The sequence below is a fragment of the Dendrobates tinctorius genome, unplaced genomic scaffold (assembly GCF_039654945.1).
Source record: "Dendrobates tinctorius isolate UK_male_01 unplaced genomic scaffold, ASM3965494v1 ptg000056l, whole genome shotgun sequence".
In the NCBI taxonomy this organism is placed as follows: domain Eukaryota; kingdom Metazoa; phylum Chordata; class Amphibia; order Anura; family Dendrobatidae; genus Dendrobates; species Dendrobates tinctorius.
In genome coordinates this window covers 16868080-16940168 of record NW_027361724.1, presented here as the reverse complement: position 1 = coordinate 16940168, position 72089 = coordinate 16868080, and the positions used below count along the sequence as shown (strand labels likewise).

The window sequence follows — 72089 nt, the reverse complement described above, 5'->3', positions numbered from 1 at the left end:
GAAAACACAGAATGACAAATTTGCAGAAATACCCTGCAGTAACAAATATGACAGTAGTCAGCAAGTGCTGGTAAAAAGATGGCAACAAATACAGGGTATTTAGTCGAAGCATTTAAAAGATGCTGAAAAGACGGCACGCATGCACAGCAAACCATTTTCACGTAGAAATGAATGTTCAGTCGCCATGACAGCACCACGAGAGGGGAGCCGCCCTTCGGGGACAGGAAATCTACAGACAAAAAGGGCGGCCCTCTCTCCCGCCTCAGTTTGGTTTCCTGTCCCTGACAGGAGATCCCTTCAGACATACCTTCAGGACTCCGGATGAAGCCCATGCCTTGCGGCCGACTCAGGCAGCGGGGATCCCCTGTCTCGGCCTGTCCAAAGCAGTGGAAGTGCCGCACGGCAGGGGGACTGTTGATGCAGGCAGCAGGTGGAAGTGGCCTCCAGGAGGAGAGCCTACTTCAGGAGGCCCTACACTGGTACCGGTTGAGTAGGACCGGTCTCTCCCCTCCTCGTCCGGTCCCCGGGGGGGCGGCGTTTTTTTCCCTTGGTGGGGGGCGCGGGCCCGGGGATGTCCGCGTCTGCTTCCGCTGGAGGTGGTGGCCGATGGAGGGCAGGCGCTGGCTGATGACGTGGCCGCGCCGCATGACGCGCAGGTCGCGCGCTATAAGCCGTGGCTCTGATGTCAGAGGTGTGCGCCTCTGGGGGAGTGGGGCGGCGTGCGCACGCGCGCACCGGCCAGGTGGGAGCGTCTCGTCGGTCCTCGACAGGGGCGCGGTCGGGGGGGAGGAAGCTGGGCGTCAGAGGTACTCTGAGGGCCAGATGGACGACACCTGCGAGCCCAGAGGGGGCGGTACCGCGCCTACTTAAGGGCTCATGTCTGAGTGGGAGCTGCTTCTGGCCCTGTGTCATCCCATTATGGCGTCGCAGGAGCAGCCAGAGCCTCTGGAGGAGACGCAGCCTCAGTCTTCAGAGAAACCAGAGCAGCGTTCTAGTAGCAGCAGCCATTCTGAGAAACATAGGTCTACTCAGAAGGCGAGACCTGAGAAGTCCACGAGCCGAAAGGGATCAGCGGCTCTGATGGACCCCCCGCAGAACACGGTACTGCGCTGTTATAAAGCCAGGGTAAGTGAGGTACGAGAAAGTTCACCTGGGTGATTCTCTGTTCCCCTTATGTTCCCTCTCTCCCATTCTGCCAGGGGAAAAAGTGCTCGGGAAAGAGCAAGCACAGAGAGTGTGCCGAATGCGGGGTCTCCCTCCCGGACGGTCAGGGAAGGAAGCTTTGTAGACCCTGCATACATCGCCTGGTCTCGGAAGAGACCGCTGACTTTACCTCCAGTATAAGGGAGATAGTCAGACAAGATGTTAGGGGTTCAGTTAGATCCCTCTCTCCGGCCACAGGGACCAGAGAAAAGTCCCCTAAATCCCTCATTCTAGCGTCCGATAGTGACTCGCAGGAACTAAAATCGGATTCATCATCTTCATCGTCATCTGAAACCAGATCAGGCCACCCCTGTTTTCCACTAGAGCAGGTCAGTCATCTGGTAAAGGCGGTAAACACCATAATGGGAATTAAGGAGACTCCGACAGAGAAGTCAATACAGGACTCTGTTTCGGGGTTTGGACTGGAAAAATCGAAGATCATTTCCTCTGATAGACAAAATTAGTGCCCATATCACAAGGGAGTGGAAAAAACCCGAGAAGAAAGGCTCCCTACCTCCTGCCTTCAAAAGAAAGTATCCGTTTGAAGAAGCAGCTTCATCCTCATGGGACAAAGCCCCAAAATTAGACGCGGCTATAGCGAAAGCGTGCAAGAAAACTTCCCTACCCTTTGAGGATCTCTGTAGCTTAAAAGACCCGCTGGATAGGAAGGCTGATGCGTTCCTCAAGGGAACCTGGGAGACATGAGCTGGAGCCCCACGGCCAGCTATTGCTGCCACATGCACCGCCAGATCCTTAACGGTTTAGCTGGACCAGCTGGAAGAACAGATTAGGGATAAAGTCCCAAGGCAGGACATTCTTTCCTCCCTCTCTACGGCCCAGGGAGCGGCAGCCTTTCTCTCAGATGCGTTGGCGGACTCTGTGAAATTAGCAGCCAGATCCGCGGCTCACTCTAATGCCGCCCGTAGGGCCCTGTGGCTTAAATGTTGGCCAGGTGATATGCAGGCCAGATCAAAATTATGCGGTATACCATGCGAGGGGGTTTACTTATTTGGCAAAATTCTGGATGAACTGTTAGAGAAGGAGGGCGACAGCAAGAAGCGCTTTCCATATTTAGGAAGACCCCCATACAGAAGAGACTCCTACAGAAGGTGGTTTGACCGTAGGACAACAGTCAGAGAAAGATCCAGATATGACACCAGGAGAAGAGGTAAGGGGGTATATGTTTAATACCCCTCGGGACCGTAACGATCCCAAATGACTGATGGACCAGGTGGGGGGGAGGTTATCCTTCTACCCAGCCTGGTCGTGCATTTCAAATAGTCCTTGGATACGGAGCATCGTCAGATCAGGACTGAGGTTCGAGTTCCAGCAGACTCCGTGTGAGAAGTTTATTCTAACTCCCATCCGTTCTTCGACAGAACAGAAGGTGTTGGAGGCGGAGATCTACGACCTTCTCCAGAAAGGTGTCTTGGTCAAGGTTCCTGAGCTACAAAGAGGTAAGGGGTTTTACTCCCCCCTCTTTTTAGTCAGGAAGCCAGATGGCTCTTTTCGCACCATTATCAGTCTCAGAAACCTCAATAAATTCATTAAAATTCACTCTTTCAAGATGGAGTCTGTAAGATTGGCGATTAAATTGCTATTCGGGGGGTGCTTTATGGTAGTCCTAGACCTTAAAGATGCCTATTATCATGTACCGATACACGCAGATCATCAGCAATATTTAAGGGTGGCCATCTCACTGGGTGGAATAATAAGCCATTTTCAGTACAGAGCACTTCCCTTCGGGGTGGCAGTGGCACTCCGGGTCTTCACAAAGATAATGGCGGAGGTTATGGCTCATCTGCACGAACAGGACATTCTTGTAGTCGCCTATCTAGACGATCTCCTAATCGTGGGGAACTCGGAGTCTCACTGCACATCCAATTAGGGAAAGTAATATCCAGCCTTCAGAGCCTAGGTTGGATCATTAACTTTAAGAAGTCACGACTACAGCCCCTGAAAGTGCAACAGTTCCTCGGCCTTATCCTAGATTCTGATATACAGGAGTGTCGGTTACCAGAGTCTAAAGTTCTCAAAATCCAACATCAGATACTCAGGGTATTAGACAATCCATCAATTACCCTTAGAGGGGCTATGTCACTTTTGGGCTCACGGCGTGCATACCAGCAGTACTCTGGGCCCAACTCCACACAAGAACCTTGCAGTGGGACACCTTACACAACACTCATCAACTAGAGGGTTCCCTCAAGAGTAGACTCACCTTATCTAAGGATACCATTCAGTCCCTACATTGGTGGTCCCTGAGTTCGAATCTGCATAGAGGTGTTCCTTGGGTAAACCAGATCTCCCGAATTCTAACCACGGATGCTAGCCCCAGGGGTTGGGGGGATCATATGGGGGATAACTGGGTCCAGGGAGTGTGGTCACCGTCGGAACAAAGATTCTCCTCTAACTTTAAGGAACTGCTAGCAGTAGAGCGGGCTGTAAGTGCTTTCCTTATGTCCTTACAGGGCGAAGACGTCAGACTATTCTCAGACAACCAGGTAACTGTAGCCTACATTAACCACCAGGGGGGAACCCGGTCCAGGCCCTTAATGGATGTGGCGAATCATATTTTCCAGATCGCCGAGATTCACCTCCTATCCCTCACAGCCCTACACATAAAAGGAAAACAAAATCTAACAGCCGATTTCCTAAGTCGCAACAGGCTCAAACAGGGAGAGTGGACACTAAAAAAAAGACCATCTTCGGACAGATCGTACACAGGTGGGGGCTTCCAGAGATAGACTTGTTTGCCAACAGAAGGAACAGTCAACTCCCTATGTTCTGTTCTCTGGATCCCAGAGAGAACCCGTATGCAGTGGACGCAATCCTGATTCCGTGGAGCTTCGGCCTAGCATATGCCTTCCCCCCACTGAATCTGATTCTGATGGTGCTGAGAAAGATCCGGGAGAACAGGGCCCACGTTATCCTAGTAGCCCCGTTCTGGCCCAGGAGGTCATGGTTTCCTTGGCTGAGGAAAATGTCTGTATCCCAGCCATGGATTCTCCCCAAGCTCCCGGACCTTCTGTCTCAGGGTCCAGTATTTCACCCACGAGTCTCCAACTTACATCTAGCGGTATGGAGTTTGAGGGGGAGCTGCTAAAGAAGAGGGGGTTTTCCCGGGGGCTAGTCAACACCCTCCTAAAAAGTAGGAAGGCCTCCACAACAAATATCTACGCCAGAGTCTGGAAAAGGTTTTTAGCAATGTCAGGGGCGAAGGTCAGTCAGAAAATCCGCATTGATCAGATACTGGAATTCCTTCAGAGGGGGTTGGAGATGGGCCTAGCCACAAATACACTTAAGGTCCAGGTTTCGGCGCGCGGGGGCTCTGTACAATTGCAACCTAGCAAGCAATTACTGGGTGGCAAGATTCATTAGAGCAGCAGCAAGATCCAGACCCATCGTTAAACACAGGCTGGTCCCATGGGACCTCAACTTAGTTTTATCAGTGCTAACAGAACCTTCCTTTGAGCCTATTGATTCCGTTCCCATAAAGATCCTGTCATTCAAAGCTGCCCTGTTGATTGCCCTAATGTTAGCCAGGAGGGTTAGTGATCTTCAAGCCCTCTCTAGGATACCTCCATACAGGGCCGCCATGAGGGCATGACAGCCCTTACAGCTGTATGGGGCCCGGTGAACAGCAGTACAGAAGGGGGGCCCGCATGTCAGGGGCCCCACTCCTGTGCTTCTAGTCATTGGGTCCCAAGTGCTGTGCGCTGTGGCCGCGCCTGCATTGCGGCGCGCACACATCAGAAGAGCAGCAACAGCGGCCGACGTCAGATTAGAGCTGCGCAGAAATGAAAGAGGTGAAGGACCTGTGGTGACGTCTTCAGCTCCGCCCCCTGATCACATGACGATGACGTCACCACAGGACCTTCAGCTCACAGCAGCAGCTGCATCTTCACTGCAGGAGCGCGGTCAGGTAAGTAGAAAGTTGTTGTTTTTTTTTATTTAAATACTGAAAGCGTCCAATATGTTTCCCTGGCAGGATGGAGACACATGGACCATTTTCAGAAACGTTGCACTGTTTAAATTCAGTTAGGAAGGAAAAAAAAAATCTGAGACCATAAGAATTCTGAAATCTCATTGCTTTTACTGTTACTGTAAAATGCAGCTTCTAATTCACATGAGAAAAAAAACGCACCAAAAAAAAAAAAAAACACTGCGTGTGAAAATAGCCTGAGCTATGAGGCTGTGTTCACACGTTCAGGATTTTTCGCGTTTTGTTTCGCCTTTTTTTTTTAGCGTTTTTACCCTGCAAAAGCGCTTAAAAAACGCATACATTAAGCATCCTATCATGAGGATGAAATCCGCAATTTTTGTGCCCATGATGCGTTTTTTTCCACAAAAAAACGCATTGCGGGAAAAAAACGCAGCATTGTTCATTAATTTCGCAGAAAACCTGCAGATTTCATTTTACTAGGATGCTCCTGGAAAAACACGAAAAATCCGCAAAAAAAATGCAGATTTCCTGGGAAGGAGTCCAGTATTTCTCAGGAAATTTCTGCATATGTGGGCACATAGCCTTAGTGATGGGCGAGTAGCATCGTTGCTCCGATGTCCACGCGCATGCTCGGGTGATCTCGGAGTATTTTGGCGTGCTGGGAGATTTAGTTTTCGTCGTCTCAACTCCATGATTTGCGACTTGTCGGCAGGCTGAATACATGTGGGAATTCCCTAACAAACAGGTATTCCACACATGTATTCAAGCTATCTAGCAGTCGCAAATCATGTAGCTGAGACGACGAAAACTAAATCTCCGAGCACGCCAAAATACTCGGAGGACACCCGAGCATGCTCAGGAAAACCCGAGCAACGAGTATACTCACTCATCTCTAGTAGCTATGTAATGGATACTCTATCTAAAACTCTGTTACAATTACGTAAGTCTAGTGTCACACTTATACTGTGGTGTAGGCCAAGCGCTACATGCGGGTTCCCATTGGAATCCTCAAAAAACAAGATTCCGAAGGAAATCCCAACACAGCCATTCACTACAATGAAGCCAACAAAGTCACCGTCTGCCTCCGGCCTGGCTCTATTTGTCTTTTTCCAACAGGCCCAAAATTGTGGTCTGGTACAATGTGGAAATGATTGAAAAAGGCAAATACTGCCAGAACGGAAGCCGCGCAGTATCTACAGGGACTCCCTCTGGGATCTGTTGGGGTTCCCATTGGAATTCTGCTTTTTGGGGATCCCGGCAGATACTGCCACATAGTGCTGACCAAAAGCTATATATATATATATGTGTGAACCTCACCTAAATGTGATTTTTTTTTTTTTTTTTCTTTCTACTGGCATGTGCATGGATTCCTGTAAGACCAATTTAAATAAATAAGGCAGTAAGTTTAATTTCTGTAACAAATCTGCCACATGTGAACATATCCTGAGCATTTTGCTTCTATCTGTCTGTATTTACCCTTGTTTATCCCTACATGCACCAAACAAAGCAATTTAATAAAAAAAAAAGTTAAGTGAACACAATTTTTAGGGATAAAACATGTTTATTTTTTTTTTTACAATACATAGTAAATATTTTGTATAAAATGTAAAAAGTTGCGGAGGTGACCTGTTGACCCGAACAGATTACCAGCAAAGAGGAGTAAATGAGAATCTCTAGTTTCCCCGCAGTTAATACCATGTTCTGCGTGCGGATTTTATAGCATTTGAGGATCATAATCGGCAATACAATATGTGAAAAGAGCGAAGAGCACAGTGAGCATATTAAGAGCAGTGTAAAATACTAGTAACATTAACTGTGATATTTCATACAGATGTTGTCTCCTCTGCTGCCAACTCAGTGCTAGTGTATATGTGGTTTTCTTGGAGGACCAGTGTTGACAAGGCCATTTTCTATGTTTGCTTGAAAATGTAGGGTGCAAGAGGGTATTTTAGTGGACTTCATACATTAGGAAAAATGTGTCATTTTAATAAATTTCGTAAGTAGGGAGCAAAGAAGATGTAGCAAATAAAAGCTGTAGTTTATACAAGAGGTAGAAAAAGTAACCATAGGAAATAGTGATGAGCGAACGTGCTAGGATAAGGTGTTATCTAAGCATGCTCGGGTGCTGACAGAGTGTCTTCATTGTGCTCGAAAAATATGTTTGAGTCCCTGCGGCTGCATGTCTTGTGGCTGTTCAACTGCTGCAACATATGCAGGGATTGCATAACAAATAGGTAATCCCTGCATGTGTTGCTGCTGTCTAACAGCCGCGAGACATGGAGCCGCGGGGACTCGAACATATTTTTCAAGCGTGGCAAAGACACTCGGTCAGCACCCAAGCATGCTCAGATAACACCTTATCCCAGCACGTTCACTCATCACTAATAGGAAAGACTTGTTATACTATAGCCTAGCATAGCTAGCATTGGTTGCCATAAGGTCTTTTTTCGATGGGGCTACCAGTGTCTTGGTACTGGCGGTGTCCAGTACATCGTGGCCATTGTTGCTGCACTGCAGATTTTCCACAATGATCGCGCACCTACAATTCAGTCTTCAGGATATTCTTGGCTTTCTTCATGTTTGTGACCACTGTCGATAAAACAAGAGGAATACAGATAATTACTACAACATAACGGACTTGTTACTGTCAAAAAACTGTGACAAACGCAGCCAAGGGCATACAGCATTCATAGAGTTAAGCCCTTAAAAAGTAGTGTCTCTGGCAGACTTGTAGTGCACGGACAATTCTCCATCTAGATGACTACCATTTAAAGGAACCGGTTATGTTCCCCAAATGCTAGTAGCCTGCAGCTATAGGATTAATCTGCAAAGTACTAATGTTCCAATGCTGAAAGTGTAGCTATCGGGAGCCGCCGGCTTTCACTCATAGGCTGGAGCCACACTGCCATATTTCTCCTGCGAAAATCGCATCGCACTACACGGACTGGCCGGCACCTCTCCTGACCTGAGCATGACCGCATAATGGATTACTATGCAGATGTCAAGCTCAGGTCAGGAGAGGTGCCGGCCAGGGCAAGTTTTATGATGCGATTCTCGCACGAGAATTATGGCAGTGTGACTCCAGCCATAGGGGCCTGCACAGAGCAGCTTCAGTCACTTTCACTACATGGTAAGTGACATCTGTGAGCACCAACAACTATGCAGAGCGACCTGTCAAACAAAGTGCTGGCGCGTGTTTACAGCCACCAATCACAATGCTGTGAGCAATGACTGTAGCTGCTCCGGGCAGCGCCTCCTCCAAGGAGGAATAAAGTTAATCTCGCAGTAACCACACGTCCAGTAAGGCGGCCGGAAGGCATTTTAACGTTATATACCTGCAGCTTTGCTTTAATAGCATTAGGCGACCTGACAGGTTCCCTTTAAATACTACCGTACATACTTGCACACATGCACAATACTTACACTCTGGAATATCCCCAGCTTCGTAGGCATACAGTCTGTTTGAGTATCTCCCTGCAAGATCTGTCCTGACAGTCATTGATGGATCTGTTATAGAATAGATAATGCATTAGTCCAGACTCTGAATGGCTCGGAGACTATTACCGTCGCCTAGCACACCTCTATTATATTAACCCAGATGGAAAAAAAAAAAGCGTAGACTAAAATCAAAGTATTTCATAAAACTTCAGAACCTATTAATTGCTTATTAAAACTTACCCACAAACAGGACTCTGGGTACATAGAGTCCATCTGGAGACTGGTTCTCATCAGCCACAGGGTGCTGTGAAGACAGAGACCTACATGAACAGATTGTAGAGGTCATATCTGATTTACTTAAAGGGGTTGTCCATTTGGAATAAATTGTCACCTACGCACAGGATCGGTGATAACTTGTAGATCAGTAGAGATCACACCGCTGGGACCCATACTGATCACCAGAAAAGGGCACTCTGATCCCATACAGAACAGCGTGCTTTACTCTCTATGGGACTGCCGAAGTGCAGTAATCGGCTCTATCCAGCAGTCCCATAGAAAATGAACAGGTCAATGGTTTAATACACACATTCTAACCAGGAAAAATGTGTCCCATTCTGCCCCATTATTTTTTGTACTTTTTTTTTTTTTGTTACATTTTGATGCAGAATTGCATGGAAGCACCCATGACTTTAAAGCATTGGGTGGTATTTTCACAATGTGCCTATCGGAAAATATATGGGTATGATTTGTAGGTTTTTTGTTGTCAAATGTCATAAAAATTGTCCGGGCGATGAAAGGGTTACTTATTGTATTGTGTCTTGTTGTCATCTTCTTATAGGCCTCAAGAAATCAGGGCAAGTTTTAGTGTGTGTTATTTCCTTAAAAGTAACTTGTTTTTATTTTTGTTTCATATATCAATAATAGACATGAAAATAAGCAACTATGTAGCATATCTTATCAGAAAAATATCAACTTATTTCCCCTTCTAGATTAATGTTTCACTCTCAATTCATGGGTAAAATCTGTATTCACTGAAGACAGATTTTTCCATTGCCTAGATAGATAGAAGGATGACAGTTGGTGCTTTTAAAATTCTATGGAGGAGGATTGGGGAGGAGCTAGATGAAGACACATACATTCTACTGCAAGTTCTCCTGTAAGGACAGTTCTGCATAGAACTTTAAAGGTACCAACTGCCATCTATCTGAGTATTGGGAAAAGTCTGTGTTCACTGAAGACAGATTTTACAACTTTTACCTTTAAATTGAGATTGAAAGATCAGTCCAGGAGAAAAAAGCTAATTTCTCGGATAAGACATATTACACAGTTGCTTATTTTCATGTGTACTCTTTATGGAATTTAAATTAAAACAATGGTTACTCTTTGGAAACAAGACTCCTAGTAGTTCAAGAAGGATGAGTTTCGCTTATCCCCACAAGGTTGCATTTTGATTTAAGAACAGTTTCTCTAAATCATAGGGAGCCTGTGTTTTACAACTGTACTTATGAAATTCTGATTTACAAACTTAAAGGGAATCAGTCACCAGGTTTTTGACTCCAAGTTTGAGAGCAGCATAATGTACGGGCAAAGACGTTGATTCCAGCGATGTATCACCTACTGAGCTGTCTGCTGTAGTTTTCATAAAATCACTGGTTTATCAGCAGAAGATTATCACTAGAGGACTAGTAACCTGCTGCCATGTAGTCCTCCATATTCAGGAGATTGGCAGCTTCCTCTGTACTCTGTTCATAAGCAGTAAACTGCCAATCAGTGGTGTGGGCGGGTTATACAGAGATCCGCATTTAGAGAACTGCTTGATCTGCAGCAAAAAAAACAATGATTTTATCAAAACTACAACAAGAAGCCCAATAAGTGACACATCACAGGAATTAGGATATCTGCCCCTACATCATCCTGTTCACAGATGAGGTTGCAAAAATCTGGTGACTGATTCCCTTTAAGGGATTTTATGGGGCTTAATATAAATTTCTGCAGGCACGCAATGTGACTGCAAATTTTGAATCATGACTGTGTGCAATGTGCATATGTTGAGGCTTTCCTTCTATTTCCAGCTTGAGCAGAAGGTCACGTGGCCACAAGTTTGCAATTTGCATTTCTGTAGTCATGCGCTGACTAACTTCTCATCGTCTTCGCTCTGTGTTCTATAGAAGCGGATGAGAAGCTAGTCGGCAACTGACAGCAAAAGCTGGAAAGAAAGGGGAAACCAGACAGTGTGCACAGTATAAAGACTCGGCAAGCTGCAATCATATAGAGCGACTATAGAAATGTATATTGAATCTGGAAACCCCCTTTAATCAAACCTCTGTGATGTAGCAGTAATATAAGACTATACACAACTAAGTGATGTCTCATACAGTGCACAGTTATTAAATGTTTATCACTGGGGCAGTCCTGGCTTATCAGTTAGCATATTTCATGCACCAGGTATTACATGACGATTTTCTTAAAATGTTATCATACATTATAGAGAAGGGATGTCAAACGCAAAGACATAGAGGGCCAAAATGATAAACTTGGACAAAGTCTTTGGCCAACCAGTATTCAGTATAATGGACCCCAAATAGTCTCCCATACAGAATAATGGGCCCCACGTAGTCCTCCTTATAGTATTATGGGCCCCATATTGCCTTCTATACAGTATAATGGGCCACACAAAGTCCTCCTTATAGTATTATGACCTGCACATTGCCTTCTATACAGTGTAATGGGCCCCACATAGCCTTCCAAACATTATAATGAGCCCCACATAGTCTCCCATACAGAATAATGGGCCCCACATTGCCTTCTATACAGTATAATGGACCCGACAAAGTCCTTCATACACAATAATGGCCCTACATAGGGGAGGGGGTTGCTTATGTTGCGGGCCAAATATAATTACCCTGTGGGACAGATTTGTCATGTATGTTCTATAGCAGGGTTCCTCAACTCCAGTCCTCAAGGCCCACCAACAGATCATGTTTTCAGGATTTCCTTAGTATTGCTCAGGTGATAATTGCTTCACCTGTACAATACAAAGAAAATCCAGAAAACATGATCTGTTGGTGGGCCTTGAGGACTGGAGTTGGGGAACCCTGTTCTAAAGGAATAGCCATAAACTCACCACAACATTTAACATAATGAAATCCTCCCGAGCCAATTTCTGTGCCATCGCATCAAGAGAAAAAGCTTTCTTTAATTCTATATGTAGGAGAGAGAAATTGTCTTTTTAAAATTAAAAAAATATATATATATGAAGAAATGAGTAGACGTTTGCTATGTACAAGAGACTGTAATGCATCCACTATACATTAGTGATAGATGATAACTTGCTGATCGCTGGAATATGACTGCTGGGCCCACCACTGTTCCCAAAAGAAGGGCTCTGAAACGTCGCATAAGAACGGAGCAGTGGCCACACATGTACACTACATCTATTAAAGGTTAAAGGCTATCTTACAAAGGCAACGCCTTTTTCTATATATCCAATAAGTACAGAGGGAAACACTGAGGCCAGGATCACACATGCGAGAAACACGGCCGAGTCTCGCATTTTAATACCCGGCACTGCCGCCGGCACCTGCGGCTGCATGTATTGCTATGCGGCCGCACGCTCCAATCCGAGTGCTGGGTATTAACATGCGAGACTCGGCCGTGTTTCTCGCATGTGTGATCCCGGCCTTACAAAGAGTTGCTCTTGCTCCGAAAGCAATTAATTGAAAAGCCAGCTTTTATTACTAGACTTTCCCTACATCGGCTTGGATTTCAGCAACAAGACAGCGAATATCTCCTTGATTCAGTCATATTCTCAATATGAAATCATACAAATTAAGGCCTTAAAGGGAACCTGTCACCTGAAAAAAAACCACTATTAACCTGCAGATATGGGGTTAAGTTGCAGGTTAATTGCGTTTATTAACCTGTCTGGCACTTGTACTTTCCCTAACGCTGAGGGGAGAAAATTAACTTGATTCTCCCCAGCAGTTTTCCTGTTTCAGTAGCGGGGGCGGCACCGGCACTGGTTCAGTCACCACTCTTGAGTATACAGAGTGGCGGCTCCGGCCCTGACAGCCGGCCGGCACGGTTACAGCCGCCACTCTGTACTCTCAGAGCGGTAACTGAACCAGCTCCGATGCCACTCCTGTGACTGAAAACTGCGCCCCAACCCTGATTGACACTCGTTCTGCATTCGGGCCGGCTGTCAGTCAGGGCCGGGACCTCAGTTACACCCGCCTAGCGGTGCCTGAATCTGCGCCGGCGCTGCCCCCGTGACAAACTGGAAAGCTGCGGGGGGAATAAAGTTCATTTTCTCCCTTCAGAGTTCAGCTAAGTGCAGGCGCCGACCAGCATAGCGCTATTAACCTGCATATTAACCCCATATCTGCAGGTTAATAGTTTTTTCTGGTGACAGGGTCCCTTTAACAACAGATTAAAAAGGGCTGTACAGTGTACAGCCAACAAAGGTAAATTTTAGCACCTCAAATCTGTCTTCTGTACATTTTTGTTTTTGCCACCTGGAAACCTCCAATAATCTGATCTTGCCAGATCAGTCTTGTAATATTTATTTACCAACATTATTTTAGTAAATAGCAAATATTAAACATTCCAATGATAATTATGCACACTGTAATTAGTTGAGTTACATGGGGTGGATCGTCGTAAACGACAAAAGCTACCAAGATCTGTCAACAGCTGTTTATTTAGCTTCCAGTTAGCAAAATATTTTTTGATTTACTGCACAAGCAAAAAAAAAAAAACTAAAAAAAAGTGAAAGGAAAAATTACTAAATAAAGATTATACAATGGATAGACAATATAAATCAAATGAGGAGATTTATGTAAAACCTGAAAGGTGAGAATGGGCATTGGATAGATCAAGTTCAATATTATCAAATATTTCTGTATCCATCATCTTTACATTACCTTGGCTGAAGGGGCAGTCTTCTAAGTGGTGGATCACCATGAGAGGTTTCCCTCTGCAAAGAGAAGTTGAGAAGTTAAATAGGAGAGCGACTGTTTAGAACATTGTGTTCTTTGCTTCCATCTCATACTTACGCTTCCCTAGACTTGGCCAAAGCCTCTTCATAAGTCTGAGCCCAGTCAATGCTCTCACCCCAGCCTGTAGATGACAGATATACATTGTCATGTATGCTGGACACTGAAATAGGCAGCTGATAATAATTATTAAGAAATAATAAGATCAGACGGTGCATCTGGCTTCATGGCTTAAATTTCTGCGGCCATTAGCCACCATGGGTGGAGTTTCAGCAACCCGGCCAACTGCAGCGTCTGATCTCCCTCAGGATGAATAGACTAGTCTGATTAGTTTAGGAGTAATCTGATGTGCCATCACTTAATAATAAATTTTATTTCTATAGCGCCGACATATTCCGCAGCACTTTACATTTCAGAGGGGACTTGTACAGACGATAGACATTACAGCATAACAATATTCACATAGATCATAACACATACCAAGAGGAATGAGGGCCCTGCTCGCAAGCTTACAGTCTATGCTTGGATATTTAACTTTGAAGCCACATGCAAATTACCCTAAAAGTGCATTGGGGCTGCACTCGTAGTTCATTGACCTGCCCAAATGCACTTCCAGGATAATTTGCATGTTGTTTCAAAGTTCATTTTCTCAGATTGCTGCAAAGCATGTATTAGTTTAATGTTATTCTACCACTAGATTAAATAGTAACATACTCGTACAGGTTCCCTTTAACATTTCCGACCCTATAATAGACACTTGCCTCTTGCAAGGGTTTTTGGCTGAGTGACAGGAGAATCTACAGGCTCAGAATCGGGTTTGGCTGTGCTGCTGGCATCGGGTGTTGGCTGCTTCTTTGGCTTTCTTGTAGCTGCCTCTCCCAGCACTGACCAGAGGAGAAGGAGGCAACAAACGAACAGGTTGCGCTTCATGGTGTCTGCAAGAGAACTTCTATTACGTAGTGCACAAAACCTGTATTTGGACACGTAATGTTACCGAGCAAACATCACCATACAGATGAGCAAACAATGTGTGGAATTGTCAATAGAAGGATCTTGCCAATCTTTTACTAATCGTACATTTCCTCTTTCTTGATAAGATGGCATTGATCACAAAATGTGTAGCTGCTATTTGGAAAGAATCATGATTGCTAGAAATCTGGACTTTTGCAGGCGATGAGTAGATAGATGGAAGGATTGATCGGTGGAGCCTTTATTTTTATTACATTTTAGTGAGGCTAGCACCCAAACTTATCAAACTTATGTATTTTTTAAAGTCAGTTCTGCTCTGCTTTTTTTCCTAGGATGCCATAGATAGCTGTCAATTTTTTATTCTTTCTGATCTTATCTCAACTTCATAACCCCAAATCCTGAGGACTTGTAGACGATGCTCAACTCTATCTTGAAGGACTCTTGTGGTTTATGTATCTATAGAAATGTAGCTGATATGATATATTATATTGAATTAAAGTATCTGCTTGCAATGACCTTAAAGCGGTGGTCTGAAACACAATTTAATTTTCATTCTAAATGCCTGTCTAGTTAATGCCATAACCTAATCTGTTTTCTAATATACTTTAACGAAAAAGTCCCTATCCTTCCCTAACTAAGCTATCTAACTGCTTTATTCTTTTGTTTTTTTCCTGCTTGTTTTTTGATGACTCTTCATTTGATCATTGCCCCGGCCTCTGCCCCCTTCCTGAAATGAAACATCACCACTGACTTTCATTTTACAGGCTGGGATAGTCCCTGCTCTACTGATCATGTATATGTTGTCAATTCTTACGTATTCTCTGTAAATTCCTGCTACTGCATGATGTACTCAATGACAGTGTGCTCTCTGACTGTCAATAGTATATTGACAGAGCGCACTGTCAATACTATTATTTGCTTATATAGCGCTATCATATTCCACAGCATTTTACAGACACTATCATCACTGTCCCCATTGAGGCTCGCAATCTACATTCCCTATCAGTATGTCTTTGAAGTGTGGGAGGAAACTGGAGCATCTGGAGGAAACCCACACAAACACAGGGAGGACATACCAACTCTTTTCAGATATTGCCCATGGTAGGATTTAAACCCTGGACTCCAGCACTGCAAAGCAACAGTGCTAACTACTTAGTCACTGTGCTGCCCTACAGTATGTTTTGTATGATGAATACCCGGCTTGTAGAGATCAGCGCCGCCCCTGCCAGTGACGTAACTTGTGGGAATGATGCTGGTCTCTGCACACTGGTTAATTCTCTTAAAACGCACACTGACCGTGCACTCTGTTGCTAGCTTGTTACTTCTGATATGACTGGGAAAGAGAGCGCACTGTCATTGTGCATATCAAACAGTGACGGAAAGCTACTGAGCTTATGTCATAATTGACAACGACACATGCTCAGTAGAGCAGGGACTAGCCCAGCCCCTAAAATGAGGGTCACTGATGACGCTTCATTTCAGGGAGGCAGCAGTGACCGCAGCCTCTGCTCTCTGATGACACTTTGTTTGAGTATGCCAGCATGCACTAGGATTCCCAAATGAAGTGTCATAAAAAAGAAAGTAAAGTGATTAGAGATGGAACGATTGGGATTTTTTAAATTAAAGTACCGTATGTTAGAAAACAGATTAGATTATGGCTGTAAATAGGCATTTAGAATGAAAATTAATCTGGCTTTTGGACCACCCCTTTAAGTGTCAATTTCTCAGAAATAGATGTCAAAAGTTCTTTGCATTATGTTACCCTCCAAAAAAAATGCACGTGTATTTAACTCTTTGAATAATGCTATTTTATTTCATATCAGAACAAATACAATATATAATGCATCTTTTAACATTATGAACTCAGATCATCTTTGCTAAGGTGGCCAATTAGTTGCTAATGTATATGACTAATTTTTGCCCTGCAGATATCATATCATGACATGTCAAACGCATCCGCTAATAGGGAATGTAACAAAACGTGCAGAACAGAATACAGCCATTCATACCTTGTTCAGTAGGTCACCTGTAGACGCGTCATGCAGTCACTCACCTGTCGTTCTGCACCTTTTTCAGTGTGAGGAGAACACCTGGATGATGAGTGCTATAGCTCTGAGATGAAGACCTATTTATACTCAGAGGAGGCAGAAATCAACGTCAGCTTTAGAAGAACCAGGATGTCCTGATCCTTGGAGTCAGCTGGCCCAACCCAGTGACCAGCTCCAGCAAAGAACTGCCCCCATCACACCTTTCCATTTCTTTAGGTTTTCTATTGTTTGTCTAGTTCAGATATGTAGCAGACACACCCGGCCTCGCTCTCTGTCCTGGATGTGTCCTAAACTTATTGGCTGAATTTATGTCAGCACTTTTCATCCATTAATATGTGAAAGAAAGTACACCTGCTGATTAACAGGTGCAGTCAGTGCCATGACGATACTCTATAGCAGTACATTGGGCATTAGTGTGGGCCACAATAATAATTTCAGATTACAATTAGTAAAAAGCATGTTACCAATGTTTTAATCTACAAACCTTTTAATCATAGCCAAGGGCAACCACAAACTGGTAACAAGTATGGATAGCTGCAGGGGTGTAACTACAATAGGTGCAGGAGTTGCAATCACACCCAGGCTCTGGGGCCTAAGGGTCCCAAAAAGGCTTAGAATCATAGAATGTTAGAGCTGGAAGGGACCTCCAGGGTCATAGAGTCCAATCTCCTGCTCAATGCAGGATTCACTAATCCATCTCAGTCAGATGTCTGTCCAATCTCCATTTAAGGAGAGCTCACCACTTCTCATGGCAGCCTGTTCCACTCATTGATCACCTTCACTGTCAAAAAGTTTTTTTTTCTAATATCTAATCTGTATCTTTTCGCTTTCACTTTCAGTCTCTTTGATCTATATGAAAAGAAGAACACTGTTGAAGACTTGCAATAATCGAGGTCAAGTTAGAGCTTTAGCATTGGGGCTAATGAGCTTCAAGTTACACCTGTCAGGAACACCGCACTGCACTTGCTCACTGAGCCAGTGCGGATGTCCTGAGTACAAAGACAGTACTCAAAGATACCTGTGGAGCGGGGCAGCAGTGGTGATGATGTGTGCTTCAGAGTATCAGGACCTGAAGCACATGACTGCTGGGGGCGTGGCCTAAGCTCCACAGAGCTAGGAGCTGCAGGGAAACTCCTAGAAAGGTAACTACGGGACAATGTTACCAAGGGACATAGACAGAAACCAGATGAAGCCAGGGTCAAAGAACAAGATAGAAATACGGTACCACAGGGTTTAGACAGAAAGGAAAGTCAGGACATAGCAATAGGTCAGAAAACCACAACGGGCAATAGACGGTACAATAGGGACAAACTGTAACGGAGTAACGATAGCCAAGCCAGGAGGTCAGAACCGGAGAAGACAATAGTACCAAAGCGAGAGACGGAGTACAGAGTGAGGGAACAGGCCGGGTCATACACGGGAAGCAAACAAGCAATGCAGAATACACGCACACCAGGGGTCAGACACACCAGAACAACAGTATAGCTGACAGAGAACCCTGGTAAAGAGTGAGTATAAATACCCCTCCCAGATCCAGAAAGAGGCCACGAACACTTAATCCTGTGAGTGCAGGGCAAGAATGCAAAGTACTACATCTGGGCAATAAAAATGAAAAAAGCATATATAGAATGGGAGGAATAGGGCTAAGTGTCAGCACATGTGAAAAAGACTTGGGTATACTAATAGATCACAGACTGAATATGAGTCAACAGTGTGATGCAGCAGCAAAAAAGGCAAATGCAATTCTAGGATGTATTAACAGAAGCATACAGTCTAGATCACGTGAAGTCATTATTTCCCTCTACTCCTCTTTGGTCAGACCTCATCTGGAATATTGTGTCCAGTTTTGGGCACCACATTTTAAAAAATACATCAACAAACTGGAGCAAGTTCAGAAAAGAGCGACCAGAATGGTGACCGGTCTGCAAACCCTGTCTTATGAGGAAAGGTTGCAGGATTTGGGAATGTTTAGTTTGCAAAAGAGAAGACTGAGAGGAGACTTAATAGCTGTCTACAAATATCTAAAGGGCTGTCACATTGTAGAAGGATCAACTTTATTCTCATTTGCACAAGGAAAGACTAGAAGCAATGGGATGAAACTGAATGGGAAGAGACACAGATTAGATATTAGAAAAAACTTTTTGACAGTTAGAGTGATCAATGAGTGGAACAGGCTGCCACGAGAAGTGGTGAGTTCTCCTTCAATGGAAGTCTTCAAACAGAGGCTGGACAGACATCTGACTGGGATGATTTAGCGAATCCTGCTTTGAGCAGGGGGTTGGACCAGATGGCCCAGGAGGTCCCTTCCAACTCTACGATTCTATGATTCTAACCCTGTTCAAACCATGACAACACCACTATTATTTAGGTGCTTAAAAATTGTATTGGTATGATTGATTACCACTTTCAATACAGTCTGTATCAGTGGTCCCAAACCTTTCTAACCTTGAGAGCCACATTCAGCATAGAGAGTGTCGCGAGCCACATTCAGCACTGAGAGAGGGGCGCGAGCCACATCCATCTCCCACCCCCTGCAAAGTAGTGTAAACCAAAGCCCCATTACAGGTATAATGGTAACCAAAGCTTTTCCACAGAAAACACTCCAAAGCAGTACACTGAGATCGAAGGGTTCTCACAATGCAGCCATTCAGTATTCTCCCATCAAGGAATCCCAACATACTGTCACACCCAGCTTTGAGCACCTCCTCTAACAGGTAGTACCACCCTCCAGTGTACCATACCTAAAACATCACTAAACCCCTTAGACCAGTAAATGTGCATCCAGATATGAACTTCTATGCAGGGCTACTCACATAGTTTAACATTTTTGATATCTGCTCCTCATACCTGTTTGCTAGACCTGGAGCTAATGGCTCCTTCTAAAAAGCTTACTGAGTTTGAGCGTGATAGCGGAATAGGATGTCACCAAATTGTCTTTCCTTATGAATACTTCCCAATCACCTGAAAAGTGTAAGTGGGTAGGAGCAGCCGTAACTCAGCCATGAAGTGGAGGCCATATACCGTTACTGATTGGGGTCGCCGAGTGCTGAGGTCATAAATGTCACCAACGCTCTGCTGACTCCATAAATGCAGAGTCAAATGCTGTGTTGGAAGGAGTGGCCACTTCTCGACTCTGGAATAGTGGAAACATGGTCTGTGGAGTGATGAATCGCGCCTCATTATCTGGCATCTGATGGATGTGTGGAGCCCCTGAGGCTCAGTCGCCACAGAGGTACTGCACCTTCTCCTAAGGTGTGGTGCCCCACCATCCAGGTAAGTTGGAGGCTCCTGACCACGCTCCAACACTCGCACCCCATACAATAGAGTAGTTCAGCAAAACCACATTGTGGCTCCTTGCTTAGAGAGAAGCAGAGCACCTTTGGTGGTTCCCTGCTTTGGAACACTAGACGTGCTGGGAGGTGGGTGGAGTTGAGAACATATAAAAGAGGGGGACAGTTCCAGGATTGAGGTTCAGTTGAGTCCAGAGGTGGAGTAGGAGAGAGGAAGCCACTCCGGAGGAGTGGGGATCCCTGGAAGAGGGATGGAGGAAGGAATGCTGCAGCTGCCTCAGTGATCTGAGCCAGCTGGCACGGGAAAGTAAAGAAGGAGAAGGACATTGAACTGAAGCCTGAGCTTCCATAGAAGGGAAAAGACAAGTACGGAACGTAGGAGTAAAAGGGAACACAGAGGACGTGGGTTAGAGGAAGAACCCTGCCTAGAAGATCTAAGTGCAAGGCCGGGGCCCGGTCCCCGAGGTTGTATGGACACTAATGGTTCTGCAGCAGACACCGGTGGAGTAGTGGCTGTAAATGCACTACTCCCATCTAAGACTTGAGGGCACAACAGCAACACGGATAGAGAGCCGGGACTTAGGAGTAGAGAGTCCCCGAAGAAGGCTACAGCTGTCTGCCGTGCAAGTAGAGTTCTTGGGAACATCTGTCAGGAGGAACTCCAGTGTAACACAGTACTAGGAGATCTTCACACTAAAGGCGCTATAGAGGAGACGTTCAGGAAAGGCACATAAGTTGGCGGAGTGTGAAAGGGAGCATTCCATCTTGCCTGGAGGTTGACTGAGTCCCTGACCCCAAGGATACGGCACAGAAGCGGGCACTACAGACTGTGAGTAAAGCTTTGGAACTACATGAAAGTACCAAACAAAAAAGCAGTCAAAAGATCCATAAAACTATGATATTTATTAAATATAATATTAAAACATTATTGGATATGGACACACAGTGTTTGGACAGGGAAAAGGAACAGCATATAAATGAACACGATGGTCATGAAGGGCCAACAAAGCTGCAAACACCCCGCCAGGATAATAGAATGCAGAGCTAGATGATATAGCTAATACAAGTCAGGAGGTTATATAGAATGTAATATAACAAATCATACAGCAAGTGCTACAATCCTTCATAGGGAGTATACCCTGACAAGGTGCAAATGCGCACATGCAAAATTAATGTATAGTACACGTCATGAGGTAACATATTAAACTGCATTACTATACCTGAAATACGGGGAGGAGAGCAGCAAGGTCGGTCCTATCCCCGACGCGCGTTTCGGAGTTAAAAGAACTCCTTCCTCAGGGGGCGTGGAGAGTAGTATACCCATCGGGCATTATATTGCACGCCCGCCGGAAGTCATCAAGGCGCGCGCTGTCCGCCATTGGCCAGCTGGTTCAGTGCTACGGCAGAGCCGGAAACACGCGGGCCCACGTGATCCAGCTCTCCGAGCAGAGACCGCCCACCGGCCAACAGACGGACAAAGCGCACGCGCAGAGATGACAGCAGGCTAAAGCGGCCATATTTAAACAGGGCAAAAGATGGGGCAAACAAAAAATAATAATAACAACTGAATATTTTGTGGAATGTGGCGAAATGCAGTGTTAAATGACAATCCAGTAGCCACGTAGTATTAGTAACAAATAACCAAGATTTGCACTAAGTCTATAACACTGACCTATAGAAACAGCAAATGGCCAAAGCCACAAGTAAATGGCCGCATAATAGGTGCATATATATGGGCCAATTCAATGAAAAAAGATTGTTTGGCTCATAATTGACCGGATCCAAAACTAAAGCTGTAGTATATAGGACCTGGTCTCCATGTAAAAGTGTAATTATCAAAATTAGCAAGATTTGAATACAAAAATTCACTGTATGGCACGATGTAATAAAATCATCAAAATAAGCCACCCACACACAAGAGGTAAATTGTATAGAAAATTACCCCATAGCACGGAATGCCACAAAATACAAAAAATATATACAATATTACAGAGTAATACAAAATACACTGAGCTGTTATATAGCATAGCCAGTAACAGAAACAGTATCACTGCAGTATAACATATATATAGCCCCATAAACACATATTACATGTAAAAATTATGTGTTTAAATACTCTAATAAATGATACAAAAATCTCAGAATTGTGTCAAATTAAATAAGACAACAAAAATATATAGCATCCATTAAGCAGCTTGATGTTGCCAGACGATCTACGAACTCTTTCCACCGTTACGGATAACATCCAGTCATATTCAGAATACTATAATGATAAAAACAGAATTTAAAAACAAATAATAGAACCATAGTGTCCACAAATACCAACTCAAAAGGTAACTACAAATATGGGGCATAAGAAATATTTTCATTAAGGCCACGTGGATGGATGGTGTCCAAAGTCCAAATCCATCTCGTTTCAGACCTCGCCAAGCGATTAGATAATTTGCCACCCCTTATGTTAATATTAAGAGCTTCAATGCCCCTTACTTTAAGGAGTGTAGCATTACATTGATGGAATTGCTTAAAATGCCTGGGTAAGGTCTTTAGACTTAGATCGTCATCACACGTGGCAGCAGCCACTATACCTAGGACATGTTCCCTCGTGCGTACCTTTAACTGCCGTGTGGTCATCCCCACATAGATTAGACCACAAGGGCAAGTAGCGTAATAAATCACGTACCGACTGGTGCATGATATATGTTGCTTGATAGAAAATGTCCTGGTACCATCATGATTGGTAAAAAGAGTACTCCTCTCAATATTGGGGCAAGCTATACATCTGCCACAGGGAAAACAACCATTTCTCATTGGTATATCATCCAGAAAAGTACGCAATGGACGATCAACATAGTGACTCGACACCAGCTGATCACGTAAATTCCTTGCCCTTCTAAAAGTAATAGATGGATATTCGGGGAGGAATTTATTCAAAATTGGATCAACCGCAACTGCTTAATGGATGCTATATATTTTTGTTGTCTTATTTAATTTGACACAATTCTGAGATTTTTGTATCATTTATTAGAGTATTTAAACACATAATTTTTACATGTAATATGTGTTTATGGGGCTATATATATGTTATACTGCAGTGATACTGTTTCTGTTACTGGCTATGCTATATAACAGCTCAGTGTATTTTGTATTACTCTGTAATATTGTATATATTTTTTGTATTTTGTGGCATTCCGTGCTATGGGGTAATTTTCTATACAATTTACCTCTTGTGTGTGGGTGGCTTATTTTGATGATTTTATTACATCGTGCCATACAGTGAATTTTTGTATTCAAATCTTGCTAATTTTGATAATTACACTTTTACATGGAGACCAGGTCCTATATACTACAGCTTTAGTTTTGGATCCGGTCAATTATGTGCCAAACAATCTTTTTTCATTGAATTGGCCCATATATATGCACCTATTATGCGGCCATTTACTTGTGGCTTTGGCCATTTGCTGTTTCTATAGGTCAGTGTTATAGACTTAGTGCAAATCTTGGTTATTTGTTACTAATACTACGTGGCTACTGGATTGTCATTTAACATTGCATTTCGCGACATTCCACAAAATATTCAGTTGTTATTATTATTTTTTGTTTGCCCCATCTTTTGCCCTGTTTAAATATGGCCGCTTTAGCCTGCTGTCATCTCTGCGCGTGCGCTTTGTCCGTCTGTTGGCCGGTGGGCGGTCTCTGCTCGGAGAGCTGGATCACGTGGGCCCGCGTGTTTCCGGCTCTGCCGTAGCACTGAACCAGCTGGCCAATGGCGGACAGCGCACGCCTTGATGACTTCCGGCGGGCGTGCAATATAATGCCCGATGGGTATACTACTCTCCACGCCCCCTGAGGAAGGAGTTCTTTTAACTCCGAAACGCGCGTCGGGGATAGGACCGACCTTGCTGCTCTCCTCCCCGTATTTCAGGTATAGTAATGCAGTTTATTATGTTACCTCATGACGTGTACTATACATTAATTTTGCATGTGCGCATTTGCACCTTGTCAGGGTATACTCCCTATGAAGGATTGTAGCACTTGCTGTATGATTTGTTATATTACATTCTATATAACCTCCTGACTTGTATTAGCTATATCATCTAGCTCTGCATTCTATTATCCTGGCGGGGTGTTTGCAGCTTTGTTGGCCCTTCATGACCATCGTGTTCATTTATATGCTGTTCCTTTTCCCTGTCCAAACACTGTGTGTCCATATCCAATAATGTTTTAATATTATATTTAATAAATATCATAGTTTTATGGATCTTTTGACTGCTTTTTTGTTTGGTACTTTCTAGTAAATGTGCAGTTGTCCTGCATTTGTCCTGTTTCAATTATGTGGATCATGATATATGGTTTATATTATTGATCCTCTTTTATGGCCATTACACATACTATTGATACTTGGCCTCCACATATGTCTACTACTCTTCTATTATGTTTCATTCTTACTGTGTCATGCACAGGTATTCTGGTTGTGGACAGGATGGACTTTCGGGCAAGAGATAAAGTTTGGCTCGATCAAGTGGACCAGGTGTTTGGTTCTGGGGGGAGCAGTACTCCACAATTGGGTGACTCAAATTGGGACATTAAGCTGCAGCATGTCAAAACACTACTCCTTAAACGATCTAGAGTATGGTGGAACAGGCTATTTCTGGAAAAATATGTATCTAATAAGATGATCCCCAGGGGATTAAGGGTTAAAGTTATCCCCACATTTCCCATTGAGGATGATGTCTTCATCGCCAAATGGGAGGAGGCATCTAATTTATGTTCCTTGTCCTTTCTACAACTTTTGATTAACTTTAATACAGCTAATATTGAGATGCTGGATAAATCCATCGATTTGACTCAAGAAGAGATTCGTAATGGTTGTCCACCGGATAAAATTAAATTGTTTGAAATAGAATTGGATAAGACCATGGATACGGTTGTCAAAAAGATCCAACATAATCAATTGATTAAATTCAATAGAGATCTTAAGGACTATCAAATGAAGAAAGTCTATTTTTGGAGAACTCATAAAAGCTCCAATTTACATCGTACGGTCTCCAACACTTCAATTACTTCTGCTAGTGGACAATCGGATGCATCATTGGTCTCGATTTCTTCTCATGGTACTGGTGGGTCTCGTAGGTTACGTGACCATTCCTTCCACCCCTACAAAAGACACCAAATGAATCAATCTGATTTCCATCAGAAGGATAATAAGGTGATCAATTTAAGTCAACATGTTCTCACAAAGGTGGATTTGTCTTTGTTGGAAAGAGGTCTTACTTTTTCACCCTCTCCCAGTTTCGATACCTTTACTGCAGTAAAGGATCTTAACTTGTTTGCTAGATCATTGTTGTTTAAAAGGTATTTCTTTAATAATGATCTCCAGTGTCTTTTTCCCACAGAAGAGGAGCAGGAGGCAATAAGAACTTTGGAGACGCTAGCGGCTGAGCATGATGATGAGGGAGGTAAGGTTCCACCCTCTATCCGGTTGAGATCAGTGAAATTCCCCCCATTTACATCATGCCCGAGTATAGACCTTTTTGTACGTGTGGTGACTGAGGAATTTAATAAGATTCCCAAGTATGGCAGAGCTGACAATTTAACCAAAGATGAAAGGGTGAGGCTCAAATACCTTCAAAATCTTTCAGATGTGCTGTTAAAACCGGCTGATAAAGGTGGCAATGTAGTGATCTGGCCTATAGCAATGTACGAGAGGGAGGCATTACGCCAATTAAACAACTCGGTATGTTATAAAAAACTCACATATAATCCCCTTTCGGCCTTTGTTGCTAAGTTGAATGTGATCATCAACAAGGCTGTGATCAATGGCACTGTCACCAAACAATTGGCCGCAGCACTCACTGTTAAAGAGCCTACCATAGCCACATTGTATCTCTTGCCTAAAATTCATAAAGACATCAAGTCACCACCGGGCAGACCTATTATATCTGGTCGAGGGAATTTCCTTGAGAACATCAATAAATGGATTGACCATCATCTTCAGCCGTTGGTATCCAGCCTTCCGTCTTTCCTCAAGGACACTGGAGATTTATTGCGGAAGGTCGATGGACTCTGTATGGAGAGTGATTCTCTTCTTGTTTCCACTGATGTTGAGTCCCTATATACCAATATCAAGCACGCCGATGGTTTACGTGCCGTTAAATTCTTTCTAACTACTTCCACACTCTCGGTGGGACTTAGGGACCTCATCTTGGAACTTTTAGAGTTCACTCTCACACACAACTTTTTTGTGTTCAAGGGGTCCTTCTACCTGCAGCTTCAGGGGACTGCAATGGGTGCGGCCTTTGCGCCATCCTATGCTAATCTCTTCCTGGGGCTGTGGGAGAGGGACCTCTTCCTGTCTGATAAACAGGGGTTGATCGAGCGTGTCCAATTATGGGCACGCTATATCGACGATATCTTCTTTATCTTTCAGGGCAGCTCCATCGACCTTCTACAATTTATATCTGATTTGAACAACAATGATCTTAACATTAGGCTTACTTTGACCTGAGATCCGTCTAGGATCAATTTTTTGGATGTTTCCATTAGAAAAGATACAGAAGGCACCATCCAGACGGACATCCACCGTAAGGAAACATCTAGTAATACCCTACTTCACGCCTCGTCTTGCCATCCGCGTCATCTTATTAAAGCTATTCCAGTGGGGCAGTTTTTACGTCTCCGTCGTATCTGTTCCACTGATATGGATTTTGAATATCGTGCTAATGAATTGAAAGCTCGTTTTCTATCTCGTGGATACAGTAGACGGAGTGTTAAGAGGGCCTATCAACGTGCCAAACATATGAGTCGTAATGATTTATTATATAGGTGGCGCAATAAGACGGAGGGGAGTGATGTTGTTCGATTCATCACTTCCTTTCACCCCCAGCATAAGATGATGCGTGACGCAATGAATAAGGCGTGGCCGATCCTTGCGGTTGATCCAATTTTGAATAAATTCCTCCCCGAATATCCATCTATTACTTTTAGAAGGGCAAGGAATTTACGTGATCAGCTGGTGTCGAGTCACTATGTTGATCGTCCATTGCGTACTTTTCTGGATGATATACCAATGAGAAATGGTTGTTTTCCCTGTGGCAGATGTATAGCTTGCCCCAATATTGAGAGGAGTACTCTTTTTACCAATCATGATGGTACCAGGACTTTTTCTATCAAGCAACATATATCATGCACCAGTCGGTACGTGATTTATTACGCTACTTGCCCTTGTGGTCTAATCTATGTGGGGATGACCACACGGCAGTTAAAGGTACGCACGAGGGAACATGTCCTAGGTATAGTGGCTGCTGCCACGTGTGATGACGATCTAAGTCTAAAGACCTTACCCAGGCATTTTAAGCAATTCCATCAATGTAATGCTACACTCCTTAAAGTAAGGGGCATTGAAGCTCTTAATATTAACATAAGGGGTGGCAAATTATCTAATCGCTTGGCGAGGTCTGAAACGAGATGGATTTGGACTTTGGACACCATCCATCCACGTGGCCTTAATGAAAATATTTCTTATGCCCCATATTTGTAGTTACCTTTTGAGTTGGTATTTGTGGACACTATGGTTCTATTATTTGTTTTTAAATTCTGTTTTTATCATTATAGTATTCTGAATATGACTGGATGTTATCCGTAACGGTGGAAAGAGTTCGTAGATCGTCTGGCAACATCAAGCTGCTTAATGGATGCTATATATTTTTGTTGTCTTATTTAATTTGACACAATTCTGAGATTTTTGTATCATTTATTAGAGTATTTAAACACATAATTTTTACATGTAATATGTGTTTATGGGGCTATATATATGTTATACTGCAGTGATACTGTTTCTGTTACTGGCTATGCTATATAACAGCTCAGTGTATTTTGTATTACTCTGTAATATTGTATATATTTTTTGTATTTTGTGGCATTCCGTGCTATGGGGTAATTTTCTATACAATTTACCTCTTGTGTGTGGGTGGCTTATTTTGATGATTTTATTACATCGTGCCATACAGTGAATTTTTGTATTCAAATCTTGCTAATTTTGATAATTACACTTTTACATGGAGACCAGGTCCTATATACTACAGCTTTAGTTTTGGATCCGGTCAATTATGAGCCAAACAATCTTTTTTCATTGAATTGGCCCATATATATGCACCTATTATGCGGCCATTTACTTGTGGCTTTGGCCATTTGCTGTTTCTATAGGTCAGTGTTATAGACTTAGTGCAAATCTTGGTTATTTGTTACTAATACTACGTGGCTACTGGATTGTCATTTAACACTGCATTTCGCCACATTCCACAAAATATTCAGTTGTTATTATTATTTTTTGTTTGCCCCATCTTTTGCCCTGTTTAAATATGGCCGCTTTAGCCTGCTGTCATCTCTGCGCGTGCGCTTTGTCCGTCTGTTGGCCGGTGGGCGGTCTCTGCTCGGAGAGCTGGATCACGTGGGCCCGCGTGTTTCCGGCTCTGCCGTAGCACTGAACCAGCTGGCCAATGGCGGACAGCGCGCGCCTTGATGACTTCCGGCGGGCGTGCAATATAATGCCCGATGGGTATACTACTCTCCACGCCGCCTGAGGAAGGAGTTCTTTTAACTCCGAAACGCGCGTCGGGGATAGGACCGACCTTGCTGCTCTCCTCCCCGTATTTCAGGTATAGTAATGCAGTTTATTATGTTACCTCATGACGTGTACTATACATTAATTTTGCATGTGCGCATTTGCACCTTGTCAGGGTATACTCCCTATGAAGGATTGTAGCACTTGCTGTATGATTTGTTATATTACATTCTATATAACCTCCTGACTTGTATTAGCTATATCATCTAGCTCTGCATTCTATTATCCTGGCGGGGTGTTTGCAGCTTTGTTGGCCCTTCATGACCATCGTGTTCATTTATATGCTGTTCCTTTTCCCTGTCCAAACACTGTGTGTCCATATCCAATAATGTTTTAATATTATATTTAATAAATATCATAGTTTTATGGATCTTTTGACTGCTTTTTTGTTTGGTACTTTCTAGTAAATGTGCAGTTGTCCTGCATTTGTCCTGTTTCAATTATGTGGATCATGATATATGGTTTATATTATTGATCCTCTTTTATGGCCATTACACATACTATTGATACTTGGCCTCCACATATGTCTACTACTCTTCTATTTTGGAACTACATGTCCGGGTGTCCTCCATTCCTTCCTGCGTCCGTCCGCCTGGCAGTACTACATCCCCTGCGCCGGACACTACACCATCTAAGGGTCTCCACATCTACACTGCCCTGGGACAACAGCCCTGCCTGTGGAGGGCTATACCATCCTTGCTGCACCACACCATCTGTCCCAGAGGATCTGTCTGCAGCGTCGGCTTAGCACCTCCCTGCCGAACACCACAGGTGGCATCACAAACTATTCATTTAACTACATTCCACCATTCATCTTCCTATTACTTGGGCGCCCAGGGCCACGGTCCGGGTCACCGCCACTGTGACACATCCCACGCATACCGGTCCGGTACCGAGTACCCCACAGCCCTGGGAGGGCGACCCAACTGAGTCTGGGTTTGGTGAATACCAGGAGAACGTCAGCTGTCTAACTACATTGTGCCGACTGTAAAGTTTGGTAGAGAAGAGATAACGCTATGGACTTTTTTTTCACAGGTAGGCTCAGACTTTTTTGTTCCAGTAAAGGGAAATCTTAGAATCTGTCAGTAGGATTCCACACCCCAAACTATTTATATGCTCATATAGCTCTAGCAAAGACAAGTTCAGCAATACCTTTACATAGCCGGACCATTCCTCAGTTCTGTAGCCTCATTTGTGTCACTCCAGCTCTATTCCCCGCTCAGAGCTACCTCCTCTTGTTCACCTGATGGCTCCTTTGAATGAAGGCACACAACATAGAGATTGTCAATCAAGTAGGAGGAGGTGGTGCTGAGCGGAGAATAGAGCTGGAGTGACAAAGGCTTTATATCTACAAATAGTTTTTCAACATTATTTGCATGTACTGTACATTCAGACGCTGATTTCTCAGTAACAGGGGAATGGACTGGCTATGTAAAGGTATGGCTGGACTTGTCTGTGAAAGCTACAAGCACTATAAATTGTTTGAGGGGTGAAATTCTTTTGCCAGATTCCCTTTAAAAGGAATCTGTCAGCAGGTTTTTGCTATGTAATCTGACAGCACCATGATGTAGTGCCAGAGATTCTTATTCCACTTAGCTTGCTGGGTGCAGCAGTTATGACAGAGTCACAGTTTTCTCTCCAGCAGATCTAGCAGAGCTCAGTTGTTGAGATGTGTATAATCTTGTCCACACCACAGCTCTCTGTATACAATGTACAGAAAGTGCTGGAGGGTGAGGTTGGATGGCTACATGTGCCAAAGTTGTCTTGTAATGATAATCTCCTGCTGATAGAACACTGATTGTATTGAAAACAGCAAAACGCAGCCCAGTAGGTGGCACGTTCCTGTAATCTGGATGGCCGTGGCAAAGTCAAAAATGCTGCAAAAAAGTGTTGAAAACGCAGAAAAACAGGCATGTTTTTTGTTTTTTTTTTGCCAAGACATTTTTTGACTTGTGTGAACATAGCCTTATTCACTTTTTATGTTTACCACTACGAGTAAGAATAAATAGCATTTGAAAGAGGATCTGTCACTAGGTCAAATGCAGTCAGGTTTTACTCTCATTTTATTCCCGCTGCTCCCCTGAGCGGACCACACTTTCTTTACGAAGGGCGCAAAATTTAGGCTGCGCGGCTCAATCAGCTGCAAGCAATGTCCCATTGGGAAGGATCATAGAAAGTAACATATTCGGCTCACTAAATAAAAGGCCCACATCTCTGATAACTTATGCCAGTTTTTAAAAAAAGAAAAATTGGAATAAAGCGGGAATAAAACAATAGAAAAAACTGTCTCCTTTTGACGTGGTGTCAGGTCCTTTTTAAGTGAAGCCTAGATATCTTTGATTATAACGAACAGAACACACTAACCAATTCTTTTGATTTTTATGAGCCCTCATTCCCATGTTCTGCTCTTCTTGTGTCAGTAAACCTAAATGTAATAGATCCAATACTTATTTAGCAGCGTATACTTAGCAACAATAGTAACCCAACCGAGCTATGCATTATACATACTGTAGTGTATGTGTAACTTCATGCCACTCCTATCCCCACTTTCCGTAAATGCAGATGCTGTGCTGGGTGCAGCGCCCGGCTCCATCGGGCTGAGCTGTAAGTGCAATCCTTTTAGCTTCAGGGACCAGGATGCAGATAACATTCATGGATAAAATCGTTCTCAATGTGGGAGCGGCCCAAACAGTAGATTAGTAGACTGGTTGTGAGTGTGAGAATTGTGGACAGATGGTGAGAAGTTGCTGAATGTTTTCTTATTAGAATTGCAAGAATGTTAAATTAAACTTTTTAGGGTAAGTTCACACTGGGCATTTTTTCTTTTTTTTTTTTCTGCTTTTTTTTTCTGCAGCAAAACCTGACTTCTCGACAGGAAAGAAGCTGCGGCAAAAGCGCAGGTTTAGGTGCGTTTATGGTGCGGATTTATTCCTTTTTTTTGGTTCATTTTTTGTGTCTCTTTGTCCATGCTAATGTCCATGACTTTTCTGCAGAAAAAACGCTGCAAGTAATGATACCTGTGTTTTTGCAGCGTTTTTTCAACACCCATTCAAGCCAATGGGTGAAAAACTCTGCAAAAACGCTGAAAGAAGTGTCATGCTCTAGGTCCAAAAAAAAAGCAGCAAAGCACAAAATCCCGGTGACACAAAAAACCAATGTGTGTGCATGAGATTTCTGAAATCTCATAGGCTGTGCTGGTACTGTAAGAAGCAGCTGAAAATTAGCATAAAAAGCGCAGCAAAAACGCCCAGTGTGAACATAGCCTTAAGGGCCCGTTACACACAACAATCTCGCTGGCGAGATCGCTGATTTTGTGACACATCAGCGATCTCTCCAGCGAGGTCACTGTGTGTGACATCCAACAGCGATCGCCCCCCAGTGGGGTATCGCTGATCGTGCTGGATCGTCCTGGCCCCTTTTTTCATCGCTGGTCTCCCGCTGGCCAGCACGCATCGCTGCGTGTGGCAACGGGAGCCAGCAATGAGCGATGCTGCACGCTGGTTACCAACGTAAACATCAGATTTCTAAGGGCCGTGGAGCCCTTAGAAACCCGATGTTTACCCTAGATACCAGCGTGCACTGCAGGCAGAGCGGCGCACAGACCGGAGTAGCTCTGCTATCTGCTACTCCGGTCTGACAGAGCTACGCCGGTCTGTCTGCGCCGCTCTGCCTCCACCTGCCGCTCTGCCTGCAGTGCACGCTGGTATCTAGGGTAAACATTGGGTTTCTAAGGGCCCCGCGGCCCTTAGAAACCCGATGTTTACGTTGGTAACCAGCGTGCTCGCTGGTCCTGATCGCTGGAGGGTCTGTCTGTGTGACAGCTCACCAGCGATCAGCTAATGTCCCAGCGATCCCATCCACGTCGGATCGTTGGTGGGATCGCTGGGACATCGTTATGTGTAACGGTACCCTTAGCCTCTCTTAATATACTGTATACATATTTACTATAGTTATAGCAAAAAACTATGTATCAGCCCCGGCAGAAAATACTAACTGATCGCTGTCTTCCCTGGTTTCCATAGCTGATCGGGTCCTCTTATGATCCACTTGACCTGAAAACAGACTTGCTAGCTCACACAAGGGTTTATGTGTAGCGCAGAAGTGTCTTTATCGATATGAGTCTACGGAGCTTTGCTTTGGTTCTCATAGTCTTACATTGGAAAAAAAAATAGCCACCCCATACAGTGTAAGCCAGCAAAGCAGAAGATCAGTCATGTAGGCCAGAAGGAAACAGGAACGGTTCTGGAAATCAGAGTGGATGGCAATTGGTAAGTATATTTCTGAAGTGTGGACTTCTTGAAAACCTCAGTGGGTATGAAAGTGTCTAAAAGATTTTGAGTGCATATACCCTAAGCATGTGTTCACACTGTCTTTTTCCACCATTATTTTGTTGGAAATCATGAAAAAGCTAAATATAAAATCCTCTAAAGAATGAAAACCGCAAAGAAATGCTAAAAATACACACAAAGAAAAGTACTGGAGCAAAAGAAAAGGAAGTTAAAAAATAACTGTAGGCAAAAACGCTGTAAAAAAGCTCAGGAAACAGCCAAATGAAGCAAAAAAAAAAAAACCTGACAGTTCAGGGTTACAAAATTCTCGAAAAAATGGAGAGATTCCTGAAGTGTCTCCTGGTGGAAACATAGATGTGTTTTTAAATAGCGGAAAAAAATGCAATATGAACACACCTCAAGGTCTTAATGAACTGGGCCCATAGTGTTTGACTTTTTGAGCCCCCTAGAAAAGAGTCATCCAAGATCCCGGTCAAGTGTCAGACAAATCACCATGCATCTATAACCCTGGGATACACTTGTTTTGTATAAATTGGGTTCATTGATACTAGATGTGGATTTGAGTCCACAGCCAGGAATAAGTAGATATTAGTATTGCAAGTAAAGTGACGTTTCATTAATATAAAATGTATGCTGTTAGCCAAATAATTATTAAGTTTGGAAAAAGGAAGTGGTATTATTTAAAAACAGAGATCGCTATAACTCGTGAAGTGACACAAAAAATATTGACTTATATTTATATGTATTATAATGAAACCACTGAAGGAAGAATAATACCTAAGACTCGGCTTTAGTCACTAGTACACGTCACTTAGCTGTTAGACTTTGTTCACACGTTGCAGAAAACTACTGAAGATTTGCTCACAAATCTGCAGCAAATCTCCAATGAATCTGCAGAGAGATTCAGCTTGTTTAACTTGCAGACAGATTCAGCTCGTGTAATTTGCAGATTTCATTAAAGATTTAGCTGTGGATTTCATGATTACAAATCACTGAAGTGGGAGAAATTCACAATGATAATCCTCCCACGAATAAGCCTGCTGCAGATTTGAAATGAGATTCATCATGTTTTTATTTTTATGTGAATTGGATTTTTAAAACCCCATTTCCCATTATTGCACTGTAAATGTATCATGTGAACTTGACCTTATAATCATGTTTATATCGCGGACTTGTCTCTTTGAAAATAGGTGGTGGACAATATGAGAGAGGCTAAAGGGAAGTTCTAAGCCACCAAACTATTACAGTGTAGCTCTTTAAAACAATAAGAAAGTTGACCCCAAGTGATGCTCCAGTGGCGAGAAATCTCATTTTGAAGTTAGTATATACAAGGGGGTGCTCCCCAAAAAAAGAGAATTATTTTCTGTAAGCAAGTGGGTTGGCAGTGCTGCCCTCCTCAGCTAGGTATGCTTATTCGATACCCTCCCTGCTCAGTTGAGAATCTCGATCAGTGGCGGATTATAATGAGGTCAATATGGGCAGTTGCCCCGGGCCCAGTGGGGTTAAGGGGCCCACAGCCCAGGCCAGTAAATTGCCCCATTATAATCCGCCACCGCGCAGGGCCGGATTATAGGCAGGGCAGGCGGGGCTTCAGCCCCGGGGCCCCCACCACAAGAGCTTCTAAGGGGGCCCCCACCACATTCCTGCTGGCTGCTGCAATGGCACTCCATCTTCTCCCCACCTAAAAGTGAGTGACCGTGGGGGCGGCATTATGTGCTCTGCTACCAGCAGCATCTACAAGTAGCGTGAACGCTGATGCTGCTGGTAGCGTGCAAAGGCTTGTGATGAGATCACAGGAGGTAAGGTGTCAGGGCCCCCGATCATGTGACCCCTGTCTCCTCCCCTCCTGTGACCTCATCACAGGTCCTGTGCGCACAGCACAGAGCACTGAGAGCAGCCATGTATGTGGAGTGTGGCTCTGCGGGTGGAGGTCGGTGCTGGAGGCTCCATTATTCTCTATGTGGAGTGCGGCTCTGCGGGTGGAGGTCGGTGCTGGAGGCTCCATTATTCTCTATGTGGAGTGGGGTTCTGCGGGTGGAGGTCGGTGCTGGAGGCTCCATTATTCTCTATGTGGAGTGCGGCTCTGCGGGTGGAGGTCGGTGCCGGAGGCTCCATTATTCTCTATGTGGAGTGCGGCTCTGCGGGTGGAGGTAGGTGCTGGAGGCCCCATTATTCTCTATGTGGAGTGGGGCTCTGCGGGTGGAGGTAGGTGCTGGAGGCCCCATTATTCTCTATGTGGAGTGGGGCTCTGCGGGTGGAGGACGGTGCTGGAGGCTCCATTATTCTCTATGTGGAGTGCGGCTCTGCGGGTGGAGGTAGGTGCTGGAGGCCCCATTATTCTCTATGTGGAGTGCGGCTCTGCGGGTGGAGGCCCCATTATTCTCTATGTGGAGTGAGGCTCTGTGGGTGGAGGTCGGTGCTGGAGGCCCCATTATTCTCTATGTAGAGTGTGGCTCTGTGGGTGGAGGTCAGTGCTGGAGGCCCCATTATTCTCTATGTGGAGTGTGGCTCTGCGGGTGGAGGTAGGTGCTGGAGGCCCCATTATTCTCTATGTGGAGTGTGGCTCCGGGTGGAGGTAGGTGCTGGAGGCCCCATTATTCTCTATGTGGAGTGCGGCTCTGCGGGTGGAGGTCGGTGCTGGAGGCCCCATTATTCTCTATGTGGAGTGTGGCTCTGCGGGTGGAGGTCGGTGCTGGAGGCCCCATTATTCTCTATGTAGAGTGTGGCTCTGCGGGTGGAGGTCGGTGCTGGAGGCCCCATTATTCTCTATGTGGAGTGTGGCTCTGCGGGTGGAGGTAGGTGCTGGAGGCCCCATTATTCTCTATGTGGAGTGCGGCTCTGCGGGTGGAGGTCGGTGCTGGAGGCTCCATTATTCTCTATGTGGAGTGCGGCTCTGCAGGTGGAGGTTGGTGCTGGAGGCTCCATTATTCTCTATGTGGATTGTGGCTCTGCGGGTGGAGGTCGGTGCTGGAGGCTCCATTATTCTCTATGTGGAGTGCGGCTCTGCGGGTGGAGGTCGGTGCTGGAGGCTCCATTATTATCTATGTGGAGTGCGGCTCTGTGGGTGGAGGTCGGTGCTGGAGGCTCCATTATTCTCTATGTGGAGTGCGGCTCTGCGGGTGGAGGTCGGTGCTGGAGGCTCCATTATTCTCTATGTAGAGTGTGGCTCTGCGGGTGGAGGTCGGTGCTGGAGGCTCCATTATTCTCTATGTGGAGTGCGGCTCTGCGGGTGGAGGTCGGTGCTGGAGGCTCCATTATTCTCTATGTAGAGTGTGGCTCTGCGGGTGGAGGTCGGTGCTGGAGGCTCCATTATTCTCTATGTGGAGTGGGGCTCTGCGGGTGGAGGTCGGTGCTGGAGGCTCCATTATTCTCTATGTGGAGTGCAGCTCTGCGGGTGGAGGTCGGTGCTGGAGGCCCCATTATTCTCTATGTAGAGTGTGGCTCTGCGGGTGGAGGTCGGTGCTGGAGGCCCCATTATTCTCTATGTAGAGTGTGGCTCTACGATTCGTGACCCCCGTCACGTGACGAGGGGGGCCCACAGAGTCTGAACTGCCCCGGGCCCTGGCTACCCTTAATCCACCCCTGATCTCGATAGCTCAGTATCTGGGACAGCTAGAGAACAATTAATCACAGGTGTGTGCAGAGGGCATTCAGGATTCTAGTGATATATTGGACTTAACCCTGAGATGCATGGTACTCTCATAATTCATCTCTATGTGTCGGTACCTCTCCGTCTAGGGCCTCCACCGTTAGCTGGCAGCCCTGTACAAAAGACAACAGGGGGGTCCCAGCTCTTTTCCTCCTCACGTTAATTAGCATGGGGCTTCTAATTCTCTTGCCATATGACAAGTTCCTGTTCTTTTGAAAATTTGTGTGTTTATTTCATGGGTTGGGACCACAGTTCAGGGAGCAGAGGGAGCGTTCTGGATAATATATTGGGCCTGAAAGTAATAAATCAAGATGGTGTTTCCCTTGTCCCTCACACTGATCTTTTGTAAAAAAAAGTTATTATTTTACTCAGGGAAATCATAAGGATTCAAAAGGGGTTGTCTGAGTAGTGGACAACACTTTTAATGGAAAAATCTTCATCCAAAAATGCTTCTGAATACTGTACAACAAATAATGTATGTAAACTATTTCACATGTAAGAACTTATTGCAATTGTGCTGTCTTTCATTTCTGTAGTAGAAAAACTCATGGAGCTTTTTCTGTTAATGTGTGACCCACAGTGTCCTTTCACTCCGTCGCCCATGTTTCCTGGACAGTCACCATAAAAGAACCCTCCCATCACTCTGCCTGCTCATAGACAGACTTGAGTGAATGAATGTCTGTAGTTCATATGAGAGGACCTGTTCTAAATAATCTAAAGCATATTTGTACCTCAGGAATAAAGATTCTTTTGCACATTGTTTATTGAGTAATAATGGCTAATGCTAATCAGAGAAAATCTGCATAATTGCGTGATCTTTGCATCCAATAAGTAGCCAATGCAGTGACTTGCTGGAGCTGACAACCCCTTTAATTATACCGTTACTTGTTTTTTTACAAATTCTAAAGTTGTGATGGTTGCATTCATTTCCATATGTACAGAGTCTGGGCTGTATGGATCTGTTTTGATGCTGTAGCCTGCAGAGAAAAATTGGGGGCAAACTTTACTTCTAGGGGAGAAAAACAGCATGATACCGGTTTCTCACCCTACTTACTCGCTCGACCTAGTCCATGCGACTTCTTCTTATTCCAGAGAATGAAGAAAAACCTAGAGTGGCACATGAAATTCCTTTGCACCTGTAAAATGGACCCGTAGTCTGAAATATGGGGGATGGGGGAGTTGTGTGACTCATTCAATTTCAAGTGTGTATTTTAGATTCATTGCTAATCCCTGGTAAAACTCCACAGTATCAGTTCTGCCACATTTACTTGTAATGTAATCCTTTCGTTTGCTGCTTTGGCTTCTTGTCACCATCCCCTGAATGCTTGTGCCAGAGACATATTTAGTTGTGACATTGCCTTAGGCATTGTAAAAAAATATGTTTTTCATTTGTTAATGTGTACCCAATTGAACAAGCGAGCAGCAAGAAAAAGTCTTCATAATGGAAGAACTTATCATTTATTTTGTAGGAGCAAATTAAAGGGTCTCTGGGCGCCTAACCCTTGTATTAACATGCAGAGATATCATTTATGCGCAAAACAGGAAAAAATATTCCCATCATAGCAAATTATTGTCAAAGAGGTAAAACGCAAGTTATCAACGCTTGATTGAGAGTGATCACTCAGAAATTGGCAAAATGCATCTGCTTGAATCTAATTTATATGGCGGCTTAAGTCTGAGTCAGCGTTAGATTCTAGAACAATCAGCATAGTAATGTTTCCGTATTGTGTACGGAGGTATCCTGCTCGGCTCCAAGAAATACAAATATGTCATTGGAAAGGTACACAAAGAATAGGGTGTGTTAAATCACCGGTAAAAGTTCAGAGCCTAGGATCTCATACTCACAGTAATGGCAAAGTGAAAGCCACAAGCACATAAACTACGGCAGACAATAGCCAGAGATTGAAAAGTCCTCAATGGGCACTCAAACATTTACTTTATTCTATAAATGAAGATGCTAATAATGGAACTAGCACTGTAAACTGTTATAAAGAGTAAGTACATGCTTATTTTCTTGTCCTCTTATCGGGAGAAATCGTTGATAAGATTGGAGGCATCCATGGATTCTTTCACTTCTATGTGTATCACACGTCCGCTGCCTTACATTCACTCTTTGTGTGGACACCGTTGGTTCTATGTGCGGTTACCCACCAATGGCCCAAAGACATGACATGCATCACAATGGACTCGCGAACATACAAAAAAAACCTTAAAATTACCAATTTTATTAGATTATTTAAAATCAAAACCACAAATATCAAAAATGATCAGAAAAAACTAAGCCCTGATACACACCCTAAAGTGACCCCATCCTCTTGATCTGCCTAGCAGCGGAGGTTGACACACTAAGTAGATATCGAGAAGTGGCCCCCGCTCCCTGGCGCCTGTCCCTCTATCACCCCAAGAGTCCCTATAGCCTAAGTATCGAGATTTAAGAGAGAACAACAATCATACCTCATATGAAGTGTAGCTTAGATAGAGAAGTGTAAAACAAGAGGAAATAATGGGCAAATAGCAAACTGTGTCTTTTTGCAAACAAATCAGCAATTGATATTGTGCCTTACTCTAAGGTCACTGCACCTTAATGAAGGAGGTGTTAAAGGATAGAAAAAAATGACTCCATCACAAGTCTACTGCCTTTTTGGGCAACAACCTGCATGTATTTTTAGCAAGATAATCAATGGTCCAACAAGGTAAGAAACATAATAAAGAGCCTGTGCTTTGTGCTAAACCTGCATAGTTTATGATAACCAAACAAAAAAGGGATAATTGATGATTAACATATCCCCTATAAAGCACTTTGTAGCCACAATAACCCACTGACTAAGCAAAGCATACATAAGAGCTGTGCATCACAGATAATCAGTATATGTTAATATAGGACGATAATAAGTGGGTCTTCTTACATCTAACCTTATACATATACTGTATCTATATATATATAGATAGATATATATATATATATATACACTCACTGGCCACTTTATTAGGTACACCTGTCCAACTGTGTGTTAAGACTTAATTTCTAATCAGCCAATCACATGGCGGCAACTCAGTGCATTTAGGCATGTAGACATGGTCAAGACAATCTCCTGCAGTTCAAACCGAGCATCAGTATGGGGAAGAAAGGTGATTTGAGTGCCTTTGAACGTGGCATGATTGTTGGTGCCAGAAGGGCTGGTCTGAGAATTTCAGAAACTGCTGATCTACTGGGATTTTCACGCACAACCATCTCTAGGGTTTACAGAGAATGGTCCGAAAAAGAAAAAAAATCCAGTGAGCGGCAGTTCTGTGGCCGGAAATGCCTTGTTGATGCCAGAGGTCAGAGGAGAATGGGCATACTGGTTCGAGCTGATAGAAAGGCAACAGTGACTCAAATTGCCACCCGTTACAACCAAGGTAGGCAGAAGAGCATCTCTGAACGCACAGTGCGTCGAACTTTGAGGCAGATGGGCTACAGCAGCAGAAGACCACACTGGGTACCACTCCTCTCAGCTAAGAACAGGCATCTGATGGCTACTTTCAGCAGGATAATGCGCCATGTCATAAAGCTCGAATCATCTCAGATTGGTTTCTTGAACATGACAATGAGTTCACTGTACTCAAATGGCCTCCTCAGTCACCAGATCTCAATCCAATAGAGCATCTTTGGGATGTGGTGGAACGGGAGATTCGCATCAGGGATGTGCAGCCGACAAATCTGCGCCAACTGTGTGATGCCATCATGTCAATATGGTCCAAAATCTCTGAGGAATGCTTCCAGCACCTTGTTGAATCTCTGCCACGAAGAATTGCAGTTCTGAAGGCAAAAGGGGGTCCAACCCGTTACTAGCATGGTGTACCTAATAAAGTGGCCAGTGAGTGTATATATATATATATATATATACAGTACAGACCAAAAGTTTGGACACACCTTCTCATTCAAAGAGTTTCCTTTATTTTCATGACTATGAAAATTGTAGATTCACTCTGAAGGCATCAAATCTATGAATTACCACATGTGGAATTATATCATTAACAAAAAAAGTGTGAGACAACTGAAAATATGTCTAATATTCTAGGTTCTTCAAAGTAGCCACCTTTTGCTTTGATTACTGCTTTGCACACTCTTGGCATTCTCTTGATGAGCTTCAAGAGGTAGTAACCTGAAATGGTTTTCACTTCACAGGTGTGCCCTGTCAGGTTTAATAAGTGGGATTTCCCGCCTTATAAATGGGGTTGGGACCATCAGTTGTGTTGTGCAGAAGTCTGGTGGATACACAGCTGATAGTCCTACTGAATAGACTGTTAGAATTTTCATTATGGCAAGAAAAAAGCAGCTAAGTAAAGAAAAACAAGTGGCCATCATTACTTTAAGAAATAAAGTCAGTCTGTCTGAAAAATTGGGAAAACTTTGAAAGTGTCCCCAAGTGCAGTGGCAAAAACCATCAAACACTACAAAGAAACTGGCTCACATGAGGACCGCCCCAGGAAAGGAAGACCAAGAGTCACCTCTGCTGCGGAGGATAAGTTCATCCGAGTCACCAGCCTCAGAAATTGCAGGTTAACAGCAGCTCAGATTAGAGACCAGGTCAATGCCACACAGAGTTCTAGCAGCAGACTCATCTCTACAACAATTGTTAAGAGGAGACTTCATAGTAAAATAGCTGCTAGGAAACCACTGCTAAGGACATGCAACAAGCAGAGGAGACTTGTTTGGGCTAAAGAACACAAAGAATGGACATTAGACCAGTGGAAATCTGTGCTTTGGGCTGATGAGTCCAAGTTTGAGATCTTTGGTTCCAACCATCGTGTCTTTGTGCGACGCAGAAAAGGTGAACGGATGGACTCTACATGCCTGGTTCCCACTGTGAAGCATGGAGGAGGAGATGTGATGGTGTGGGGGTGCTTTGCTGGTGACACTGTTGGGATTTATTCAAAATTGAAGGCATACTGAACCAGCATGGCTACCACAGCATCTTGCAGCGGCATGCTATTCCATCCGGTTTGCGGTTAGTTGGACCATCATTTATTTTTCCACAGGACAGTGACCCCAAACACACCTCCAGGCTGTGTAAGGGCTATTTGACCAAGAAGGAGAGTGATGGGGTGCTACGCCAGATGACCTGGCCTCCACAGTCACCAGACCTGAACCCAATCGAGATGGTTTGGGGTGAGCTGGACCGCAGAGTGAAGGCAAAAGGGTGAACAAGTGCTAAGCATCTCTGGGAACTCCATCAAGACTGTTGGAAGACCATTTCCAGTGACTACCTCTTGAAGCTCATCAAGAGAATGCCAAGAGTGTGCAAAGCAGTAATCAAAGCAAAAGGTGGCTACTTTGAAGAACCTAGAATATAAGACATATTTTCAGTTGTTTCACACTTTTTTGTTAATTATATAATTCCACATGTGTTATTTCATAGTTTGGATGCCTTCAGCGTGAATCTACAATTTTCATAGTCCTGAAAATAAAGAAAACTCTTTGAATGAGAAGGTGTGTCCAAACTTTTGGTCTGTACTGTAATATATATATAAAATATATATACTATATATATATATATATATATATATATATATATATATACATTAATCACTATGTATAATCACCTCTGTCTTTTATATGGGTGATAAGAATATTTTTGCCGATATTGATGTAATATTTAAATATGATTTGCTGCCACCTCACTCGAGCGCCACTAGACATATGGCAGCGCCTGTCGGAAAAATATTTGAAGCAGACATACTTCTGATGGGCATAAATGAGGCGCCAGAAGTCATCACTATGAGATGGTATATTGAAACCGGTCAAAGGGAACAAGTGTCAGGGTAACGTGGATCTTAACTGTGACCACACATGGAACGTAATCTGAGCCTCCTGCCGAACCACGTATGGGGAAACGCGTTGAGACGTTCATTAGGGATAAGTAGACCCACTTATTATCGTTCTATATTAAAAGTACATGCAGGTTGTTGCACCAAAACAGCAATAGACTTATTATGGAGTCATGGTGGAGTGCCCCCTAGGGCCATGGGGTTTACTCGGTACCCAGCCGGTGTCTTAAAGGGATGTGTCACGGCAGCAGTGACCCAGTCTGTGGCCCTGGGTGTCCATGTAAAAATAAGAACTGTTGAGAAATAAAGTCTATGTGTAGATAAGTTTGTGACACCACCTGTGGTTTCTGGTCAGAGTTGACCAGCGCTGCAGTGCCGATCCTCTGGGACTGATGGTGTGATGCAGCAGAGTTGAAATAGTTCTCCACAGGTAGAGCTTTTGTCCCAGGGCAGTGGTGATACAGAAGAGGTAGTATTTGGTAGTAATAGATGTAGCAGTGCTGAGTAGGTGTTTGCAGGAAGAATTCAGAGGACACAGCTGGGTGCAGTTCCAAAGCTTTACTCACAGTTAAGTTGCATGTACATGCCTACTTGGTGCTGTGTCCTCCAGGTGAGGGGTCCAGCAAACTCCCAGGCAGATGGAGAACACCTTTCCAGAACTCCCTTCAGTGTGTTCCTTCCCTGGCCATCTCCCTGTGCTGATTTCCTCCCTCCTTCCAGCACCAACACAAACAGTGTCCCAAGCCAGCAAACTCGGATCTTGGCGGGAATAACCTCTAGGTCACTGGATCCTATGTGTCTGCCTAATTGTGGATGTGGCTACAGCACTTACAATGTTTGTAGCCTCTGGTTGATCTAGCTGAGTCCGTTGTTCACTCCACTAGTTTTAGGGCCAGTCCCTATACTGCGACCGATCCCTTCACCCGACGTCAGCCGGCGTGGAACGAGCCCCACGGACAGTTTGGTCGCTGTACAATGCGTCTGGGATCCCTTCCCTCTTCAGGGAGCTTCCTTCAGTCTCTCTCCTTCCCGACAGCTCCTCCTGACCAGGAGCTGCTTCACACACTCCCGTAGGGTACATCCAGATGCCCTGCTGCTATAGGGTGTGTGTTGGGTGCAGGTGTTAGAGTCCTGTCAGGTGTCTCCACCTAACTTGGGAAGTGGGATACCACACCTCTGGTTGAGGTGCAGTACCTCTGTGGCGACTGAACCCTCAGGGGTGCCACAATGGTGCACACATGGTGCAGTCATTTGTGGACTGATATAAAATAAAAAGATGTGCATTTTTTTGAAGGTAAAATATGGGGACAATATAAACTGCCAGATCTTTTAGACGGATCCTGAAAATGAGGAAATTTAAAGGAATCGCTGGCGAGAGAGAGAGAGAGATTTTTTTTTTGTCCGGCACCCAGACAGATTTTGGGGTTAATTCAGTGTCTGGAGGATCCGCCGGACAAAAAAACGTTGCAAGCTCCGTTTGGAGATCTTTGAGGATGTTGACGGACACCAACATTGTGGCGGATCCTCAAAAAAACAGATGCAACGGACGGCAATCAGTCAGGATCCGTCAATAATGAAAGTCAATGGGGAAAAAAACGGATCCGCAAAGAAAAATGGCGGATCCGTTTTTTTCAAAATTGGCGGATCTTGACTGATTGTCAAAAACGGAAGTGTGAAAGAGGCCTAAGGCACAGCATCAATTGTTGGTTTGTTTGCAAAAAGACCCAGTGTGCTATTTGCCCTTTATTTGCTCTTCTTTTACACTTGTCCATCTAGCTATTAGGCTACACTTCATATGAGGTATGAATGTTGTTTTCTCTTAAATCTCGCTAGTTATACTATGGGGACTCTTGGAGTGATAGAGGGACAGCCGCCGAAGAGCGGGGGCGCCATTTCTCGTTATCTACTTAGGGTGCCAACCGCCGCTGCTAGGCAGATCAAGAGAATAGGGGACACTTTAGGGTGTGTATCAAGATTTATTTTTTTCTGATCATTTTTGATATTTGTTGTCTTGATTTTAAATAATCTAATAAAATTGGTAATTTTAAGAGTTTTTTTATTTTCATGCTCTACAGTTAACATTTCTACGATTTGTTTATTATTGAGATCACAATGGACTCTGAAGAGAAAGGCTTATGATAAAAGTGCCAACCACAGCAATCAGCGTTACTGTCCTTATTGCTATAGCACTATATAATGTGGACATACCTTGCGATGGCGCAAACAAACCTTGGCCATCTTGAGAATCATTTAAATTGCTGATGGCCCAAGCCAATGCTTTCCCCCGATCTGTTATGTTAAATAGTGTACTGACTTCAGGACAAATCTCTGGATCATTGTCAGGATCTTGGAGGCTGAAAACATCTTCATTGTTAGTCTGTTTGATGTTTTCCACCCAGAACTCCGGACCTGTCAACTAAGGCTGAGTGCAGACGGAGTTTTGAGCCCTGCGGATTTTTCCGTGCAGAATGGAAGAAAACCGCAGGTCAAATGACCTGCATTTTTCCTGCGGATTTCTTCCATTTTTCACGCGGTTTTCATGCGGTTTTCCATTGCGGTCTTCCCCCTGCGGATTTGGTGACAGGGGAGATAGAAAACCGCACAAAAGAAGTAACATGCTGCGGATTTTGTACCGCAGGAAAACCGAGCGGAAAAATCCGCAGCGTCTGCACAGCGTTTTTTTTTTTCATTCATTTTAAAGGTACTGTACATCACAATGCGGATATGCAACGTTTCTGCGCGGTAAAATCCGCTGCGGAAACGTTGCAAATCTGCATCGTGTGCACATGGCCTAAGGCCTCTTTCACACTTCAGTTATTTGCATCAGTTAAAATCCGCCAAAAAGGCAGACAAGCGGATCCGTTCTTAACTGATGTGAACGGATGGCTCAGGATCCGTTTTTAGACGGATCCTGAAAATGAGGAAATTTAAAGGAACCGCTGGCCGAGAAAGAGAATTTTTTTTTTTTGTCCGGCACCCAGACAGATTTTGGGGTTAATTCAGTGTCTGGAGGATCCGCCGGCCAAAAAAACGTTGCAAGCTCCGTTTGAAAATCTTTGTGGATGTTGACGGACACTAATATTGTGGCGGATCTTCAAAAAAACGGATGCAACGGACGGCAATCAGTCAGGATCCGCCAATAATGAAAGTCAATGGGGAAAAAAACGGATCCGCAAAGAAAAATGGCGGATCCGTTTTTTTCAAAATTGGCGGATCTTGACTGATTGTCAAAAACGGAAGTGTGAAAGAGGCCTAAGAGGAATTTGCAAAGGCACTAATAGACACTGGCCTGGAGGCATGGTCAGAAGAGTGTAAATGAAATGGAACATGCTGCCAATGTTCAGGTTTAGAAGACTGCCTGATCCTTTCAACACGCTTACGGGCATAAACTTAGAAGCATTTTGTCTGGTTGTATATGTAACCCAAAATAACCTTGTTATTGGTGTAGAATTTTGTGTCATCCACGTGAATGGATTGTTTTCTCTATATTAAATCTGCAATCTCTACGGTTAACAAAGCTCTGGTGAGTTCAAGTCTAGGTAAAGGTGTACTCACGTCTGGTAGGTAACTTAGCCTTTCCAAATTGAAATCCAATACAAGCTACATTGTTAGAGTCTATAATGTTTAAATAAGGAAGCGCTTCAAAAGCTTTAGTAGAGGCGTCTGAGAACATAACTATCTCCTTCCTTTCACTTGTAGCAAGGAATGTCGTAGTGTAACAGCGTGGAATGTGAATCCTATCCAAGGCACAAAGAGAGTCCCTCCAGGATCGCTACTTCAGTTATTTGTCAGCAGGCAGTGGTACAACCTATTCTATAACAGACTCTGAGAGGTGTCTTAACAGAAGTTTGCCTTGTATAGTGAACGTACTACAGATCCCAGTGGATCATATAGCCTGTTCACCACTGACAAGACTCGATGCTTAGTAAATGCACAATTGAACCAAAGGAGTCCTTCAACAATGTCCACCTCAAACTCAGACTTCTCGGTACTGCTGGTTTTTTTGAGCCTGGATTCAAGTCTGAATTCTTCAGCATGCTCATAAGGGTCTTAGACCTTCATGACAACAGCACTGTTGGACACAATTTTATGCAACCTCAGATGAGCTTTGAAAAGCATACCTTGCATTGATTTGAGCAGCTCTATGGCTGCTTTCACTGTGTACACAGATTTGAGTCCATTATTCATGTGAATTTTTTTTTCAACAAATCCCTACTTCTTAGATACTGCCATACTGCCTCAGATACTTTGATTCACCATCTGAGGCTGTCCTACATAAGCCATATGTTGCGACTGCAGGAGAAAGACTGTTTTCAAATATGTGCACTTTTGTGCTGTATTCAACCATTTCTTTATTGGTGTCATTGTCTTGGTGCCATAAAAACCTCAGACAATTTCTGTGATCTTGTTGTACGATAAAACAATGGAACATTTGTTCGATGTCAGCAGTAATAGCAACTTGAGGTTTTCCAAGAAAAAGCATCATCCAGCTCATTGATAGCGGTCTCTTGGCAGAGAAAATTGCCAAACTGCATCATGTGACTGCCATGACAGTTGTAAGAGTACAAAATGAAGTTCCTCCATTCATTCAAAATCCAAAAGGTGGACATCCAGGCAAAATATCGGAGTCAACAAGTCGGCTCATCACAAGGGTCTATCACTTCTGGTGTGACAAACAGGCCAGTGGAGATGGCTCGTATGCCTCATAATAGTGAGATTACAGTCATCCATGCAAGCAACATGTGAAGCACGTTACACAAGTGGGAAATGATGTCTCAAAAAATGTTGAAGAAGCCTCGACTTTAAAATCGTCATAAGAAGAGTCGGCTTGAGTTTATAATAAGGGCCGAAAAGAGGACAGTAGAAGATTGGAAACGGGTGATTTGGAGTAATGAGACAAAAGTCAATAGACTCGGCTCTTATGGGTACAAATGGGTCTGGAAGAAACAAGGAAAAAAATGGACTAACAGATTGACAAATTAAAGGAACTGCCAAATTTGATGGAGGATGCCTGATGATATAGAGTTGTTTCACAGCCAAAGCTGTTGGATACTTGACCAGGATCGATGATGTTCTCAATGCTGAGCTATATGTGAGTATCCTACAAGATGAGTTGCTTTGTATACTCGAGTACTATGGAAATGAAAAGGACAACATAGTGTTCCAGCAGGACAACAACCAGAAGCGTACGTTAAGATTGTAGAAAAAAATGGTTCAATGACAATGAAGTAGAGGTGCTGGATTGGCCCCCACAGTCCCCAAACCTCAACTCAACTGAACACTTGTGGGTAGAGTTGAAGAAAAGCTGTATACATACCCAAGTGAGTCGATCAGCATTTACCAACTTTGGGAACATGTAGCAGAGACCCGGGATCAGATTTTGGTCGAGACATGTTTGAATCTGATCCAGAGCATGCCCAGAAGGATTCAGACAGTGTTGAAAGCCAAAGGTGGATTTACAAAATGCTAACAAAATAATCAAAACAAAAACTTAGATTTTTAGGAGCAAAACAGTAACAATGCAGTGACATGACAAGAATCTGAATAACTAATCATGTTCTAAATAGTTGCAAGTAAAATGCTGTAGTGGATGGTGAGATATGGAGCCTGAAAGTCAAAAGTTCAAAACATTGTTACCCTTCTGCTTGTCACTGTATGTTTCTCACTACTGAATTCAATGCACTTAAATATTTAGATAAATAAAGCTAACTGGTATTCCAAATTGGATTGTCACATTAATCATGTAGCGCTAGCTATCTCTGGTCACTGCAGATTACTGACAATTGACAGAATGAATGCATGGGTGTAAACACATTTGTGCAGGCAGTAAGGAATTCCACTGGTCCTTAATAGGCAACAAAAATGTCTAAATGACACCACTGCAGTACTGCTCAGCATAATACAATCAATATTTTATTACAGTCTATGAGCCTTTGCAGGTACCTTCCCCTTCCTTTACTCCTCATTGTCATTACAGAATACACACAGGGGAAAATATCTGTAGAGAAATCGATTAATGATTGTTGTTTTTTTTAAGTGAATCACTAAAGCCATATCGTACCATAAACTGTATATTTGCTAAGATGCTGCCCTCTGCAGTTAGGAAATATTACTTAGTAGATAAGCAAATAACCTTTTCAGAAAGATGAAGACGTTAACTCTGGCGCCACTTATTAGAAGTAGCAATCCTAAATGTCAATATCGACCCTTTAACAAGCTTTGTCGTGTTTCTTAGGATAAGAAGCCAAATCAGAAACTCTATTCGCAGACACGTGTTTCAGAGTGCTGCCCCTCGTCAGTGCAAAGCAGGAGATCCGATTTAGCTAGGTGAGAGACCTCTGCTCATTAAAGGGTTGATAGTGACTTTTAGGATAGCTACATCCAATAGGTGGCACCAGGGATAAAGTCCTTTTCATTCTGAAGAAGTTATTTACAGGTTTAAATTCCCAGAGGAGCATTGCATGGCCTCTAAGTCTCCTTACTTCGGCTTGGCACTCTTCGCAAAGAGAAATATTCCTCCCTTGATACTTAGAAGATAAGTAACTCACCTCACAGATTGTTGCACCTTCATGTGGCTACTAAAAGTAAGAGCAATTTAATTGCCATTTTTTCCATTCTTAAAATACCTTTACATTGTGCAAATTAAAAGGGTTTTCTGAGACCCTCAACAGGGGGAGAAGTGTCTGTTATCTCAGCTTCAGGCTGAGGCTACATTGCTCAGTGTGCAATTTGTCTGCTGCTAGTGCTGTCCAAATTAATCAGTGCATGTTCTGTGCTGAAGGAGGAGAATGCCATGTATGCACATTCATAGCAGACTAGCTGCATACCCACTGGAATGCAACCACTAGGTTTTTCTTGAAATACCTGCCTGTGACTCTTAGACAGAGGAGAAGATGTCAAAATCAGAAAATAAATGTTCCCATACTGCCCAGTCTCTATACCGTGATTTTTGATATTTACAGCAATACTGTGGCATTCCTGTATATAGCACAAGCATCACAAGTTCAAGTTCCCTACAAGGACTAATATATGCAATAAAAAGTTTTTTTAAAAAAAGTGTTTAAAAAAAATTATATAAGTTCAAATCACCCCTCTTTTCCCACACTAAAAATTAAAAAATAAATTATAAAACTGTGTGCGGGCTTGTTTTTTGCACCCTGAGCCTATCTTTTTATTGATACCATTTTGGGGAAGATACGCTGTTTTTATCATCTCCTATTTTTTACATTTTTTTAACAGCTTCAACACCGCAAAAATATGTACCGTATATACTCGAGAATAAGCCGAGATTTTCAGCCCATTTTTTTGGGCTGAAAGTCCCCCTCTTGGCTAATACTCGAGTCATATACCGGGGGTTGGTGGGGGAGGGGGAGTGCGGGTGTCAGAAATCATACTCACCCCATGGTTTCTGTACCCCCTGCTTCTCCCATGGTCTCGGCGCCCCAGCTCTTCCTGCGTTCAGCGGTCATGTGGTACCGCTCATTAAAGTCATGAATATGTGCATATTTATGACTTTAATGAGCTGTACCACGTGACCGCTGAAACCTGGAAGAGCTGCGGCACCGAGACTATGGAAGAAGCAGGGGCTGCAGAGACCGTGCACCAGGATGGGGTGAGTATGACGGGGGAGGGTGGGGAGCAATGCAATATTCACCTGTCCCCGTTCCACCGCCGCGCGCTGCTCTGTCCTCTGCGTCCTCTGACTGTGATGTTCAGGTCAGAGGGCGCGATGACGTAGTCAGTGCGCGCCGCGCCCTCTGCTGAATGTCACTGCAGAGGACCCGGGAGACAGAGCGCCATGCGGCGGTGGAACGGGGGACAGGTGATTATCGCCTGTGCTGAGGGCCTGAGCCAGCGGCGACACCAGCACCTGGCCCACATAGCACGCCGGTGTTCCCATCTTCTCAGGACACTGGCACCTGGCCCCCAGCGACGACAGGTGAGTATGTCTTTTTTTTTTTTTTAATTGCAGCAGCAGCAGCAGCAGTATATGGGCCGTATTTATCTATGGAGCATTTTATGGGGCCACCATTAACCCTTGTGCAGCATTTTATCTGGGTATTTATCCATGGAGCATCTTCTTGGGCCACCATTAACCCTTGTGCATCATTATATGGGGCGTAATTATCTATTGAGCATCTTTTTGGACCACCATTAACCCTTGTGCAGCAACACCCTCGGCTTATACTCGATTCAATAAGTTTTCCCAGTTTTTTGTGGCAAAATTAGGGGTCTCGGTCGGCTTATACTCGAGTATATACGGTCATTTTGAGATGTTCAAAATGTTGTATCTACCCCAATATGGTATATTATATATATATATATATATATATATATGGTATATAAAAGATCACCCTAAAACTGAAAATCTTACAACTCACGGAAAATGGTGACACAAGTAAATATATATATATTTTTTTTTACAAATTTCTGATTTTTTTTACACCATTTAAATAACAAATATTAATATGAACCTATAGCGATATAGAAGGAGCAAAACGATCCAATATATTAAAATATAAAAATTCTATTAATTACATAAAATAAAACATATACAAAATGCCAATATTAAAGTGAAAAAACATAATCTGAGCAGATGTATAGAGTACGGACAGGAATACTGTATAAGTTGTCACTTATGGAGCATTTAAACAGTTTCAGAATAATTGAAACAATGGAACAATACATCAAATTACGGTATATTAAATGCTATAAAGCACCCTGTATGAGTATGGCAATATAAAGTGCAAATGCAAAAAATAGCAAGTAAGTACTGCCTAATGCATACAGAGTTACATATAGGCTACAATGGCAATAATGTATAAGTGATTAGCCATAACAGTCATCTGTAGTACAAGTATATACATGCTATGTAGTATTGGCACTGGAAATTCAAAGTCACTGTGTATTAGACAGTAGCCGTGATGTAATAAAGATGTATGGTCCTATGCCGCACATCAATAAATAATGTTTGGCATTGCCGTCATCATTCTAACCTGTAGAATCATATTCCCAAGTTATTTGTACCATAAAATGATAACTGTAAATAAGAAACCCAAAAAACAGTTTCAGAATTGCGCTTTTTTCACTGATTTTCCGCACTTAGGATTTTTTTCCCCGCTTTCCAGTACAGCAAATAATAAAATGAATGTTGTCATTCAAAAGTGCAACTTGTCCTGCAAAAAAAAACAAGCCCTCACATGACTATGTTGGTGAAAAAATAAAAACGTTATATCATCTTGGAAGAGAGGGAGTAAAAAAAAAAAAGAGCAAAAATGGAAAATCACCATGTCGGGAAGGGGTAAATACAAACCATTTTCCCATGTGGTGGAATAGGGATATATTTTGTTTATCAAAAAAAAATTAAAATTAAGTATCAGGAGTCAGGACCACAAACAACATCTTGCTATTATGTGTTCCCTCCTTACAATTCCCCTGCCCTCCTCTGAATATTGCCACCTCCATACTGTGCGCTCATCCCCAGAAGTGCTGACGGTCAGAGCTTCAATTGTATTCACATCTGAAAAACACAGGTACAAATGAATATAGGGAGTCAGCATTTTATATGTTGTCTAAGCTGGCTGTCAATTTAACAACTGGCTCGGAGAATGGCCGAATCCCACTCCTGGGGTGTGGCAAAATACTGCCAACTGTGAGGTACCTTGGACCTCCCTGCTGCTTGTGCCAAGGGCACATAGTGTTTGACAAGTGTGACCAACTTTTTACTATTGAGGCCGCCTATGCGGCCTCAATAGTAAAAGATAGGATGTAAAAAATAATAATAAAAAAAAATATTGTTATTCTCACCTTCCGACGTCCCGCGCAGCCTTCCCGCCACTCTCCTGTGACAATTACTGAGATGACGTCTGTTCTCGCGGGATCGCGACGCCTCACGGTTATTCGCGATGACGTCGCGCGAATGACTGCGAAACTTCGAGATCCCGCGAGAACGGACGTCATCGCTCGTAAAGGCTTACTGGGACCGGGAGCGTGGAGAGAGGCGGGAAGGCTGCGCGGGATGTCGGAAGGTGAGAATAACAATATTTTTTATTTTAAATTCTATTTTTTACAGGGATATGGTACCCAAAGCCCGGAGGACAGTCTCCTCTCCTCCGGACTGTGGGTACCATCCGCAAATGTTCTGCTTACTTTCCGCATGGTGTGCACAGCCACATGCGGGAAGTAAGCGGAACAATGCATTCCTATGGGTGCGGGATTGCCGCGATTCCGCAAATTAATGAGCATGCTGCGTTTTTTTACCGCAAAGCGATTCCGCTGCAGTAAAAACCGCAGCATTAGCACAGCATTGCGGAATCTCATAGGAATGCATGGGATGCTTATTTTTCACGGCAAAATCGCGCGGTTAAAACCACCGCGGAAATGCAAAAAAACGTCAAGTGTGAACTCAGCCTAACAGTCAGCGCCTACATCAAAGTGCTGTACAGGAATGTAAGGTGTGATATGGCCGGTACCAAGCGGGAGAGAGAAGGAAGCAGTCTCATCCGAACTCACTGAGAATAAATTGTACAAAGTTGGACTCAATTTACTAATTATATGACTTCTGGAGGCAATTGATCACTGAGGATTTTATTCAGGGGTATCCGACTTCAAGGGGGCAGAATACAAATACATGTCACAGTTTTCAGATTTATATTTTTTAAATATTTAGAAACCATGTATCATTTCCTTTACTCTTCACAAATGATTTCCACATTGTGCTAGTATATCACATCAAATCACAATAAAATACATTGAGGGTGTGTGCGCACATTGCGGTTTCTGCTGCGGAATTTTCCGCGCAGATTTGTCTAAATCCGCAGGTCAAAAGACCTGTGGTTTATCTGCGGATTTGCCTGCGGATTTGCCTGCGATTTTGTCCTGCGGTATGACACCTGTCATGGAGCAGGTTCCAAACCGCCTCGGAATCCGCACAAAGAAGTGACATGCTGCGGAGTTAAAACCGCAGCAAATCCGCGCAGAAAATTCCGCACCGTGGGCACTGCGGTTTTCAATTTACATTGCTTTTAATGGTACTGTACACCGCAGCAGAAACTTCTGCGGATCCGCACGACCAAATCCGCTGCGGATCCGCAGCAGAATCCGCAGCGTGTGCACACACCCTTAAGTTTCTGAGTGTAACATGAAAAAATGTGGAAAAGGTATAAATAATCTTTCAAGGCACAGTAAATGTCTAAATGATGGAAATTCCAATGTTAGGGACCCCATCAAACCCACTATGTACAGAATAGGTTTCCACACATGTACAATTTACTCTCTATTTGCTACTGTGGAAAGTACAGAAAAAGCTGAACCACATGTGTACACATATGGCCACCTATCCATCAGACACATACAGTAATTACCACTCTTGTAATTCGATTTGATTTATTTAATCAGCCATGAGTTGTAAAATTGAGAACTAGTGTATACAATTACATAAGTGCTATATAATATAAAGAAATGAGGAGGAGACAGATCATTGATTTTTCAACGCTTTATTAACTATAATCTCTACCTATACCTAAAGCCATTGATCCAGAAGAAGGCAAAAAACCTGGACACGTTCAGCCAATTTGTGCCACAGGGAAAAAATTCCTTCTTGACCCCGAAAAAAGGCGATCAGTTCAAGAACCCAGGACCAAGGCTATACTACAACTAACTTTGAGCAGGGGGTTGGACCAGATGGCCCAGGAGGTCCCTTCCAACTCTACGATTCTATGATTCTATGAGATATATGAATAGCTATAACACTCAATAAGGTCACTGCTGTCCTGTTACTAGATCTTTACTATGTTCTGGTAGCACGCGGTGCTTCTCCTTCACAGTTTGGAGTCAGGAGCTCACAGCGCAACTGTTCATGTCCAGTGTAAAAAGTGAGAACAAACATTAACTCACAGGTTACAGACATATGACGGTTATATCATATCAGGTCCATAAGGGTATGCTTCCACAGGCCGGATTACACCAGGATTTGCTGTGGAATAAACGCTGCGTACAGCCGCAGTATTTATTCCGCAGCGTCCAGATGTTACAGCATAGTGGAGGGGATTTTATGAAATCCCATCTCAACTATGCGTAGTAAAACGCGGGTGACACACCCACAAAACCGGACATTCGGCGCATCTTTTTAGACCACAGCATGTTAATTTATTTTGCGGAGATGCTCAATCTCTGCAAGATAAATAGCCCAGTCTATGGATACGATGCGGTGATTCCGCATGGTGTTCAATGAGGTTCACCATTCTTGACTGGCCCAGCCAGAGCAATGACCTAAACCCAATTGAGCATCTCTGGAGGGACCTGAAAATGGCTGTCCACCAACGTTCACTGTCCAACTTGATGGAACTGGAGAGGATCTGCAAAGAAGAATGGCAGAGGATCCCCAAATCCAGGTGTGAAAAACTTGTATCATTCCCAAGAAGACTCATGGCTGTACTAGCTCAAAAGGGTGCTTCTACTGAATACTGAGCAAAGGGTCTGAATACTTATGACCATGTGATATTTCAGTTTTACTTCATTCTGTTTTTTTCAGTCAAGATGGGGTGCAGAGTGTACGTTCAAAAAAAAAAAAAAAAACGAACTTTTTTGAATTTACCAAATGGCTGCAATGAAACAAAGAGTGAAAAATTTAAAAGGGTCTGAATACTTTCCATACCCACTGTATATTTATGGTCTGTAGTCAGGGCACTACATGCGTAATATAATAATATATAGTGTTAGGCCAGGTTCACATAGCGTTAACACAGCCCGTTCAACGCATAGTGTTGACGGGCTGCGTTAACGCTATAGCATAAGGCGATATGCGTTATGCTATACCGTTAGCGCTGATGAATCATCAGCGCTAGCGGTGACGGAGGCTCAGATGCTGCAGCCCGCGTCTGAGTCTCCGTCAGTGTTTTACGGCATGCGTCGCGATGCGCCACATAATGGGGCTGAATGGCAGCATTAACGGACTGCGTTACACCGCGTGATCCCAGCCTTAGGTTTGCTGGAAATACATATAGTAATGCACAAAATGATATGGAAGAGCAGGAATAATTTTCTGAGAGAAAACATTCCCATGGTTTTACATATTTTGCAGGCGTACAACATAGTGTGCTATGCAGCTCAGTTTATAGCTGCTTCACAGTAGTACCAAGATGGCAGTGATTGAGGTCTTCAGCAAAAGCCCGATTGTCATGGTAAATTATCGGCTACGTGATTGCGGGAAGTTGATGGAAGACAGTGTGCACGAGCACGTGGAACAGCTGTAGTAACTAATAGGTACGGAGGATGCAATGACGAGCAGGAGGCAGAACAAGGGTTACACGCAAGTTTTTATATATAGAAATATAGGTTAAAGCTGACAATGAGTTTTCCACGCATGGAGGCAAAACACAAATACACAATAGCAAACACAATGAACAATACGGGGCGAGAAGTGACCGTTAGGCGGCCACAAACTGAGCAACTAAGGACCCTGGGGGGCTTAAACGAGGAATGAACAACGGAGTGTCACTTATCGGTCTCTGACGTGCTGTAGAGCTGGTGGATGAGGAATGTTCCGGCGGTGCCTCAGTCGACGTGTCCAGTTGAGGAAGCATTGCCGGAGTGTCTGGAAGTCCTTGTGCTCCGGTACCGCAGGGGGTACACGGGCCCCGCGTAGCTCCCCTAACACCGGGCCTTCCGGCGGAGGAGACTGCGGGCCCTGGTGAGGACACCACAGCCGTGAGCTGTGGTGGAGCAGAGGCGGCCACGGGTCCCGGAGAGGAGGCTGCAGCCACAGGCTGTGGCGGGGCAGAGACGGCCGCAGGTCCCGGAGAGGAGGCCGCAGCCACGGGCTGTGGCAGAGCAGAGGCGGCAGCGTGTCCCGGAGTGGAGGCTGCAGTCAGTGGGCGGACTGCCCGTGGAGGAGGATCACTTAATGCACGGGGTACACCACGCCTGACGGGGCGCCGAGGCCCGCGTTCTGTAGCAGCTTGGGGGGAGACTTCTGCACCGTGCACGTAGTCAGGGCCTTCCGCTTGGTCTGGTTGGGTCCTGTCTCCTCTCGCTCTGAAGTGCTGACTCACTCCAGATGGGGAAAGTCCCCTAGGCTCCTCCTACTTATGTCTCATCTCTCTCCCTGCCCATTCTCCTTTGTTTCTCTGCACCACTCATTTTACAGTGGACTCGCCCCCTGTTTGCCTGGTCAAAGGTCGGTCCTGGTCTGTAATCATACCCCCCGGGGACACAGGTGACAGGTCCCTTAGTTCTGGCCCGGAAACATGGTCGGTTCTCTTTCCTGGACCTACTCCCCTACACAGCATCATCTAAATGCTGCTGTTAAGAATTGGTTAACAGTAGGGATGAGCGAACCCAAACTGTAGCTTTCGAGGTTCGTACCGGACACCTAATGTCTGAACCCCGAACATGGACTTCAAAACAGAAGTCCGTGTTATTGTTCAGGTTAGTCAGCCTAATAAAGCTTGTTGAAAGGCTTCAGCACAGTCAGTAAACAAGCTCTAAGGCTGTGGCCAGTTACGGACAAATCACAGCCATGACAAGTATTAGCATAGCTGTGATTGGCCGCCACACCATGTGACCCGGTCTGTATAAAGGCCCCGCCATTCTGACGCTTGGTGACCTAACAGACTGGTGTACAGTCCCATAAGAGCCTGATGCAGCATGCCCTCACAACCTTGTGTAGATTGCCCTCACAGACTTCTGTGGAGTGTCATAACAGTCTTGTGTAGAATGCCGTAATAGTCTGATGCAGCGTTCCTGTAATACAGGCCGATGTAGCATACCTGCAATACAGGATGGTGTAGCGTGCCCGTAATACAGCCTGGTGCAGTGTTTCTGTAATACAGTCTGGTGCAGTTTTTCTGTAATGCAGCCTGGTGCAGAGTATCCGTAATAGAGGCTAGTGTAGCGTGTCCGTAATACATCTCTTCCATAGTCCACAACATGATAGCATCTTTCCATGCATTCATTGCTACATTCAGGCAGGTTATGGTGATCTGTAGACAAAAGAATGTAAAATTAACTGATTTAATGACCATTTGTAATACACGGAAGTCGTGGGAGAGGACCTCATCTTCCAAACCTTTTCTAATCCAATCCCCTTCAAAATCTTTTTAAATTTGTCCCAAAAAATTTTCAGAGGCCGAGTCAAATTCTTGCTATTTGCCATCTTGTTCTGTTTCTTGTTGTCTCATATGAGTATCTGCTGGAAATGTGTTCCTTCCGCTCTCATACATCTCTTCCACCGTCCACAACATGATAGCTTTTTTCCATGCATTAATTGACAGATTCAGGTTTTTTATGGTCATATATACAGAAATTCACTTATTAAAAGACCATTTGCAGTTCCACGTTACCATTCGTGCGTACACAGTCATGAGAGAAGGCCTCATCTTCCAATCTTTTTCCAATTCACAATCTTTTTCAAATCGCCCCCAAATTTTTCTGATGCCAAGTCAAGTTCTTGCTTTGTCCCTTCTTGTATTTCTCATTAAATGTCAGTATCATCTGATGGAAATGAGTAGAAATAAGCAAACGTAAACTGTAAAATTTGGGGTATGTAACGGAACTCTGAACACGGTCTTGAATTGTTGGTGTTTGGATGCCGAATAAAATTTGTTGAAAGGCTGCAGTGCAGGCAATCAACAAACTTTTGAGCTGTGGGCACTTCCAGAGCTATCACGGCCAAATTTTGGCATAGCTGTGATTGGCAAGTGTACCACGTGACCCAGTCTGCATAACTGCCGGATCACGGGTGGTGCCGCTATTCTGTTCTGATTAGCGTAAGGACAGGATGCAGCTCGAGTGAGGGACAGTTCTGTATGTATATTTTTCCAAAAAGCCTCTGTGTGTACTCCGCACCCGTCTCTGTGGGGGAACTCTGCTAAGCAGCCTCTTTTTTTTTTTCCTTACTTAGGGGAGGCCTAAAAACATTGGGAATTGCAAATAGAACAAACAAGCTGCAGTAGAGTATAAAAATTGACATTTAATGCATAGAAAAAAAAAAACAACTATACTCATCTTCCCCCTGCTCCCCCGGCAACTGACTTCAGCGTGCAAGTGATGGGAAAGCATAACATCACTTGTCATTGGACTGCCATGAGCCCCCCAGTTACGTGCACTCCGACGTCAGCTGCTGGCCTGTTTTTTGCCAGCAGTGTATACATTTCAATTAAATGTGGGTCCGAGGACGCACACCCAGTTGAGGATTGTGTTGGTGTCGGCAGGCCTCTGTCCCCACGGGCCCGATCGAATCCTCTGCGATTGCGGTTGTTACACCTCTGTGGGATATCACATGTCATCTCTTCTGAAATGTAAGTAACTATATAATTTCTTCCATAGGGACAGTGTCATGTACAAGCTGATGTATCAAAGTCATAAAAGTCCAAGTTCCAACAGAAATCTCAGCACAAAGACCAAACATCTACTGCACAATTTACTGTCCAATGATTTGCAAATTACTTTCAGGTAATAGAATCTATACAGAAAATTACTAGTAAGACGGTAATACGCTAAGTTTGGAGGGTTAAAACTGTGTACAATACAATTTACAAACTTGACTTGCTTATGGCAGAATTGAAACTGGACAGAAAAACTGCATGCCCTAAATGCCTGACACATAGGACTGACTTATCTCATGGGTTTTAGATATGTACTCCTTCAACTAACCAGTGGAAGAATGTCAGGGATGCAGTAAAAGAAATTTGGGGTCTAATGTCACGACTCGTGACTAGTGTTGAGCATTCCGATACTGCAAATATCGGGTATTTGCCAATATTCACTGTATCGGAATTCCGATACCGAGTACCAATATTTTTTCAATATCGGATACTGGAATCGGAAGTTCCCATAATGCAAAGAGCCACTGCTGTGGCTCTGATTGGCTGCCGAAATGACGTCATCATGATGCGCGGTCTGTGCGCATCATGATGCGCCGTCAGTTCGGGCCTTCCAGGGGGGCTATGCCGACTGCCCGGGGGTCTGTGCCGACTGCCCGGGGGTCTGTGCGGACTGCCGGGGGGCTGTGCCGGCCTGCCGGTGGTCTGTACCGACTGTCCGGAGGTCTGTGCAGGCTGCGGGGGTCTGTACCGGCCTGCCGGGGGGCTGTGCCGGCCTGCCGGTGGTCTGTACCGACTGCCCGGGGGTCTGTGCGGACTGCCGGGGGTCTGTACCGACTGTCCGGAGGTCTGTGCAGGCTGCTGGGGTCTGTACCGGCCTGCCGGGGGGCTGTGCCAGCCTGCCGGTGGTCTGTACCGACTGCCCGGGGGTCTGTGCGGACTGCCGGGGGTCTGTACCGACTGTCCAGAGGTCTGTGCAGGCTGCGGGGGTCTGTGCAGGATCGTCCGATGGGACTACAAGTCCCATCGGGCGATGCCTGCTACCATGACGGTGATTGACACATTAGCCAATGATGGGACAGTAGTAGTCCCATCATCTGGTCTATGTGTTGAATGTAAAAAAAAATAAAAAAATACATACTACATACATACTACATACATACTACATACATGCTACGTACATACTGCATGCATGCAACATACATACTACATATATACCACCTGCATGCAACATGCATACTACATATATACCACATATATACTACATGCATGCAACATACATACAACATATATACTACATGCATGCAACATGCATACTACATATACTACATGCATGCAGCATACATATATGCTACATGCAACATGCATAATACATATATACTACATGTATGCAACATACATATATGCTACATGCAACATGCATAATACATATATACTACATGCATGCAACATACATACTACATATATACCACATATATACTACATACATGCAACATGCATACTACATATATACTCCATGCATGCAACATACATGCAACATGCATACTACATGCATGCAACATACATACATCATATACCCCATGCATACTACATATATACCACATATATACTACATGCATGCAACATACATATATACTACATGCAACATACATACTACATATACTACATGCATGCAACATACATACCACATATATACTACATGCATGCAACATACATACAGCATATATATACTACATGCATGCAACATGCATACTACATATATACTACATGCATGCAACATACATATATACTACATGCAACATGCATACTACATATATACTACATGCATGCAACATACATACTACATATATACCACATGCATGCAACATGCATACTACATATATACCACATATATACTACATGCATGCAACATACTACATATATACCACATGCATGCAACATGCATACTACATATATACTACATGCATGCAACATACATATATACTACATGCATGCAACATACATACATACATACTACATATATACCACATGCATGCAACATGCATACTACATATATACTACATGCATGTAACATACATATATACTACATACAATACATTCATACAATACATACATATAGACATACAGTACATATGACATAGAGTACATACTCACCATCACTTGTCACTTTGATCCCCGAAGCCATTGTCATCTATGGAATAAATATTAAAATAACAAAGCACCAATATACTCAGCCCTGATCCGCAGAAGTCCACGAGTGTCCCACGACGATCTTGTGTGGAGAACAGCAGCATCAGCTGATGCTACCGTTCTCTACGGGCTCCAGGAAACCAGTGTCGGGAGGTAGGTATCCTTCCGCCCTGTATTCCTCCGCCACTGTAAAAAATAAAAAAAAAGTCCCTAGTCTCATTTTATGGCATTGCTGTGTGAGAAATTTCCCACGCAGCTTTTGCCATAAAGTGAGACTAGGGACTTTTTTTCTTTGTTTTTTTTTTTTACAGTGGCGGAGGAATACAGGGCGGAAGGATACCTACCTGGTTTGCATGTAGTATATATGTTGTATATATGTATGTTGCATGCATGTGGTATATATATATATAATATATGTGGTATATATGTAGTTTGCATGTTGCATGCATGTGGTATACATGTAGTATGTATGTTGCATGCATGTAGTATATATGTAGTATGCATGTTGCATGCAGTATATATGTTGTATGTATGTTGCATGCATTTAGTATATATGTGGTATATATGTCGTATGCATGTTGCATGCATGTGGTATACATGTCATATGCATGTTGCATGCATGTGGTATATATGTAGTATGTATGTTGCATGCATGTGGTATATATGTAGTATGCATGTTGCATGCATGTAGTATATATGTGGTATATATGTCGTATGCATGTTGCATGCATGTGGTATACATGTCATATGCATGTTGCATGCATGTGGTATATATGTAGTATGCATGTTGCATGCATGTAGTATATATGTAGTATGCATGTTGCATGTAGTATATATGTAGTATATATGTATGTTGCATGCATGTAGTATGTATATCGCATGTAGTATATATGTTGTATATATGTATGTTGCATGCATGTGGTATATATGTAGTATATATGTAGTTTGCATGTGGTATATATGTAGTATGTATGTTGCATGCATGTAGTATATATGTGGTATATATGCAGTATGCATGTTGCATGCATGTAGTATATGTGTTGTATGTATGTTGCATGCATGTAGTATATATGTAGTATGTATGTTGCATGCATGTAGTATATATGTAGTATGTATGTTGCATGTAGTATATATGTAGTATATATGTATGTTGCATGCATGTAGTATGTATATTGCATGTAGTATATATGTTGTATATATGTATGTTGCATGCATGTGGTATATATGTAGTATATATGTAGTTTGCATGTGGTATATATGTAGTATGTATGTTGCATGCATGTAGTATATATGTGGTATATATGCAGTATGCATGTTGCATGCATGTAGTATATGTGTTGTATGTATGTTGCATGCATGTAGTATATATGTAGTATGTATGTTGCATGCATGTAGTATATATGTAGTATGTATGTTGCATGTAGTATATATGTTGTATATATGTATGTTGCATGCATGTGGTATATATGTAGTTTGCATGTTGCATGCATGTGGTATATATGTTGTATGTATGTTGCATGCATGTAGTATATATGTAGTATGCATGTTGCATGCATGTAGTAGATATGTTGTATGCATGTAGTATATATGTAGTATGCATGTTGCATGCATGTGGTATACAGTATATGTAGTATGTATGTTGCATGCATGTAGTATATATGTAGTATGCATGTTGCATGCATGTAGTATATATGTTGTATGTATTTATGTTGCATGCATGTAGTATATATGTTGTATGTATGTTGCATGTAGTATATATGTTGTATATATGTAGGTTGCATGCATGTGGTATATATGTAGTATGCATGTAGTATATATGTGGTATATACAGTGATGGCCAAAAATATTGACACCCCTGCAATTCTGTCAGATAATACTCAGTTTCTTCCTGAAAATGATTGCAAACACAAATTCTTTGGTATCATTATCTTCATTTAATTTGTCTTAAATGAAAAAACAGAAAAGAGAATGAAGCAAAAAGCAAAACATTGATCCTTTCACACAAAACTCCACAAATGGGCCAGACAAAAGTATTGGCACCCTCAGCCTAATACTTGGTTGCACAACCTTTAGCCAAAATAACTGCGACCAACCGCTTCCGGTAACCATCAATGAGTTTCTTACAATGCTCTGCTGGAATTTTAGACCATTCTTCTTTGGCAAACTGCTCCAGGTCCCTGATATTTGAAGGGTGCCTTCTCCAAACTGCCATTTTTAGATCTCTCCACAGGTGTTCTATGGGATTCAGGTCTGGACTCATTGCTAGCCACCTTAGAAGTCTCCAGTGCTTTCTCTCAAACCATTTTCTAGTGCTTCTTGAAGTGTGTTTTGGGTCATTGTCCTGCTGGAAGACCCATGACTTCTGAGGGAGACCCAGCTTTTTCACACTGGACCCTACATTATGCTGCAAAATTTGTTGGTAGTCTTCAGACTTCATAATGCCATGCACACGGTCAAGGAGTCCAGTGCCAGAGGCAGCAAAGTAACCCCAAAATATCAGGGAACCTCCGCCATGTTTGACTGTAGGGACCGTGTTCTTTTCTTTGAATGCCTCTTTTTTTCTCCTGTAAACACTATGTTGATGCCTTTGCCCAAAAAGCTCTACTTTTGTCTCATCTGACCAGAGAACAGTCTTCCAAAATGTTTTAAACTTTTTCAGGTAAGTTTTGGCAAACTCCAGCCTGGCTTTTTTATGTCTCGGGGTAAGAAGTGGGGTCTTCCTGGGTCTCCTACCATACAGTCCCTTTTCATTCAGACGCCGACGGATAGTACGGGTTGACACTGTTGTACCCTCGGACTGCAGGGCAGCTTGAACTTGTTTGGATGTTAGTCGAGGTTCTTTATACAAAATCCGCACAATCTTGCGTTGAAATCTCTTGTCAATTTTTCTTTTCCGTCCACATCTAGGGAGGTTAGCCACAGTGCCATGGGCTTTAAACTTCTTGATGACACTGCGCACGGTAGACACAGGAACATTCTGGTCTTTGGAGATGGACTTGTAGCCTTGTGATTGCTCATGCTTCCTCACAATTTGGTTTCTCAAGTCCTCAGACAGTTCTTTGGTCTTCTTTCTTTTCTCCATGCTCAATGTGGTACACACAAGGACACAGGACAGAGGTTGAGTCAACTTTAATCCATGTCAACTGGCTGCAAGTGTGATTTAGTTATTGCGAACACCTGTTAGGTGCCACAGGTAAGTTACAGGTGCTGTTAATTACACAAATTAGAGAAGCATCACATGATTTTTCGAACAGTGCCAATACTTTTGTCCACCCTCTTTTTTATGTTTGGTGTGGAATTATATCCAATTTGGCTTTAGGACAATTCTTTTTGTGTTTTTTCATTTAAGACAAATTAAATGAAGATAATAATACCAAAGAATTTGTGTTTGCAATCATTTTCAGGAAGAAACTGAGTATTATCTGACAGAATTGCAGGGGTGTCAATACTTTTGGCCAACACTGTATGTAGTTTGCATGTTGCATGCATGTGGTATGTATGTATGTTGCATGCATGTAGTATGCATGTTGCATGCATGTAGTATATATGTTGTGTGTATGTTGCATGCATGTAGTATATATGTGGTATATATGTAGCATGCATGTTGCATGCATGTGGTATATATGTAGTATGTATGTATGTTGCATGCATGTAGTATGTATGTAGCATGTATGTAGTATGTATGTAGCATGTAGTATGTACGTAGTATGTATTTTTATTTATTTTTTTTTTACATTCAACACATAGGCCGGATGATGGGACTACTACTGTCCCATCATTGGCTAATGTGTCAATCACCGTCATGGTAGCAGGCATCGCCCGATGGGACTTGTAGTCCCATCGGACGATGCCTGCACAGACCCCCGCAGCCTGCACAGACCCCCGGACAGTCGGCACAGCCCCCCGGCAGGGGCCGGTACAGACCCCCGGCAGTCCGCTCAGACCCCCGGACAGTCGGTACAGACCACCGGCAGGCCGGTACAGACCCCCGCAGCCTGCACAGACCCCTGGACAGTCGGCACAGCCCCCGGCAGGCCGGTACAGACCCCCGGCAGTCCGCTCAGACCCCCGGACAGTCGGTACAGACCACCGGCAGGCCGGCACAGCCCCTCGGCAGGCCGGTACAGACCCCCGCAGCCTGCACAGACCCCCGGACAGTCGGCACAGCCCCCCGGCAGGCCGGCACAGCCCCCCGGCAGGCCGGTACAGACCCCCAGCAGTCCGTTCAGACCCCCAGACAGTCGGCACAGCCCCCTGGCAGGCCGGCACAGCCCCCCGGCAGGCCGGTACAGACCCCCGCAGCCTGCACAGACCCCCGGACAGTCGGCACAGCCCCCCGGCAGGCCGGCACAGCCCCCCGGCAGGCCGGCACAGCCCCCCGGCAGGCCGGTACAGACCCCCGGCAGTCCGCTCAGACCCCCAGACAGTCGGCACAGCCCCCTGTCAGGCCGGCACAGCCCCCCGGCAGGCCGGTACAGACCCCCGCAGCCTGCACAGACCCCCGGACAGTCGGCACAGCCCCCCGGCAGGCCGGCACAGCCCCCCAGCAGGCCGGTACAGCCCCCCCGGCAGTCCGCTCAGACCCCCAGACAGTCGGCACAGCCCCCTGGCAGGCCGGCACAGCCCCCGGCAGGCCGGTACAGACCCCCGGCAGTCCGCTCAGACCCCCGGACAGTCGGTACAGACCACCGGCAGGCTGGCACAGCCCCCCGGCAGGCCGGTACAGACCCCCGCAGCCTGCACAGACCCCCCGGACAGTCGGTACAGACCACTGGCAGGCCGGCACAGCCCCCCGGCAGGCTGGTACAGACCCCTGGCAGTCCGCTCAGACCCCCGGACAGTCGGTACAGACCACCGGCAGGCCGGCACAGCCCCTCGGCAGGCCGGTACAGATCCCCGCAGCCTGCACAGACCCCCGGACAGTCGGCACAGCCCCCCGGCAGGCCGGCACAGCCCCTCGGCATGCCGGTACAGACCCCCGGCAGTCCGCTCAGACCCCCAGACAGTCGGTACAGACCACCGGCAGGCCGGCACAGCCCCCCGGCAGGCCGGTACAGACCCCGCAGCCTGCACAGACCCCCGGGCAGTCGGTACAGACCACCGGCAGGCCGGCACAGCCCCCCGGCAGGCCGGTACAGACCCCCGGCAGTCCGCACAGACCCCCGGGCAGTCGGCACAGACCCCCGGGCAGTCGGCACAGACCCCCGGCAGGCCGGTACAGAGCCCCGGGCAGTCGGCACAGATCCCCGGCAGGCCGGTACAGACCCCCGGGCAGTCAGCATAGACCCACCGGAAGGCCCGAACTGACGGCGCATCATGATGCGCACAGACCGCGCATCATGATGACGTAATTTCGGCAGCCAATCAGAGCCACAGCAGTGGCTCTTTGCGTTATGGGAACTTCCGATTCCGATATTGAAAAAATTCAGATAGAGCGAATATCGGCCGATACCTGATATTTGCAGTATTGGAATGCTCAACACTAGTAGTATGTATGTATGTTGCATGCATGTGGTATATATGTAGTATGCATGTAGTATATATGTTGTATATATGTAGTATGCATGTGGTATATATGTAGTATGTTTGTATGTTGCATGCATGTAGTATATATGTAGTATGCATGTTGCATGTAGTATATATGTATGTTGCATGCATGTAGTATGCATGTTGCATGTAGTATATATGTATGTTGCATGCATGTGATATATATGTAGTATGCATGTTGCATGCATGTGGTATATATGTAGTATGTATGTTGCATGCATGTAGTATATATGTAGTATGCATGTTGCATGTAGTATATATGTATGTTGCATGCATGTAGTATATATGTGGTATATATGTAATATGCATGTAGTATATATGTGATATATATGTAGTATGCATGTTGCATGCATGTAGTATATATGTAGTATGTATGTTGCATGTAGTATATATGTAGTATGTATGTTGCATGTAGTATATATGTTGTATGCATGTTGCATGTAGTATATATGTAGTATGCATGTTGCATGCATGTGGTATATATGTAGTATGTATGTATGTTGCATGCATGTAGCATGTATGTAGTATGTATGCAGCATGTATGTAGCATGTATGTAGTATGTATGTTGCATGTATGTAGCATGTATGTAGTATGTATGTAGCATGTAGTATGTATGGAGTATGTATTTTTTTTTGTACATTCAACACATTAGCCGGATGATGGGACTACTACTGTCCCATCATTGGCTAATGTGTCAATCACCGTCATGGTAGCAGGCATCGCCCGATGGGACTTGTAGTCCCATCGGACGATCCTGCACAGACCCCCGCAGCCTGCACAGACCCCCAGACAGTCGGCACAGACTACCGGCAGGCCGGCACAGCCCCCCGGCAGGCCGGTACAGACCCCCGCAGCCTGCACAGACCCCCGGACAGTCGGTACAGACCACCGGCAAGCCGGCACAGCCCACCGCAGCCTGCACAGACCCCCGGACAGTCGGTACAGCCCACCGGCAGGCCGGCACAGCCCACCGCAGCCTGCACAGACCCCCGGACAGTCGGTACAGACCACCGGCAGGCCGGCACAGCCCACCGCAGCCTGCACAGACCCCCGGACAGTCGGCACAGACCCCCGGAAGGTCCGTACACCCCCCCCCGAGAGGCTGTACAAGGACAGAAAAGGGTTTTTCTTATTCCGATACCGGAAGTCCCATAGACTTGAATGGGACTTCCGGTATCGGAATCGGCGATACCCGATACTTTTTTCGTATCGGGCCGATACCATCCGATCCGATATTTTAGGACATCGGATGGTATCGCTCAACACTAGTCACGAGTGATCACTGTACAACCTGTACACTATACAAAGAGCTCCTCTGTATAATGTCACTAGTGATCACTGTATTACCTGTACACTGACACTATATACAGAACTCCTGTGTATAATGTCACTTGTGATCACTGTATTACCTGTACACTATACACTATATACAGAGTTCCTGTGTATAATGTCACTGGTGATCCCTGTATTACCTGTACACTGACACTATATACAGAGCTCCACTGTATAATGTCACTTGTGATCACTGTATTACCTGTACACTATACACTATATACAGAGTTCCTGTGTATAATGTCACTCGTGATCACTGTATTACCTGTACACTGACACTATATACAGAACTCTTGTGTATAATGTCACTTGTATTCACTGTATTACCTGTACACTGACAGTATATACAGAGCTGCTATGTATAATGCCACTGGTGATCACTGTATTACCTGTACACTATAAAATATATACAGATCTCCTGTGTATAATGGCACTTAGTATTGTGGGTTTTTTTTTATTAATGATAATACTACAGTATCGTAGTATTCAGTCAATATGTTGTGGTAATATGTGGTCTGGTCATAGTGTGGTGGTATTTGTTCCTTGTATGTGGCATTATTTGGTCAATATGTGGTAGTAATATGTGATCTGGTCATGCTGTGATGGTGCTTGTCCCTTGTGTGTGGTATTATTAGTATTTTAAAAAATGTATGTGACACATTCCTTTAAAGAAAAATAAATAAAAATATATTTAAAAAGAGCATTGGGTATTTTAAGAAATGTTTAATAGGTCAGAGTAGAGTAGGGCCCTGCCAGAAAAGTCTATCAAGTCGTGATGACAGCTTAAAAAATCTTTTGGCCAAAACAAAAGCTACTGGCTATGTACTGTATGTGATATTGCGTTCTATGGGAACTTTTAATGTGTAATTGGTGAGGACGTGGTGCAGAAATGTAGTTTTTCCAAGAGTGAGCGGTGGGACTGTGGAAGGCTCAAAGGGTGCAGGCAAAGCTGAGTTGGGGCCTGTGTGGAGTCTAACGGGGACCCAAAAATTTTGATAGTATGGGGCTCTGAAATATCTGGTGGAAGCCCTGAACATTAAACATGAGTTTATTCAGCGCAGTGCATTTAACAATTATATTTTAGAATATCAGAGTGTTTCTAGATTAATGAAAGTCACAATTTTAAATAACAGCTGTTCCCTGTCCAACTTTTGGGATCTTTGTAATCAATGAGTGGAAGAAAGAAACCCAATAACATAATATGTATAATTTCTAAAGTCCATAAGTGAACTTATGCACAAAAATATATGTAAAATACAATACAAATAAAAACTACAGAGAATTAAAAATGTAAAATTAGATCTTGTTTTTGATTGAGGCCGTACGATATGTTTCTAAGGCTAGTTTCACACTTGCGTTGCACAGACCTGCGTCAGTCTGTGCATGGCCGCCGCTAAGCTCTGCCCCCTGCCACGCCTCCTCCTGTTAGCTCCGCCTATGGGCGCATGACGCTGCATGTGACGTGCGCACCCTATCCTTAGCATTGGGTAGGCAGGCCATGCGCATGTTTGCGTTTTCCTGTGCATGCGTCCTTTTGACGGTGCGCCGACCTGCGCCAAACACACCGTGCTGCATTTTGGTGCGCTCGGCGCACCGTGAAAAAGACGCATGAGCCGGAAAACGCATACCTGCGCACGGCCTGCGTACCAAATGCTAAAGATAGGGTACGCAGGTCGCATGCAGCGTCATGCGCCCATAGGCGGAGCTAACAGGAGACCGACGCATGTCTGTGCAACGCAAGTGTGAAACTAGCCTAAAGGGCCTGTGACTACATTTTCATGTTGAACTGAATACACAATGTAATAGTGGCTGCAGAGCGAATTAAAAGATTTTATTTATTTTTCACTTTGCCGCTCCTTGTGGAGATATTAGTAATCAAAGCATTTGGCACCTAATGAATTAACTTTTGTCAAGTCCAAGTGGGTGTTCCTGGAGAGCAACTCCTACAGGGAGAAGAAGTACACCCCCAATGAAAACACCAACTTCAGCTTAACTAAAGTTACCCCATTAAATGCCAAAAACTTTGATTGCTGGTATATCTGCAAGAGAAAGGTGAAATAAAATTTTACAAAAGTTTTATTCCACTTCTGCAGCCACTATTACGTCGTGTGTCCAGGTCAACATGAAAAATTTGGTGGATGGTCTACCCGCATGCCATATGTTCTCCACCAAAACAAGATCTTATTTTGCATTATTAATTCTCTATAGTGTTTATTTGTTTTGTATTTTACATATATTATTTTTGTATAAGCTCAATGCTGATTTGGATTTATATTGAATATGTTTTTATGGTATTTAGACCTTGTAATGGTTTTGAACTATGAACAGCTTAGATTAACTGAGGTTTGCACAGAAATCCCAAGAAAATGCTAAAATGAAGTGGGGGGTGAAAAAGCTGATCCCTTTGAACAAATTTTTTTAACCAGAGGAACACAAAAACTGGATAACTTTCCGGATTGTATGTGGACGCTTCAGAGGAATTTCATGTGACAACATAGAGCGGTGTCTTAGATTATTTTTAATTTCTAAGAAAGAGCTACGTTTTGTAAAAAGGGTTCATAAGTTTAAGATACAATTTAAATATCATGTGACATATTTCTCCATACACAGTTTTACACATGAACCTCTGAATGATCAGATGCTCCTTGATTCTGTCATTTACCTAATTGACGGGTGCAACCAATCAGCTGCTTGATTTGTTAATATTAATGAGTGAACTTCAGAGCCAACCAATCAGATGCTTTCTTTTTCTGCCACTTGTGAAGTCACAGATGGAATGTGTTGGTTGGTTACGGTGAGGAGTTTCTTGTTATACCTGACCCCTGCCCTGGTACCGTGCAGATATGGGATGTAACTGGAGTCCGATCGGCCCTGGTGCAAAATTTGGCCATCCTGGTATATACTTCCCTCATCCTGGCCCCATCTCATATTACTAAAGTATGTATATATATATATATATATATATATATATATATATATATATAGAATATCATCTATCCTGGTATATATATCCCCCATCCTGGTATATATATCCTTTTCCCAGGGCCCCATCCTGATATATATCCCCCATCCTGCTAAATATGTCCCTTATCTTGGTTTATATATCCCCCATACTGGTATGTATATTCCCATCCTAGTATATAAATCCTCCATACTGGTATGTATGTGTAGCGCCCCTGAGGGTTCAGTCACCACAGAGGTACTGCACCTCCTCCTGAGGTGTGGTGCTCCACCATTCAGGTAAGGTGGAGACACCTGACCACACTCCAACACCTGCATCCCACACAACATAGTAGTGTAGTAAAGCAGCCTTTGGTGGCTCCCTGCTTGGAACACGAAGCGTGCTGGGAGGCGGGTGGAGTTTAGTTTGCACTCAAAAGAGCGGGAAGAGTGTAGGATTTAGGGAGATGGTCACAGGAGTCTGACGAGGTCAGTCTGTGAAAGAAGATCCCCGGAGTGGGATGGATGAAGGAAGTGCTGCAGCCGACCTCAGTGACCTGGGTCCGCTGGCACAAGAAAGGAACTTTGATAGAAAGCCTGACTCTCCATAAGAAGGGAAAGATTAGTACGGAACGTGAGGAGAAGAAGAAAACCAAGGATTAGGGTTAGAGCAGAACCCTTTCCAAGTTCTAAGCGCAAGGCCGGGGTCCGGTCCCAGAGGTTGTATGGATACTAATGGTCCTGCAGCAGACACCGGAGGAATAGAAGTTGTCACCACTTTATTCCCACACCAGACTTGGGGGCACAACAGCAACGTGTGTGAGTCGGGACTAGGTAGTAAGGAGTCCCCGAAGCAGGCTACAGCTGTCTGCCATACAAGTAGAGTTCATAGGAACATCTGACAGGAGGAACTCCAGTGTAACTCAGTACTGTGAGTACTTCACTAAAGGCGCTAAGAGTGAGACGTTCAGAAAAGGCACATACAGTCATATGTAAAAGTTTGGGCACCCCTATTAATGTTAACCTTTTTTCTTTATAACAATTTTGGTTTTTGCAACAGCGATTTTAGTTTCATATATCTAATAACTGATGGACTCAGTTATATTTCTGGATTCAAATGAGGTTTATTGTACTAACAGAAAATGTGCAATCTGAATTTAAACAAAATTTGACCGGTGCAAAAGTATGGGCACCCTTATCATTTTCTTGATTTGAACACTCCTAACTACTTTTTACTGACTTCCTGAAGCACTAAATTGGTTTTGTAACCTCATTGAGCTTTGAACTTCATAGCCAGGTGTATCAAATCATGAGAAAAGGTATTTAAAGTGGCCACTTGCAAGTAGTTCTCCTATTAGATTCTCCTATGAAGAGTGGCATCATGGGCTCCTCAAAACAACTCTCAAATGATCTGAAAACAAAGATTATTCAACATAGCTTTTCAGGGGAAGGATACAAAAAGTTGTCTCAGAGATTTAACCTGTCAGTTTCCACTGTGAG

At 44.0% G+C, this 72089-nt stretch overlaps 1 protein-coding gene and 1 long non-coding RNA gene across 3 annotated transcripts; one reads left to right on the top strand and one right to left on the bottom strand.

Moving 5' to 3' along the window:
- Positions 1-7447: 7447 nt before the first annotated feature.
- Positions 7448-16755, bottom strand: LOC141091819 (anterior gradient protein 2-like). 2 transcript variants are annotated; one of them, XM_073577559.1, is made up of 8 exons: positions 16560-16702; positions 14343-14516; positions 13642-13705; positions 13510-13562; positions 11712-11788; positions 8828-8891; positions 8573-8656; positions 7448-7738 (listed from the first exon to the last, which is right to left on the bottom strand). In XM_073577559.1, the coding sequence occupies exons 2-8, from the start codon at positions 14509-14511 to the stop codon at positions 7689-7691; spliced, it is 561 nt and encodes a 186-aa protein (XP_073433660.1). In that variant the 5' UTR covers positions 14512-14516; positions 16560-16702; the 3' UTR covers positions 7448-7688. The 2 variants fall into 2 exon arrangements, with proteins under 2 accessions (XP_073433660.1, XP_073433658.1); XM_073577557.1 differs by having other exon boundaries at positions 7449-7738; positions 16604-16755.
- An 8523-nt stretch (positions 16756-25278) lies between these two features.
- Positions 25279-28878, top strand: LOC141091876 (uncharacterized). Its single transcript, XR_012232604.1, has 2 exons — positions 25279-25344; positions 27500-28878. It is a non-coding gene; the product is annotated as an uncharacterized lncRNA (long non-coding RNA).
- The last annotated feature ends 43211 nt before the right edge of the window (positions 28879-72089 follow it).

What these genes read in the sequence shown, in the direction of transcription:
- LOC141091819 (XM_073577557.1), bottom strand. Translation starts at nt 14,511, where the DNA reads ATGAAGCGCAACCTGTTCGTTTGTTGCCTCCTTCTCCTCTGGTCAGTG. An exon ending in TTGGCCAAGTCTAGGGAAGC is followed by an intron (nt 13,563 to 13,641) that starts GTAAGTATGAGA and finishes TTCTCTTTGCAG; the next exon opens with AGGGAAACCTCTCATGGTGA. An exon ending in AGCTGGGGATATTCCAGAGT is followed by an intron (nt 7,739 to 8,572) that starts GTAAGTATTGTG and finishes TTTTATCGACAG; the next exon opens with TGGTCACAAACATGAAGAAA.